Here is a 72,089-nt window from a genome sequence, read left to right on the forward strand (position 1 = left end):
GGTTTTTCTTAGACACACTCTCTTCAATTGGGTGATGGGTCTATGATTAAATTCTGGAAATATATATGGTGCGGCGATAATGCTTTACAAGACCATTTTCCCTCACTATTCCATATTGCGTGTGCTAAAGAGGCTTCAGTGGCGGATGTAATGGAGATGGTGGGTAGACAAGTTCATTGGGATATCAACTTTAATAGCGCAACACAAGACTGAGAGATTGACAGTTTTGTTGATTTTTTAACCTCTTGTATTCTGTGAAGCCAAGTAATCAACAAGCAGACGAATTGGGGTGGTTACCCTCTCGGAGAAGTGTTTTTTCGGTCCGTTCATATTATAAGGCTCTCACCCAAGAACCTAATACTCAGTTTACGTGAAGACAGCTTTGGAAGCATAAGGCGTCTCCCAAAGCTGCTTTCGTGGGTCGAAGAGTCGAAGTAGACGGGGGGCGAGGCTTATCGATACGAGATTTTTCTTTTAAAAGACCCGGGTACCCGGGTACCTAACCCGTACCCGGACCATGTTGGTCCGGGTTTTATAATGCTAGTTTCGGATCCGTTTTGATCCGGGCTGGAACCAGGAACTGGAATTTGGTTTTTCAAGTTTCGGACCGGACCAGGAAAAAACTCAGCCTGAATGAACAGTGCTAATCTTACCAATTTTAATAGTCGAAGTTTCCCATGGCGAAGCAGATTCGCTAAATCCACTAAAAAAGTCATACATACGTACGTACGTACATATATATATATATATATATATATATATATATTCAAAGGGTGGAATGAGGTTCGACGGTTCAATTCTTACCATCAACAAGAAAACACACATACTGACTTCAACTGAAGGAATGCCAACCCAAACCACAGTATTGATTCAACGGTTATCACCGACTCATTCAAATCACCAAGTGAAAAATAAATAAATAAAAATAAAGAACAGAGAGAGAAGGGTGGGGATGGAAATAGAGATCAGAAACATAATCTTACGATATTAATAAAATCTTCTTTTTCGTATATAAGTAGTACACTATCATCAACACTAACGGTAAGTTGGTTACATAAACAATCATGCTCGTATCATACAAGGGTTTTTTTTTCTTTTTTTGCATTACATAGGGAAGAAAAATGAATATTTTCAAAGAATAAATATTTCCAGAAGCTATTTTACAGAGACCAAACAACTCGTTTCGGGCCTTCGCCCCAAAAACGTTCACTCTAAAACAATGAAATTCAGGAAGCAGTAAGATGAAAAGACATTCACCGAAGAACAAATCACTCTTTCGTGACCATCTGAGGTTATAACAAAAATACGTGTAGATCATTAGGATTGTCTCTCTTTCTCAGGGACTTCTAGTTGGGGAGGCAAGAGGTTGAGAAAACTCCCATGAACAGGTTGACTGGCAGCCTTGGCCGACTCATCATCTGTAATAGATGAACCGATTTTATAAGACAAAACAGAACTGCATCAGCTTTTTACTCCAAGCACTAATCTGAAAACTTGAAATAAGCTGGCACATCGTTACCAGCCAATCCAAAATACTGCACTCTCATAAATAAAACCAACTTGAACTGTCTGTTCAAATTTCAACATCGTAGATGAGGAAAGGCAAGGGATATTGTGAATTTGCTTAAAAGTTAGGCAACTTCACCGAGATACTCCTTAAAAACTCCCTGTCTTCTCATTGCCGTACAAAAAAGTATGAATAAAAAAGTCTCTGAAATTAAAGAAACATGGGGCCTAGTACCCTTTCCAGTTGAAGTAATATATATGGCCCTACATCTAAAAGTTCTATGATTTGTGAGTATCATGAAAGAAATACTCGTAAATAGAAAAAGAAAAAAAAAACTTAGGATAAGAGGTGCTGAAAAAATCTTACCAAAAAGGGACTTGATGGAGGGCCTCTTAGTTTTAGTGCTCTTCTTCTTTAATTCAGCTGTACATATGAATCCCAAAAAAACATTCACATAAAAGATCATTTCCACATCATTTATCTCAGTAGATGAAGTTATGTTCTTACTTCAAAAAATGAACGATAAAAGGGTGTGAACAGATAGAATAGTTATAACCTGAACATAATTGCAAGCTATGCGTTATATGTTATAATGAGCACATCATTGTATAAATTTCTAAAACTTCAATTTAGTACAGCTTAAGACATACCACTACCAGGCGTGGTAAGTATATAAATAATAACTCCAGTTATGCCACAGTCCACAAAGGATATGGCCACCACTTGAGAAATGGTCTTGCAAAAAGGTTTGAAAAAAGTAAACCATTGCTTGAATACAATGGTAGAAGAGGCAGGTTAAGAACTTTCATTATCCGCTCTCCCTTTCCCCACATTTAGTTAGGAAACTCGGTACAATTTAATAACCTCAATACAGCCATATAACCCAATCCTAACTACATTGGGTCAGTTGCATAAATTCCAACCCTGAAACATTAACACACAGCACATTAAAACCTTGGTCAGATCCCCAAAACCATCAATCCCCCAAACTAGGTAAACAATTTTTTATTAGCAGCTAGGTACACATTAAAAAGTATGAAAACGAAAAAAAGGGATAAACCTAGAAATAAGAAAGAAAGCCTACAGAATTCTTGAAACTGTTGAAACCATGACAAATAAGGAAACTAAACCAATAGGACATATAGAAGTATGCATCCATTAAGAGAGTAAGCACGTACCAATCCCAGGCAATTGATCATCATTTACAATGTCAAAGTTCTTGTATGTATAACCAACAAAGTTGATATCCTTAGATGACAGCATCTGCAGCAGTGGAGAAAACAGCAATAAGAACATTGGAAACAAATACCACCCTTTCAGTAAAGAATTTAAACAGCAATAAGATACGTAGTGCTAACATACTATCGATTAAAGAGACCTCAAGAAGAATCAACTAACCAAACAAAAAGGGAAGCTCTCATCATATTTATGAATAATTGAATACTAAACAATTGCAGTTTGCAGACCAATAGGAGGAAGACACCAAATGATTTATGACCATGCCGAACAACAGAGTCGCACCAAATACATTAAGAAAACTTTGGAATGACAGAAGTGAATAGAACAGTGGTTCCATCAACAATGGAGTGACATCAGTTGCTCAAACTGTGGGAAATGGCACTTTATTGCCAAACAATGGTCAACATTATGAGATACAAGCCAAGTTGAGGATAAAATGGACCCTGACTAGCTGTGAAGACACTTTTATCATAAATAACCAAAGAAAACCCAAGCCACATATTGACTTCTGCTCCAAAATGACTAGTTGGTAACAATTGAAGCCCCTTGGAATCATTATAAAAGGCAAGAACTTCTCTCTTCCAAGTAATGTGGGATCTCATTCACTACCCTCCTAGACTTCATCCAGGGTATTACAACTATAGCACCTCTTTAGTCTCATTTCAATTCAAACTGCATATACTAACCTTCCTCCATGGACCAGCTTTTGAAGAAGTTTGGATTTGTTTGTCAGCCTATAGCATTATCAATAAATCATGAGAAAGAACATAAAGGTTAGCAACAAAATGCCTCAAAAACATGCAGATCAGTGTATTTTCACACACTCAGAAATGGTAAAAACAACTAATTCACCTCTTCAAACTTCTCAAAGTTTTGAGTATCCAATTCATCATTGACCTCAGGAATAAATGCAGCTTTGACTCCATACAATTTGTCCCAGTCAATGCCTTTGAACCATGGATGAGCCTAAAAATAACCAGCCAACAAGTAAATTCATTAATTAGAATTTCAATGTTTAAAAGCAAACCAATAGAACAGAATACACCACAAGACACCTTTATTTCATCGGCGCCTTTTGTTCCAAGCCTATGGTCAACATTACATAACATTTTACTAATAAGATCCTTCGCTTCTGGGGATAGTTTTGCTTCTTCAGGAAATTTCAAATGAGTTCTCCAATTAACTATCTGCATAATTTAGATGAGCCATGTTCCATCATAAATAAGAGAGACAAGAAATACAAGGTAAGGAACTAAAAACAATCACACATAACCCCCCCCCAAAAAAAAAAAAAAAAGAAAAAAAAGAGCTTGCAGAAAAACTCCACAGTAATCAGAACTCATCATAGCTACGAGGTAACAAGAGGCAGAATGGAAAATGCATCCGAGTCCCCATGAGTAAGCAAGTTTAGATTAACCAAGAAGAGGCACAAACTTGAGGTAAAAAAGAGAGATCTAAACTAAGTCAGTTAATATTTTTATGCCAGAGCGAATGGGTCGATGTATGTATTGATTGGAAAACAAAAATTTGGAAAGAGAGAGAAGATTGTACTTGGGCTTCTCCTAGTCTTCTATTCATATTAATAAAATTCTTATAGAAAAAAAGCATAGAGCATATTACTGTAAATGTGTTAAACAAGGACAGTTCATATTTGGATCCATTCCATTCACATAACTTTCAAATTAAACTGAGAAGATGCCAACGTGCTGATTTATAAACACGCACCAAGAAATTTATTTCCAGACCTTTCTAAACAATATGAAAAATTAATAAGCAGGGTAAAATAATCCCTTCCAACTAACTTTTATTCATTATAGTGCCTCCTTCATACAGATGGCCACATTTGAAAAAATAAAAAATTAATTTTATAAGGGCGCCACTGCATTACATGATATGTTTGCACCAGAGTTGCAGCATATACAAAAAGAAAATGGTAAAAAGTTATGATCATGCAAGGGAACCCTAACACACAAAGAGGATCATGAGAACAATCTCAAGTATACTCTAATGATACAAATTTTGCTGAGTTCAATTGGCAATTAATACAACATTTCCAGCATAAACCCTTTAGGAACACTCCGCTCTAGATCCTTAAATATAAGAAAATATTCCATTATACTATATTATCTAGAAAGATTAAATTGAGCAAGAAACCTCCAAAAAAAATTTAAAATTGTTAATTAACAATAACTTGTCAAAAAAAAAAAATAACAATAGGGATTCATATTGAAAGAAAAGCATCAACAACTGTACCACACACAAATCAAGGAAGTATTTTCAGTCTCTCCAGTGCCTTGTTTTCCATTTTTCTATCTCATAACTTTCAATTAAAGCTAACACCCATATTTCGTTCTCTAGCAAACTTCACCATGCTTCTGTGATTGAAGAACGTGCATCCTATTATAGTTGTTGGAACTTGGTACTGTGGTCCAACTCCAAGAGAGTCACAGGAGTAATGAGAAAAAAGGAAAAGGAAATAAAGATAAGCATGCCCTGCTTGACATATGTAGAAATCATATCAAGAAAAGTAAAGAACCGGGTATTCTTGAAGTTACCTTCCTACAGGTTGACATAGGTTCATCCGAGTAAAAGGGTGGATATCCTACAAGCATTTCATACATGATGGCGCCAAGAGACCACCTGGATAAGTAAAAACAGGATCTCACTAGCTTATATCATATAAAATACGGATTAGAAAAAAATGTTAAAATACCAACCAATCACATTCCATTCCATATCCTTTCTTCAGCAAAACTTCTGGGGCAATATAATCAGGAGTTCCAACAGTAGAATAAGCCTACGACATTAAAAATAGTGAAATGTTTTGATATTTTCACAACATAACCCTGCATGTTACCATAAGATTCTGGGGAAAAAAAAAAGAACATGCAAAAACAAATTACACTGGGAAAATGTTGAATTTGGAACCTCTTTGTAGATAGGATTTTTCAACTTTTTTGGGTCAATAGATGGGATTTACAACTATGGCATAGCAAAAACATGAAAATGAACCCTCCAAACTATGAGGAAGAGGAATCTTGAAGACAATTTTTTTTTATAAGAAAATTTACTGATCCTCATAATTAGGCATATGGCATCAAGAAGACATGTGATCTCATGAAACTTACAAGCATCCTCCTGTTCCTCTGCCAATGCTGAAGTTGCTCCTGTTGTGTGCGTTTTGGCGCCACAGGGCGCCCATCACTCTGAAGAGCCCCACTAAGGTTGTTTCCAGCAGAAAAATCCTTCTCTTGAAGATTAGTGCAGTCTAGTGGTTTACATAATCCAAAATCTGATAATTTCATGTGACCATTTCTATCAAGGAGCAGGTTATCTGGCTTTATATCTCTGCGATGCGTGAACATGGAATTCATCATATGAAACAACAAGACTTCAAAGGAAAAAGTATCTTGATAGCCTCCCATCACACAATGTAGACAAATGTCAAAGTACCTATGAATGTAATTATGTTTATGTATGGACTCAATAGCTAGGACTGTTTCCGCAACATAAAATCTGGCCTCATCTTCTGTCAGTGTATCCTTGCGCATCAATAAAGTCATCATATCTCCACCGGGTAGATATTCCATAATGAGATATAAATACTCCTCATCTTGGAATGAACAATAGAGCTTGACGATGCAATTGCTATCAACCTCGGCAAGTAGATTCCTCTCAGCTTTCACATGTTCGACCTGAACAAATTCAACTGCAAATTAGCAAATTCGATTATGACAATACACTTACCTAATTTTCTCTTGGGCTCAGTTAAATATATACTTGGCCTCTGCGAAGCATCTCTGATTTCTTAAGCTTCTTCATAGCATATACATGTCCAGTTGCCTTCTCCCTGCAGATTCTAACCTGCACGACAAAAGAAAATTAGTAACGGGCAACCAATTGATCTAAGAACATTGTGGATGAACTTCACAGAACAGGTTAATTACATGCCCAGAATAAGTCAAGAACATCATTAACTAAAAACTCCAACTTTCAAAAAATTCAAGTACGTTTTATATCCAATGGCACATCCTACTTATTCATTGCCTAAACAGAAGTTCTTCAGAAGAAAGAAGTGACCCACATTGTGAACCAAAAAAAAAATTTAGGTACTAAAGTTTTTCTATTAAGAGTTATTTAAGCTTTTGGGGCAGAAAGTAGCCCTATGCAGAAATATTTTAATTGACATAAATCAAATGACAAATTTATAACCCCTAGGGGTTGGTTCAAGTCGTAAAGGCCTTGATCTTGGAGGTATGCTCCCTCCAGGTCTAAGGTTTGAATCCTCTTGGGTGCAAACAATTTCTAGGGGCCATCAGATTGGAGGAACTTTCTTTTGAATTACCCGATGTGCACTTGTGGAAAACTCTTTGCAGAGGGCCTATGCACCCCCGAGATTAATCTAGACTTTGTTCTCGGACACCCGGTGCCAATAAAAAAAAAAGTGACAAATTTATGCATAATAAAATTAAAAATGTGCCAGTTGCTGTAGTTATTGGATTCTTCTGTTCATAATTTTCATCTCACTCTCCCCCAACGTTATGGTGTTGGAGTTATGAATCCCTACTTACAAGCCTTCTTCCAGAACATAACCCCACCATGTGTGTGTGTGTGTGTGTGAGAGAGAGAGAGAGAGAGAGAGGGAGGGAGGGGGAGGGAGAGAGATGCATGAGATAGGTGTAAAACATTTGGAAAAACATAATAAAAAATTCACTGGCCACTGTCATTTGTACTAGCAGCAAAATACTATTTAAATGCATTATACTAATTTGGTTTCTTGTTTCCTCTAAACTACTGGCGGGAACAGATGTATAAAATTGTGCTATAATTACAAACAGAAATCACATGCAAATAATTAGAACTAATATATATATATATATATTATATATAGGTCAAAGCAAAATAGTATACTTCTCCAAATGCACCCTTCCCTATCATCGTCAATGGCTCAAAATCATCAGCACCCATCTTATGCCTTTGAAGGCGCATGTATTCAGTTTCCTTCTTCTCCAAATGCTTTAGCAAGTTGTTCTGCTCTTCCTCGGAGACCTCAGCATCAGCCAACTTCTTTTCAAGTATATTGCGTCTGAATCAAATATAAGTAGTTTAATATCATCACTCAGGTTTCTAAAAACTAGTTTGCTTCAAAAACTTCTTTGATGAAATAAAATCATTAGCCAGAAAATTAGGTACTTTTACAAGCCAGTATATGGCTCTGGAAAAGGGTGCAATATTATTTCTGTTGAATAAAAAATACACCATTAGTGGAAATAATTGATCATAGAGAATAAACAAAGAGCTGTATAAATAGCTATACTCATCCCGGTATAAATGTAGCCGGGGAGTTAAACAATTTGGGTCCTTCTGGTGTTCATGCAGTCAAATCAGCAAGGACTACATGCAAAGCCTTACTACTTATCAGTGACCCATGAAGGTAGCCATAGAAACTAAAGGGGAAGGTACTCATAGTAATAAACATCTTCAATCCGCCAGAATGTAATATTAATCTTTTTTTCTAACAAGTGAGAAAAAGTAAACTATCATGGCCAGTTTAAAGTGTAGACTCACAGTTTACAACATGACCAGCGCATTATTAAAAAAGAAGCATTGAAAACATACCGCTCCTTCCTCTCCTGCAGGCTCTTCATCTGCTTCTTGTAGTGGTCTTCTATATATTGTTTTGCGGCCGCAACCTTCTGCTTAGTCACATTTGAAGGAGCGTCCTCACTCGTCGGCACTTTCAAGACTTCCTTCCCATTCCCTGTAGCTTCATTCTTCTTAGAAGCCTTTGACTTATCTTTCGACCTAAATTTATTGAACCAACCCCTCGCCTTTTCCATCTTTTATACTCAAGTTATCCTCCCACTTAGTAAATCCACACTTTCAAGTGCAGATATTACCTCATCTCACCAACAATTATGGAGTAAACATTTCATCCTATAAGGCGATGCAGCATCGATCACTAAGTATCCGATGCATGTGCTCTGTAATTGACGAACAAACTTCACTTACGGCATGAAACCCGAACTCGATTCCTGAATAATACCATTTCCAAGTAATTGTAAGAAAAAAGGCGCCCCCAACTTGAAGATCTTAGTTTCTAGAACAGATACAGCGAATGCACCGTTTGCTTCCGAGAAACAAGAACAAATATATTCAAAGAAGTTATTGGCCTAGAGCAAAGTAAAATAAGATCATTAAAAGATACATGCTCAAACACCGATAACTTAGTCTAATTCATCATCCTAGATGGCTTATCAAGGTTTCGTTTTCCTTTAATTTTCCCACATTTTATCAGTGACCAAGCGGAGCTACAAAGTAACAAAACTCAAATTAAATAACGAACAAACTCAATTCCGAACGAGAATCTCCGAAAACCCTAGATTGCAGATACTTTTAGCTTACACGAAACGGAATCAGACGGTTCCTGAGAGAGGGGGGGCGCGTACCACGGGAGCTGAAGGAGCTAAAACAGAGCCGCGAAGCGAAACGCTAGAGTAAGAGAGACGGAAACGGGAGAGTCCGCGAATTACGGTGACAAAGGAACTGTGATTGTGAAGAGGAGCACTATGGGGTTGATGATGATCCCGGTTCCCTGCTCAGACTTTTTGTGCTCTTTTGCTTTATGAAAGACTTTTATTTATTTATTTATTTAATGTGCTTCTCTGCTGTTGGCAGTTTGAGTTTTCCTCTCTTTTTAGTGCCTTTTTTTTCTTTAGTAATTATTGTTTTTTTTTTTTTCTTTCCTTTTAGGACGCATTTATCGGGTTGTAATCTAGTCGAGCACAGCTCATTTTTTATTCATCGAATTCAGTTCAACTCAAAATATTTGAATTAGATTTTATTTTTAATTTTTATTTGAGCTCGACTAGTTAAACTTTTGAGTCGAGCCGAGCCAAGCTCAAATTCTAGTTTGAATTGTTTATTTTTTAATTTTTTAAATAATATTTAATAATTAATGAATTAAACAAAAAAAATAAAAGATGTAATATTAAATTTATATAAGTAAAATTTTTATTAAATTATAAAATTTTTTAAAATTTATTATTATTTATAAATTATTCAATATTACTAACGTATGATTTGAAATACTCTTAACGAAATTTAAAATAATTCTTTATTTTAGCATAGAAAAAGTGAAAATGAAAATAATAAATAGCTCGCTCGCCCTTCGAGTTGCCCAAATGTTAAAAACATGACAATACTATAGTATAGAAGTTATTGTGGGAAATATATAAATTAATGCCCCATGACAGATGGCAGAACTATGAAAATAAATGTAGGAAGCCAATAACAAATGTTCCCTTTTTTTCTTTACGTCATTTTCCCTTTTCCCCTTTTTTCTTAAATGCTCTGTGGGAGAGAGCACAATTCATCACGAGAACCGCCGCTACAACAATCTATAATGGCGGTTTTTATGATTGCCACCAGAGGTCGGATATTCAAAGTGGCGATAACAAAGTGACAATGGTATATATACGAAATTTAATGTCGGTCAAGAAGTATAAACCAGAGAAACTTTTTTTTTTTTTTATTTATTTGTGGTGACCAGTGAAACTTAGGAGAAGCTTGAGGAATGAGATGAAATGAAAATTTTATAAAAAATAATAAAATGATTTGTGAATAATAATAAAAAAAGTATGAATTATGATATTTTATTGGATATTAAAAAATGAGAGAGAAAAAATTAAATAAAAATATTATAAAATTAAAATATTGTTAAATATATTTTTAAATATAATTTATGTTTTGATATTTAAAAAATTTCGGTTGTAATGATTAGGTGATGATTAAATTAAATAGTTAAAGATTTGAAATTGAAAAGTATTTGTATTTTAGTAATGTTTGAAAAGAAAATTATGAAAAGTTATGAGGTAAGATGAAAGCTCTATTCCCAAACAACATCTTAGTGATCATATTTACAGGTGCCAATGAAGTTATTTCAATATTGTTCACAAATTATTTTATTATTATTTATAAAATTTTCATCTCATATCAACATTTAAAATAGATCTTATTGTTATTTGATAGAAGGATATGGATTCCTTAAAAGAGTAGTGCTACTATTCCATCCAAGTTTGCCCACTTGGTGTGCCCTCTAATATAAATTGCACTTCTTCTTTTTTGCTTTTTCTTTTAAATATTTTTTAAACATTTGTAATTTTTTTTAAAAAAAATCAATACGTTAAAAGTCACTTCCTTAATCATTAAATAAATAAAATAAAATAAAATACATGAACGGTCAAATTAAGAAAACAAACTTAGGCGGCATAATATTATTTTCCTAAGTATTATAAGAATAACAGTAAGTTGTTAATTTATCTCCGCACACGTGACTCCAATGAAAAATATGTGAATATGAAAAAGATGCTCTCAAAGTTTGGACATAAGACTTCAAGTACAAAAAGAGATATATAAAGTAACTATTAGTATTTAGAGAATAACTTCAAACCGAATGTGATAAAAAGAGAGAATTTAAACCCTCATCATTCTAAGAATATTACAATCAGTAAAATTTTTAAAAAATTCAAAATAGTCCCTAAATTTTATACACAATTCTATGTATATAGAAATTGGCACCTCCAAAAAAATTATAATTTCTATATGCTCTCTAAAAGTTTTTAAAATTTCAATATACATAGGATTGCCCTTCCAATTTTTTTCCCATAGCCTTTGAATTTTATATAATTTCTATATATTATCTAATTTTAAGGATGTGGTCCTATAAAAATTAAATTAAAATTAAGTTTAAGAGAAATAATAAACTATTAGCATGCATCCCAAATTAAGTTTAGGTTTCTTAATATAGAATTCAAAGTGAAAATATAAGAAAAATTATTTAAAATTGATGATTTATATGAAGAATAATTGAGAGGTTTTATCTTATAGACTTCATTGAGTAAGCAAAATTTTATTTAAGGTGTTAATTGTAACATTTTATGCTTAATATAATACGAAAAATATTTAGATTTTACATGAAACTTAATAAACTAACTTAGATACTAGAATGAAATATGATATTCTAAAAGATTCTTTGATAATTTCTATGAAGAAAATAATTTCTACATATTTTATTAAAAAAAAATAATAGATGAATATTATTCTATAAAATATTATCGTCAAAAACTTTAAAAAGACATTAACTTTTGATTTTTAAATTTATTTTTATAACAAATTATCAAAATTTAATTTTATATATATTCATTATTTACGATGTTTTAATATTGTTTTCATTTAACATGAATATCTCACGCTTTAGGAAAGTTGGCCCAAGGTTCCGCCGTTACAATAAAACCTGTCCCAAGTGATTTTCCCATACAATCCCGTCTCTCTCTCTCTCTCGCTGCACCCCTCAGTCTCCCTCCCCTCGATCCATCGCAGTCTACGCAGCCATAAACAAATAATTATGCAAATGGGTCCACCCCCACAAATCTTTAAAACCCACCAGTTCGCACAAAACCAAAACCCACTTCATCCATGGCCGCATTATCCAGTTTCTTCATTTTGTTCTTCGAATCATTGGTTACAGACCCAGATTCTTCTTTCTCATTCACACGGTTTGAGAATGATTCCAGAATCGAGTCCTTACATTATTCATTTATCCTATCATTCAAAATATATTATCAAAACTTATTTTTATTAATTTTTATAATTGATCATATATCAGTTTATCGTTTATCTATTTTTTTTTATTTTTTTTTAATAATTTTTATTCATTTCAAATATTTATTTTAACTATCAATAAATTTATAATATTTTTATATTTTTCAATATTTGTAATATCTCTTTATATAATTAGTTTGAACTGGTCGTTGGTTTGAAGAAGTGAAGCAGTGGATGTTAGGGCACTTCAAAATTATGGAATATGTTCTCAACAGTGGATTGTATGCACTAGCATGCAGCAGGGATGCCACTAGTTGCACTAGCGGGTTCTGAAGGCTTTGCTGTAGCATTCTGTAGCTTTCTGGGTTCCATGTTTTAATAAAATTATATTTTATATGAGCATTGTGAATGCTCAAATGTAGTATATTTGTTGAGGAGAGAGAGAGAAAACAAAAAGCTTCAGAAAGAATGGTGACGTGTCGTTCGGTTATTAGATGGTGTAAATTCTATCTTTACACCACATCCGGTTCGTAGCATCTCTAATATTTTTTGTTTATTTAATATTATCTGAAATATTTATACAAATAATAATAAATATTATAATTTATCTCTCTCCTCTTATAGACGTAAATCTGTTCATAATTTAGGGATGACAAATTATGTTTTTGAGTCGTGTTTGTATCGTGTCAAGTACTAATGAATTTTCGATTATATATGTCAACCTGAATTCAACATATTTAGCTAAATGTATCAAACTTCCAAATCTTAACTTAATTTATTTAGATAACGGATCGTGTCTGGTCATCCATTTTGACCCGTTTAATAATTAATTAGAAATATGTTAACACGATGCGAGTTATTTAAACTCTTTTATTTCTAAACTCTTTTATTTCATATAAATGAATTGAATTAAAACATATAACTCATTTGACCTGATTAACATAATTTCAAATAAAAGTTAAAATATATATTTATTAATAACCACGATATCTTAAAAAATATACATCAATATTTTTAAAATTTTAAAATATAATAAAACAAATATTACAAACTATACAATAACAACTATGAGCATATGTCTAAAGTTACAATCCCAACAATTAAAACATAAGAATACTGAAAAATACTATTAATATTACAATTTAACAATAATAAAGTTTTAATTTTGAAATAAATTCAAAACAAGTCAAAACGGATTAATTTTGTGTTAAGCAGATTGACCCGTTTATAAATCGTCTCTTAACGAATTAATTCATTTTGATCTAAATTTGTTAATATCAAACTCATATTCGCTAATTCCGTATCATATTCGTATAAAGTTTACAGATTATATCACATATTACCACCCCTAGTTCATGTCAAGAAATTATAATATTCTTATCATTCATTTTTCTATTTATGCTAGTTGACGTGTCTATCTATTAGCTTTAATTAAAGCTAATAATCAAGGTCAACAACGTAAGTTCATTCCCTTTTTTATTATTTTGACTTTTCTTGGTTTAATTTTCATAGTTTGATAGAATTCCACTAATGTAGCCATCTTAAAAATAGGGAACTCCAATAATATTATTATCTACTGATCACATTGTCAATGTCAACGACTGAGTTTATGCCCACAAATAACACTATATTCTCTTAAAATAAAATATTAGTCTGAATTATGACCTACACTTTTTTAGTTTATGGAAAAATATATACACACACATTATCCCGCAATTAGATGCATGCATGCATGCATACATGATTATCACGAAATTATTCTTCAAAAAAATGCGATTTTGATTTAGCCAATATTTAGCTACATGCATGCATTCAACGCGTTTCACTTTCCCCTTTCAAAACCACATGCGTTCCATTTATTAGCTACCAATCCCGTTACGGATCAGTACTCTCCATAGAGAAATGAAAATAGATATTTTGATGCATGTGTGTATATATATTATAGAGAAAAATGATTAGTACAAATTACAAATATATAAGTCTTGTGCAAACATTTGTAAAAAGTAGATCTCATTTTAAAAAAATGTAAAAAAAATTATTATTTATTAGAATGTTCCGGTGGATGATTTAGGCAACCATTTCCTTCTTGATCAACTGATGCCATAAATAACCAAGCATCAAGTTGTTTCACTTCAGTCCAGCCCCATATATAGTTAAGGGGATTGATTTGAATAGTGAGTTGAGTTAAGATGAGATGAGATAAAAGTTAAAATTGAATAAAATTTTGTTAGAATAAAATTTTTTAATATGATTTTTATTTTGAAATTTGAAAAAGTGAAATTGTTTATTATATTTTGTTTGAAAGTTTTGAAAAGTTGTAATGATAATAATTATCACATAATTAGATGAGATGAGTTGAGAGTATTTTTTAATCCAAACAAAACCTAAGTTTCTCCTCAGTGGTCACTGCGATATGTATTAGGGTTACTTTTTTATAAATATGGTCCTTAATTCTGTGAGGATGAGTACTCGAATAAGCCTTGCAATATTTGCACTTGGATATGCAAATGGGATTGATAGAGATTCTTTAGAGTTTTTTTTATTGAATTTTAGAGATCTAAATTCGGGTGGGATACGCCAACGTCGTTGGTGAGAAAAAGAAAATGGCTTAAATAGTTAATCTCGATCTCCTAATTAAGAAGTTAAGATGTGTTATGAAAAAAGATGACAATAAAGTAAAAGTAAACACGAAAGAGACAATCAAACAATCACACACGACATAAGATTTATGTGGTTCGGCAAATTACTTATGTTCATAGGAGTTGTAGATGATTTTTATTAGTTGAGCAATCACAATACACTTTGGGGCGTCTACTGTTCACACACACATATGCCACAAGTCAAAATAATGAGTATATATACTCCAAGTGGCGGAAACCCTAATAAATTTAGTAATAGCGATGTTTACTCAAACGGCGTGTCGAGCCCGCATCAAGGGAACCTGTTTTTCGCAATTGCTTGAGCCATGTGTTGAGCGGCTCTTCGAGCAACTCTCTGACTTACCTCTGCTCGAGCGGTATGTCAAGTGGTGTCGAACGAACTCTCTGACTTGCATCTGCTCGAACTCACTTTCGAGCTATTTTGAGCAAACTCTCTGACTTGCCTCCACTTGAGCGGCTAGAGACTCCGCTCGAGCGGTGTGGAACAGACTCCACAGTATTCAACAAAGATGTTCATGTTAAGTTGTTCACCACATAGCTAGGACTATCACGGATTAACCTTGTCCAAACTTCTATTAGATGATCATCCATGAATGGAGAAAAAAAATTATGCACATAGCAATGAAATCTGAATTTCTCAACAAATGAAATAAGATAAAAAATGACAAGATCGATGCGTTCAAAAGATTCTGTTCACTAGTTGATCTGAACCCTTTCTAGTTTGCTCTTGTTTTCCTGCTTACTGATAAACACATCATAGTTAAGCAAAGGGGAGAGAGAGAGAGAGAGAGCTTTTACCGTAGACCTTTCTATTTATACCTTTGATCGATGGAATATAGTATATACATATAAAGTATGAAAAAGTGCGTGCAGTACCCTCTGTTTGGTATTAGGACGTGGAATGCACTTAATTATAACGTAAAAAAACTTCAGTACCATGTGGCTAGAGTACTTCATGGCCAGGCATCTATAACGTGGCATTCCTTATTATACGTGAAACTGATCACGAAGGACAAAAAGACGACATACACATGTTCTTCAGGGAGAAATCAGTTTATTTTTGCACAAGAAAACAAGCAAAGAAGAACAAAGAAAAAGTATAGGATATCTGTTTTCGTGTTGCCAGCAGACGGCTCAAATGCATGTCCCACTGAAGGAAAAGAAGGCCAACAGCATCATAGATGTCGGCAGCAGAGGCGGATGTGTGTGGATGTTAAGGAACCAACGCACGAGGAACTTAATTAACAGAGAGAAAAGAGGCCATTTTGTAACTTGTGCTTTATGGAAAGGAAGAAATGCCCTTTTTGACAATTAAGATTGGTCATGTTTAAGATCAGATAGAAGAAGATAATTTCAAGTTCAGTACTTCTTAAACAGCTGTATCATGCATGCATGCATATGCTGGACAACAACTAGCTAGCAAATCCTAACAGCTGGGTTACAAAACAGAACAAAGTAGCGAGACGAAAATAACAAAACAAAACGAAAAACCTTGGGTCCCATGCATGGGCCACTGTCATTGTCTCGTCTCACGTACATTATTGAAGACGAGATGAGAATCTGAGTTTGCCATGGAGTGGTTTTGGTTTCAGAATATGTTTGGAAGTACTTGTATTTATCTGAGTTTCACTCCTTCCCCCCCTTTTTCTTTCTTACTTTTAAGCATCCATATAATGTAAGACTTGCGGTATTTTTCGAAGAAGTTCCTTGTTCTAAAATGAATGATTCTAGACATAAGTTCTACATTCCTGCACAATACTTAAAAACATGTAATTTTATTCTTTTGTCTTACATATTCATAAAATATGAAGGCAAAAGAGTAAAATTATATATTTTTAAATGATGTGCAGAGTGAGAGACTTCTGTATAGCAAGATTCTTTTATTATATATTATTAATGAAAACATGAAGGTTTTCTAAGTACTAGAAAGGGTAAATTAATTGGTTAATGGCAATAATTTGTTAAAATTATGAAAAGGATGCATAAAAGAAAGTCTGAATTAATTCACGAGGAAATTTAAATCATCCATAAATTAAAGAAAGTGCTCTCAAGAATCTAGAGCTCTATAAAGACATCTGGAAGACTTCGGTGTCCATTACTTTAGTTGGTGGAATCCCGAGAGATTTGGCTGTTAACTTTATTAAACAAGAAGTTAAAAAGAAGTCGCCCTGAAAGATAGTTGTAGCGGCTTTTCGGTTTTGTTGCGGCAAGGCATGTTGCCCTTTTTACGTTTTTATGACGACCATTAACCTTTTGTTACGGATAGATTTTACAAAGGCTTCGACAAGCTTAACCTCTATGCATTCCTCTATGTCATTGTTTTGAAAATCATGGTAGCATGCATTCCTCAATCACTTGTCATTACGGATAGAGTCTATGACAAGTAATTGAGGAATGCATGCCACCATGATTTTCAACTCTAAGACGACCTTTCCAAGTCTAGTTTTGGCACTTCTCGGGCTATTGACAAGCTACTAATTCCAATTTACAATAGTGTTGTATGACTGTTGTTTGAATTAGGACTATGTAATCTATTCCACTTAATTAAACGTATTGAATCTACACGTAAGAGCGAGAATGTCAAGAATATAATATAAATAATTAAATTTATATATTTCCATCCACTTAAACTCTTGAAACAAATGTGAAATGATGTTTGGAATATTATTAGGTAGTTCTGGAGTTTGGATGATTTGACACTCGTGTTCAACATTGAATCTGTTTACGTAACAATCATTAAGTTTTAATAATTTTCCTTTCTAAAATAAAATGAGACTTGTTTGTTATATGGGATTACTCAATAATTGTTCTAATAGAAGTAATACTAGAAATAATTATGGATTGTGCAAATACTGCGTATTTGTTTTGAAAAAAAGTAGAGTCTTCTATTAAAAAATTATTTTTTTTCATGTGAATCTCTCATGTTTACTCATTTTTTCAAAATGTATGTGTGGCGCTTGGGCACTTTTTTAAAAGAGTGTTATTTGTATTATATTCTTAACAACATAATCATAACCAAGTCGGATCACACACGTTGCTAGCACTTTAAACAAGAGAGTTGTAGGGCACGTTTACATAGTAAAATGAGATAAGATAGATTGAGATAGTTTATGAATAGTAATAAGATTATTAGTTAAAATTAGATAAAAGCCTAATTTGGATACAGAAACGGTTTCATCTCATCATTATAACTTTATCAAATTTTTACATAAAATATAAACAATTTAACTTTTTCAAATTCTAAAATAATAATAATATTTTATTCAACTTTCAACTTTAATCTAAAATTATTTCATCTCATCATCCAAACTGGACCGAAATGAGATGAGATAAGTGTTTAATCTCACCTCTGTGCCTAATCCTCTGTATCCACTAGGCATAATTCTAACAAAATGCAGAAACTAGATACCATACGGTGAAGGAAAGATGTAGATGCATGTCTCGTGAGAAAAAGGGAGAAGTACTTGCATAAATAGGTCCGAGAATTTTATTTGCAGTTGGGAAATATATTTTCCCAAATTGGACCAATCGGACAGTTGCGACGATATTTCCTCAGATATTCCATCAAAGTTTAAATCAACATCCTCATTTTGATGAAAATCCACTTAAAAGAGAAGGAATCAATAACATCTCGACTGCATTACATGGAAACTAAAAAAAACAGAAAGACAAGATATGTATTTAAATTGGGCAAGCAGCAAAATATGAGATTAATAACATGAACAATTCTAAATACTTCAGAAGCACATATTTGTTTTAGTTATTGATCAATTGCTGAAATAGTTTACACAATTGCCCAGATTTCAAAAAGAAAAGAAAAAGATGAAGAAATAGTCTATAGATACTTGTAGTCTATGGCTTATCGACTAACTCATTGTAGAAAAAGGAAATAAAAAACAATATAGTAAAAATCATTCAATGCTACAAAATATAATTGTTTTCTGAATAAATACTTGGGACATGTTGTAATCCCTTGTAGCAGCCATCGTCCTATTCCGAATCCCTCAGGCTTTCGCTTGTCAGCCACATTTTCTTCTGAATAACAAACACAATGTCGTCTCCATCCTGGTCTGAATCTGAACTGGAATCAGATGTCGCCACTGCTTCCCAGTGCAACGGCACTAAATACTTCTTTATGAAATTTATCACTGCTAGCTTGTCACGGATGATTATGAAACCAGTAGGCCGAAGTATCCGATCCATCTCAATCAGCAAATCTTCAGGACTGCAATCTTTCTTCTCAATGTCAGAAAAGACAGTCCAAGCATGGAGTAGATCATATGTTCGAGGGTATGTTGAAAATGCTTGGCACCTGTCGAAATAGATTTCATCACAAGTTAAAATCAACCACCGACAACTTCTCCAAGAATCTATGGACCTTGACTTCTAGAATGTAAAACGATAGAAAATGCAAAACATATCAGCCATATCTCCACCTAGCAGTTTAGAAACTTGTGTAAACAGAGCAGATAAACTTGAAGTCAATTACCTTTTTTTTTTTTGAAGATAAGTACCATTCATATGATAGAAGTCAATTACCAATTACTGTAACTTATCTGGGTGTAATTATTTCCATAAATAACAGTCCACCATAAGACAGAACAAGGTATTCCAAACTAAACGTTAAATCACAAGATTATATTTCAGAAATCAATATTCATACCAGTCATGAACAGTGCCTATGAGGCCTCTGTCGTATATCAGCTTAAGCGTGTTTGGTTCATCTTCAGGGACAACATTCATGACCCAAACATCCTTGTCCTTCAGAGCAGCTGCAAACGAACCCATGTTTGTCTTCATGTCCATCACATTCCTCAGTGTGTTTGATGAAATCTTTGGGCTCAAGAGATTCCAATAGCTCACAAGCCTCTCCTTCCAAACTTCCTACACCACTTACCAGCAACACATAAGCCAACTAAGCAACTGAATAGCTAATAACGAAAAAAAGTAGATCGAGTGCTGCCAATTATTACCGTGTCCTTTTCAAACATGTCATTTGAATAGCCAAAATCAGCAAGTCGAGGAGGAGGAGCAATCAGCCTAGATGGCCAAGGAGCCAATCCACTGCCCTTAACCATATGATCATCTGATAAGACCAAGCAAAATTTTAGCAGTATCCTATCAAAATGCAGTCCTCATCAAGATTTTATCTTCTAATATAAAATAACAAGTTTCTTTATTTGGTACGTCACTGCAGCTTGATGGTCTGCAGGTGGAGGGGAGGGAGCGTAGGCTGTCTAAAAAATAGCTTGCACTTCATCAAAGCACGTCATTTTCTGTTTCTTTGGCTAATTTTCAGTTGACTATGAAATACTTTTTTTCGCTAATAATTTTTAGTAGCACCAAACACAGGAAAGCACAAAAAACATTTTCCAGAATATATTTTATGCCAAAACAAACAAAACCTAGTGTTTGTTTTTATTGCTTATGACATAAATAGCGGTGAAGGTACTTTAAAGCTTTGACTAAATAGATCCAAAGTCAAAGAAAACTTAAACAAACTTTTTAAATTAGTGGTACATAGGCATCATAATTCATAAAGGCAAGAACAAGTTTTGTTTAGCAACTCAAAAAATATTAACCTTCCGTTAACAATTTATAACAGCGAAGAAAACAAGTAATTATACTAAAGAAAATAGGAGAAGACACTCACGATCAGAGTATGGTGTGATGCATGCTTCCATTGACACACCCCAAACTTTATCTGGATTATCACCAGACTGGCAGAGAGGAGGGAGGGTACCAGGTTTTCTTTCCATATAACAGTCATTTGTCAGAGGCTTTTGCCAAATAACAGTTTGGTTCCTCTTTGAAGCTATTGTCCAACACATACGTTCCACAAGGGCACTCATCTCTCTCCATATTCTGAGATCCTCTTCATCCTGAGCATATGCCTCGGGAGATGAGTAGGCAAAATAGCCGCCTGGTCTGAGTAATCTATCTAGCTCAAGAAGAAGAATTCCATCTCTTTGAAGCCAATCAATCCTACAACGAGAACAGTGAGCAAGTTCAAAAGATCTGCTAGGGTAAGGGAGCCTCTTGGTTCCTAGAACACCAAGATATGCAGGAATTCCTCTTTCTAGGGCGAACTGAATTTGGTTTTGATGCACATCATTCGGTGCTAAGGACATCGTTATAACATCAGATGAGAGGAGATAAGCTCCAAAACTCGCAACACCACAGCCAACATCAAGAACTGTTCTTAATCTTCCTTCATTGTTTATATTATTGTGTGAAAAGTTTAGCATCTGCAAAATTAAGCCACATATAAGATTATTTCTTCATCCATGAAGTACAAATATATTTACTAAAAAATAAATAAGAGAAACAACAAGATCTGAATAAAATAGAAAATGCGCCATAGGGCAATGCAGAGCACAGGAAGTATGCAAAATTCTATATGGCCTACTAACTCGAAAAAGTACTTAGCAAAAGGTATTCAGTAAAGGCCAGCAATCATCTTACATTTGCAATTGAAGCAATATACTTATCTGCTCCATAGTGAAAATGAGTACCTCCACCCGGAAATACAATCTTTTCACCTTTCACAACCATCCAGTTCTGGTCAGACTTCTCATGTGCAAGGTGAGTATGAGGTATGTTTGCTTTCCATACTTGATCTCTGCTTTCTGGCCACTTGATTGGGACCTGAAACACCAAACCAGCAACAGAACAACAAATATTTAGTAGAACAGATGAGGATGCAAAACTCTTGAAAATAACAAATATTCCACATCGTTATCTCGCTCAAACTTAACATCTCCCCCACCTTGTATCCTCGTGGAGGAGGAATCAAGCAGTTGTACCGCCTTTCTGGAAGAGGGCAATGTCTCTCATAGTGCTCCATTAAAGATAAGTCCAGCTTCAACCTCATTTGGTATATGAGGTGTCTGTCTAGGCAGGGAATTAGTTCTGAATGTCGATCATCACAAACCTTCAAAAATCAGTAGACAAATGGACTCAATGGATGCATTAAGAAAACAATTAAACTGAACAGATGGAACAGATGGGCCGAACACTAAGTATATTCCGAAAGAACTTACTGGGAGACTCTTTGGTGTGATGACATCCTCTCCATTTTCTAGGCCAAATCTTGTTGAAGATTCATCTTGCTTGCTATCAGCATCTTCATCCCCACCCAAATACGATGAACCAAGTCTTCTCAAAGATCTGCTCCCATATTCTAGAGCAGATGTACCATGGTTTGTAGAGCCAAAAATGGATCCATAGTATACATACAGAAAACCAAGAAAGATTGCCACAACACACAAAGAAGTGATTAAACGCTTCTTTTGTGTTCCATCAGATCTTCCCCTCATCATTTATTTAGTTTTCAAGCTCTTCAATCACCAACTTTTCACTTCCACTTATGTATTAATAGATCACTATACAGATCTCATTTCATGAAGACATCTTTTGTCACACACACAAATGAGATCCCTGAAGACTTAGCAGTCAAGAATCATAGAGATTGATCAATAGACCTGTAAAAATTAAAAGCAAACAACCATAAGTTGATGAGAAAATCTGAAAAACCTAATACAATCCATATCAAATCTGGCCAGTTCAAAAGGACATCAAATAACTATGGAAACCAATGGTCAAATATCGTTAGTTAGGAAAACACATAAAATAAATATTTATTAAAAAGTCCTGTGTGAAGAAGCACCCTCACATTACTGCGGTACGAAACAGACTGTAAATCAAGTATTTTATCAACGTAGTTCAATGGAAAGTTGCAAATTTGTCTCCCAAGATTTTCAAAGCGTGTTTCCATTCAAAATCTACGGATGAAAAGTGCCAGATGAAAAATTACAAACAAGAATAATCACGAAAACAAGTTGAAGTTAACCAGCCACGATTGTATTCAGTGAATTGACAACCAAGCAAGGAAAATGATTGACGGACCCTAGAAGAAAAGAAAATATGATATTGAACGCAAATAAAAACGAAGATTTAGCAATATAATCTATCTATCCCAATCTTCATGTCCCTTCAGTGAATTGAAATCCGAGCAATGAAAAAAATGACCCTTTCTCTAAGCTACGAATTGAAGTGGAACTCACAGATCTGAGACAAAGATCAATGCCACACCACGCTTCCCATTTGGAAAGCTCCGTTAACTTATCAAAATCACCCTTTTCTCAAACAAGAATAAGCAACCAACTTACCACAACAAAAACCACAAAGAAACAACAGATTCAAATCATTCGATATTAAAACAACAAAATAAACCGCACCCAGTAACGCCAATTCAATCAGATCCAGCCACGAAACGAAAATTCTACCCAAAACCCAGAAACTCAAATGCCAAGAAACAAGGACAGAAGGCAAAAGGCTTACTCGGTTTGAACCGAATGACGAAGTGGGTCTGATTGTGGTACGTGAAAGAGCCCCTGGAATCCTAAGCGGAGATCTGGGTCAATAGAAGCTCCCTGTGCTTACTCCGATTCTATAACAGGAAACAAAGTGGGGGCCAGGGGGAGAGATCAGATCTCAGAGTTCTGCCTTCGTTTGTATTGTGGAGTGTTCGTGAGTGTGTATGCGCGTTCCACAGTACGTCAAATGTCGTTAAATATCCATCAACGCCTAGTTGTCGACGAACACTTGTAATTCTGAGCTAGCTAGTTGTCAATTAACGCAAATGAGATTGCTCCCACAATAATTCATTTATTGCTAATTATTAACTAAGCCAGATGGTTTCAGGTAAATTTCGTGAAAATTATTTATAAAACTATAATATTTATTTGCTTTATTCAATGTTGAGATTTTAAAAATAAATAATTTTTACATTCAATTCGAGTATATTTTAAACAACAAAAAGAGAATTTCCATCTTTAAGTTTGAAATAAGTACTAAATATAAAAAATGATAAATCTACAATTAATTTACAACTATCTTATCACTCTATTTAAAATTAAAGGTAACTACGTAAAATTGAAACTATATTTTAATTTTAAGTTTTAATTTTAATGAAGTGTTACAATTATATTGATTAATTTAAAATGAGTTATAAAATAATTGTAGAAAATCTGTAGGTGTATCAACCATAAACTTCTTATACTATATTTCTTGTTTTTGGTTTTTTAAGTGTGAAATCTCCATTTTAATTATATATATGTATATGTATTTAATATAAGATATAAAGTGCTTTAGTAATTGAGAAATATGATATTATGACATTAAAGCTAACTACAAAGTAAACAACTATTAAATAGTTAACTTTGGTGATCCCAATTTTAATTCAAACCCACCTGGATTTCCATTGTGTTTTCTATTTTTTGGGGAAAAAAAACACCAAACACATCTCAATATATCACCTAATTAATTTACAGTCACTTCAAAACTTGTGGTTGGGTTCAGATAGATAGTTCAGATGAGATGAGATGAAATGTTTTGAATAGTAGTTAAATAAAATATTGTTAGATATAATTTTTTAGGAGATGTTTGGATTCGAAGATGACTTGAGATGACTTGAGATGAGCTGAGATGAGTTGAGATGGATTGTGAATAGTAATGAGATGAGTTGTGAATAGTAGTGAGATTTGTGAGTTAAAGTTACTTAATAGTAATGAATAGTAGTGAGATGAGTTGAGATGAGCTGAGATGACTTGAGATTTGAAAATTTTAAATTTTTTATTATATTTTTATATAAAAATTTAAAAAAATTATAATGATAAGATGAGATAAGGAGGTTTATGTATCCAAACCCTCAGCCTTTAGGATCAGCCCTCAAACAATATAAAAAAGGAATTAATTATAATCTCCCTCTCCACAAAAAGGTGATAAAAATAAAATAAAATTAGAAAACAAAAATAATTTAAAGATATCTGTTAATATCTGAAAATATTAAAATGAGTAATATATTAAAAATTGCAATTGATTGAATGAGTTTTAAACTTTAACGGCAAGCTGCAAATCACTCACAAGTTGGTCGGCAAAGATTGATCCTACATGCATACTGAACGAGACATTTTGTTGGAGCTTAATTTCTACCGTTCTTTTTGTGTCCTTTTTAAAATAATAATAATAAAATTAAGGAATCCTATTCTTTAAAAAATAACTTTCTTTTTAATATGGATAATTTATACGTTTGTTATATAACCGAAAGAAAAAATCTATTCATCATTTCTTTTTTTATCATATTTTTATTATCTCATGATATGATATTAAATGATAAATTCATAAATAAAATTTAATAAATTAATCATCTAATATCATATTATGAGATCATGAGAATATGATGAAAAAAAGATGATAAATAACATTATTTCCTAATATCCTATTTCAAATTTTATCTTGAGGATTTTTCAAACAAAAGTGTGAGTGCATTATTATTGCATTAGGCAGTTGCACATTACTGTATCAAATTAATTTAAAAAAGGAGATCGATAAAGATTGTATATAGTCATTTTCTTCCCATTACTGGTCCAAACAATACCAATTTTTGACGCAAGTCAGCCTTGGAATTTTCTGACTCAAACGCCCTACTCCCTAGCCTCATCCCTTAAGAAAATCTTACACAGTGGTCGCCGGAATAAAGAAAACTTATTATGTGCTTAAGTCAGAACAGTGGTTACGAATAAAACTTGAAGACAAAGTTGAGTCATCGAGCCTCCTACGGTCATGTCCTTCAAGGCCGGTCTCATATGGTACCGTTTACCAACAACTGCATCTGGAATAGTGTAGTATGCGAAAAACAGGAGTAGCCTTTTGTCCATTAGGGCAGTTTGTTATTTTGACTTGTTAATTCTGTATAAAGGTAGAGGGAGCATAGGGGAATGGGTACGAATTGCCTTGTATATGGAGTATTCCATTGGGAGGTTCAGAATTGCCTCTAATCAATTCCTAGAGTGAATGAATCTATGAACGAAACTTTCCCTTAGATAATTTCAATTCCATTCCATTCCATAATTTGCTTGTTACAGACACTATATTTTTCGAGATCCATAACAAGTTGGTACCAGAGCCCAATGATCCTCATGGTTGACGGTACGAGATTCAAGCAACAATAGGAAGTTCATCAACGACAGGTGAATCTCATGAAGAAAATATCCAAGAAATCAGGGGACGTCTTGATCAATTGGCATATATGATGCGAACTCTTGTAGGCAATCAAACTACCATGGCTAATAGAGAGCACCACAATGACCCAAAGCTATAGGTCCATGATGCCAGGAAAGGTCTACACAGGGAAGTAAGGCTGGAGTTTCCCCAGTTTGAAGGAGACAACTCTGCGGGATGGGTTTTCAAAGTAAATCAATACTTCAATTATTATCAAAGCCCACCTGCCAACGTTTTTTTATGGTTTCATACCATATGAATGAAGAGGCATTGGTATGGTACTAGGATCTGTTAGAGAGTACATTTTTCAACAATTGGGAAGCATTTACACGAGCCCTACAAATCATATTTGGATCCTAGCATATGACGATCTAATAGAGGTACTAACTTGTTTGAAGCAAACACCAATAGTGGCCACCTATGAGCCTTAGCTCAAGCCGTTATCCAACAGTGACCTTTCAAATACCACGAGCTGAGTTACTTTTTGAGTGGGTTGAAGGATGAGATTCGACTCTCCATTCGAATGCTCAATCCTGTCAACTTGAATGCAACTTTTGGATTGGCAAAAATAAAGGAAGAATACTTACTAAGTACTCGGAAGTCATGGAAAAAAGTAGGTGAGACAACACTTAATTCAACTTGAGAATCCCCCAATTCTCTAGTACAATATGGAGACATGCTAAAGGGTCAAAAGTCTTTCACTCCTACAAGGAGAGTGTTAGCAGGGAAACCAGGGTGAGAAAATCTCTAAAGTATTGGGAAGGTTTACAGTAGTGTTTGAGGAACTCAAGGGGTTTCCACCCCTAAGAACTAAGGATCACATAATTGTACTCAAAGAAGGTGCACTTCTAGTCTCCACAAGACCCTATAGATATCTTCGCTACCAAAAGTAAGAGATTGAAAAAATAGTGAGATACCTACTACAATCTGGTTTGATTAGACCAAGCACCAATCCCTTTTCCTCACCTGTGTTATTGGTCCTCAAGGTTGATGGTAGTTAACGGCTTTGCGTGGACTATAGAGCCCTGAATCAAGAAATAATTAAAGATAAATTTCCTATACCCGTAATCGATGAACTGTTGGACCAGTTATATAGGGATAAGGTGTTCTCTAAATTGGATTTAAGATCTAGGTATAACCATATTAGAGTGGTACCAGAGGATACAACAAATATTTCATTTCGTACACACTAAGGATATTAGGAATTCCTAGTAATGCCCTTCGGACTCACTAATGCGCCAGCTACATTTCAAGGGCTATTGAACAAGGTGTTCAAGCTCTTCTTGAGGAGATTTATGTTAGTATTTTTTTATGATATCCTAATTTATAGAAAATGTTGGGCAGATCATTTGGAACAAGTATAAGAGGTGCTGAGAGACAACTAGCTCTATGCTAAGATCTCAAAATGCAGTTTTGGAGTGAAATTGGTGAATTACTTAGGGTATATTATCTCAACCAAAAGGGTTAAGATTGATTATTCCAAAGTAAAGTCCATGATGGAATGACCATTACTTGTTGACCCAAAATCATTGAGGGGCTTCCTTAGTTTGACAGGTTATTATTGGAAATTTATCAAGAACTATGAGGTAATTGCAGCCCCTCTTACAACTCTTTTGAAGAAAAATGCTTTCAGCTGGAATGAAGCTGCCACTTAAGCCTTTCAAAACCTAAAAGAAGCAGTTTCTCAGCCCTCAGTATTAAGGCTGTCGATTTTTTCTAGATTTTTCACCATTCAATGCAATACAAGTGGTATTGGGATAGAGGCAATGTTGATGCAAGATGGGCAACCAATTTCTTTTATGAGCAGGTCATAAGGAGTGGTTTGGATTAAGAGATAAGTTAAGATGTGTTGAAATGGTTTGTGAATAGTAGAGTAAAAGTTGAATTATTTATTATATTTTGTGTGGAAATTTGAAAAAATTGTTTTGGGATTTGAAAAAGTTGAATTGTTTATTATACTTTGTGTGGGAATTTGAAAAAGTGTAATGATGAGATAAGATGAGATGAGATGAGTTGAGATGAATTGAGTTGAGGTGGATTTTGAATGCAAACGAGGAAAAGGGAAGGCATTGATGATGTCTACCTGTGAAAAAAACTCTTGGCCTTGCTTGTTAGGGCAGTCGTTCATTATTAAGACTGACCAACAAGTTTTAGAATTCTTGCTAGAACAAAAGGTGGGCATGGTAGCTCAACAAAAATGCATTATAAAACTTACGGGCTATGACTTCTCAATTGAGTACAAGAAAGGAAGGAAAAATAAGCTGGTTGATGTACTTTCTAGAAAGTTTGAAAATGAAGATTAGAAGAATGATACTTGGTTGTGGTGACATTTCCTATCCCCGATTGGATTGAAGAACTTAAACTTAATTACTTTACTTCTATCAAGATGGAAGAGCTACTCCACAAGCCACAGAATAATATAGAGGTTCCAAAAGGCTATTCACTCTAGTAGGGATTAATTTTGAAGAAATGGAGGATTGTGGTAATGTTGAATTATGCCCTTAAGAACAAGGTTCTGGAATACACACATGTTAACCCACATGCAAGACAATTAGAGAGTGCGATATTTGCGAAATTAACAAGGGTGAGATAGTGCACCCCCTAGACTATTGCAACCCTTCTCCGTCCCCAATCAAGCGTGGGCAGATGTCTTTGTGGACTTTATAGAGGGACTACTCATTTCCCAAGGGTTTAGTGCCATATTGGTAGTAGTCGATCGCTACACCAAGTATGTCCATTTTATGGCATTAGAACATCCCTATACAACCCAATGTGTGGCTCAAACATTCATGGATGGGGTGTTCAAACTACATGGACTCTCTAAATTCATTGTTTCAGATCGAGACCCCATATTTTTTAGCTCGTTTTGGAGACATTTGTTTACATTACAGGACTCGACACTCAATTTCAATTCAGCCTATCACCCCCAATCGGATGGGCAAATCTAGGAGGCCCTTAATAAGTGTTTGGAGGGTTACTTACGTTGCTATGTAGGGGCCAAAACAAAAGGAGTGGAACAAGTGGTTGAGCATGGCAGAATGGAGCTATGACAATTCGTATCATACCTCAACAAAGCTATCACTTTTTGAAGCCCTCTATGACTATATGCCACCTAGGCTGCTAAACTATGTACCAGGAACCTCATCTACGAAAGTTAGATTGTCTGTTGAGATCAAGAGAACAAACTAGGAAGTTATTAAAGGAAAATCTGGTATGGACCCAGAATCGCATAAAGTTTTATGTGAATCGTAAGATGACATAGAGAAAATTTGAAATCGGAGACTCGGTGTACCTACATTTACAACCCTACCATCAGAAATCAATGGCGATGTGTCTTAATATGAAGTTGTCTCCTAGGTTCCATGGGCCATTTTAGATACTTCAGAAGATTGGGACCGTTGCATATCGCTTGAGCTTACCTCCCTTGTCCAAGACCCATCCGGTGTTTCATGTCTCGTGCCTTAAGAAAAAGTTGAGTTATTCGATTCGACCTCTGCCGATGCTGCCACCAGTGGATAAAAATGGCGCATTTCAACCATAATCGGAGGTGGTGATTGATTGGCGTTTCAAACGCTAAGGAAATAGAGCAATGATCGAGGTGTTGGTGAAGTGGTCTAGAGCATCATCGGACAACAACAGTTGGAAAATTTCTGGAAAGCTTGAGGTTTACCCACACCTTGTGGGAAATGTTCTTTAAGAAGGGAGGAGTTGTTATCTACTTAAGTCAGAATAGTGATGACGAATAAAACTTGAAAACAAAGTTGAGTCATCAAGCCTCATACGGCGTCGTTCAAGGCCGGTCTCATACGGTACAGTTTACTAACAACTGAAACGTTGCGTTTGGGATAGTGTAGTATGCAAGAATCAGGAGTAGCCTTTTGTCCACGCACCTAGTAGTGTTGCACTGTTAGAACATGTTGGAGTCAATTAAAGTAGTTTGTTAATTTTATTTGTTAATTCTGTATAAAGGGAAAGGGAGCAAAGGGGAATGGGTATGAATCGGTCAACTGACTTTTATCCAAAACCATCGAGCATACACCCTACAACTCATGTTGCAACCCTCAATCCACAACTCCCCTCCACTGTGGCCACCACATGCTGCAACTTTCAACATTCAGCGCGGTGGGCAACTTGTGCTCGACTCTAGAGCTCCAATCTCACTCGCTTATGATGTTATTTTTTCAATAGCAAACTCTCATATTTATGGATGGGAGAGGAAAGATTCCCATAGACTGCCTCGAGATGGGTAATTTTAGATTTTGTTTGGTTATTAAATCAAATTTAACTCATCTCAAATCAATTATCGAAGAGATTCATTACTTTTTTAACTTTTCATAAAAAAGTTAAATTTATTTCAACCTACTTCATACGTCTTAATTTAAAAAGTTAAATTCATCTCAATCTAAAAATTTAAACTCATCTCAATAAAATCTAAAAAATAGTATTATTCACAAATAATGTCAAATCAACTCATTTCAAGGTACAAATTTAAAATCCTCGTCCAACAATGAAAACTTGAAGAGATCTTTTCTTTTCGAAAAGTCCAAAAATATGAGACTGGATTCGCTAGATTTCATTTCCCATTTGTTTTTCTACTTTAGTACTTCACGTACTGAAACATTTACTGAGGGATGTTTGTTTGGGCCCTCCCTCCCTCTCTGAGGCTCTGATTGCACATGTCATTCTACTTAATTTTACACTGGCCATTATAAAAACAAGTTGAAAGAAAAAAAAAAAAAAAATTGAAGCAGAAGCTCATACATTTGTATCAATGTATTTTGTTTTTCTTTGATAGACAAACAACATATCCGTGTACAAAAATCTTAAACTTAATTTTAAAAAAAATATAAATTGAAGTGACTTGACATGATAAGTCATTTTAATTTATAATAAAAAATTAAAAACTAAAAGAAAGAAAGAAAATCTATGAGAGTCAAGATAAATGTTTAATATTGGGCTTGGATCTTATGCTAGAGGAGGCCCAGCTTTTACCAAGCTCAAACTTATAAAAAACAGTAGGGCTCTACATGGATTCTCCTAGCCTAGTTTACAGCGTCTGCGAGCCGTCGAATCAGCCCACTATTCTATTACCAAACCCAACAAAGTGAGCCCCCGCTCTCAAGTCTCAAAGTCACATGTTGTATAATTATTTCTTTCATTTTTATATAAAAAAAAAACAAAGAGTTCCTTTCAATGTACTTGAATTTTTTTTTTTGGTGAAGAAAAAAAAAATTCTCAGCATTACTTTTGGCCAACGTCATTAAAAAGAAAAAAAAAAAAAAATACAGGCATGAAGAGTAGAAGCCATGGGTGTATGAGATAGATTCGAAATATTTCGTTGAAAGAGACACTACGTTATTGAACAAAGAGAATTTATCTTCTTTTTATTTTGATTTTTTTAAAATATTTTCCGATCCAATTTAGATATGATGCCAAATATTTGCCACAATATCAACAAATCTTATCTACTAGAATAACTCAGCCCGATTCCTACATTCGAATATATCTTACTCATTCCCCCAATAAATATAAATAACAACTTTGGGCCTTCACCAAGGTTTATATATTTCTTGAGTTATATAATATGCCAAATGGCTTCACGTTGTGTTTAGATATTGAATTAAATTAAATTTTTTTATGAATAATAATGAATTGAGTACGTAGAATGAGTGATATAGAGTCTATCTAAAATAAATTTAGTGTTATTTATAGAAAATTAAAAAAAAGTTGAGCATTTCACATATAAAAATGTATTGAATTAAAAAAATTATAAATCTTACGTGTAAGAAAGTTTTAAGTTAAGATAAATTTAATATTTTAAAAATTATATATTTAAATATTAAATTTAATTTAAAATTAGATTAAATAAAATTAATTTCAACTGAATTTTCGATGAGTTGACAGGTTAATCGATCTTAATATCGTGGTTGTAGGTATACATTTTATTGTTTTTTATAGTCAATATTGTTGGGATAGAGATGCGAATATTATAAGTAAAAATAATACTAATAGGAAAATGCTAGAGCTCCCGCTGGGGGCTCCCGCTGGAGCTCTAGTGTATTTTTTTATGTGTATTTTTTAATTTTTTTTATGTAGATATTTTTAATGATTTTAAATATTTTTAAAAAATAAAAAAATTTATAATATTATTAAATAATACTTGCTTAATCACGAAGTAAAATATAAAATATTTTTATATGATTTTTTATTTTACTTCGTGATTAAGGAAGTATTTTTTAATAATTTTTTTTTTACTTCTTGATTAAGAAAGTGTTTTAATAATGTTCTAAATTTATTTTATTTTTTAAAAAATATTAAAAAATATTAAAAAAAATTATATAAAAAATAATTTAAAAAAAAAACACATACAAAAATACACTACAGACCCAGCGGGAGCCCCCAGCGGGGGCTGTAGCACGATCATCCCGTTGACATGACAAGTCACATTAGTCATTTTATTGAGTACTCTACGAATTCGAAATTTGGGTTTCAAAAAATGTCTCGAACAATAATTTTTTTATATTTTTTAATTATTATAAATATTTTTTAAAAAAATAAAAAATTTATAATATCAATAAAAAAATATTTTTTTAATTATTTAGTAAAAAAAAAAAATCCTATTCAAAATTTTTTTTATCACAAATTCGAGATTCAAAACATTTTTTCATTTTATTTTACAGTCCTGCTAGCTTGCCAGTTGTGCCTACCGGCTGCTAACGTAAAGTTGTTTTTTTTTTAATTATTTAATTTTTTTAATATTTTTTAATATAGTTAAATATTTTTAAAAAATAAAAAATATATTAATACGTTAAAAATTATTTTCTTATATTATTAAGTAAAAAATATATAAATATATAAATAATTAAAATAAAAATAAAAAACTCAAACAACATATTAATATTTTCGATTATTTTAAGGTTAGGTTTGGTACCCCCAACCAACTCTTTTAAGGTGGGCAACCATCCTGATCTTTAGGTAAGGATCGAGCACTCCAGGGGTGGACAGAGCAACTCTTGAGGAGTGGCTTGCAGATGAATCAGACCAGTATGACTATATTTGGTTAGTGCAGATTACTTCGTACTATCTCCTTATTATTTACAAGCCTATAACCGGCGCAACCCGTAGATTATTGTACATGTTATATGCATGAAAGGGAGAGATTTAAAGCGATAGAATTTTATAATTGAGAAATTCAAAACGATTTATAAGATAGTTTATTTGACAAAATAATATAAATATTAAAATAATATTTTTGAGTAGAGACTTGAATTGATTTATATCTTAATATGTAAGAAAATAAATAAAACTTAAAAATTATAACAGTTCATAATAAAATATTATTTTTAAAAAGATTACTATTCCATAAACATAATATTTCAAGTTTAATGGGTATAATGCCTATTTTTATGGATAGAATGCCACATTGGAATCATATGACTCCGCTTAAAATATAAAATAATATAAATGTTAAATTAATACTTTTATATTGTAATAGATTAACAATAATGAATAGTAAACTATTACTAAATGTTATATATAGTAATAGATTACTATTCACAAATTAGTCATTATTTTATTATTATTATTATTATTCAATACTATTTACAGATTATTTAAGATCATTTCAACATCCAAACATAGTCAGAGTCATCATTTTATATTTAATTAGGTTCTATTGAATCATGTTGTGATAATATTACAAGAAAAATAAATATTTAAAATGAATTATTTACGATGAAAATACTTTTATTTTGATAAAAAAATAATTGATAAAAAGATAAACAATTTTGTTATAGGACTATAACTCAAAACATATAGAAAATACTGTGGTCGATTGGATAGTCTTGACCCAATCTTTAAAAATTTATTGGCACGGCATTAATATTATATATAGCTAATAGTTTTCCCTTACAATATGAGGTACTTGACATACTATCCATCATCTAGTTCAAATTCCACTACTACACCATGCAAATTAAAATAAAAACACATGATATTATGAACTATATATGATCTCATCAGCCATCTTCTCTTGATTAATTTCTTACTCGTTTCTCAATACCTGACAAACCAAAAAGACATAAACCGAACCATTAATTTAGTTTGTTTTTTCTTTTAAAAAAAAGAAAAAACGAGATTATGGGATGAGGATATTTAGGACCCTATAGTGAAAGCGTTTTGTTCTTGACGAGAGAAACTCAGAAGGAAAGGAAAAGAGAGAGAGAGAGAGGGAATTAAGAGCATTAGCATTGCCAAATCTAAAATTTGGTTAGAATCTTAATTTTTTATTATAATATCAATTTTTGACTAGGTGAGTTCACATTGAACTAGCCATTATAAAGTTAAAATAATAATATAATATTTTATTTTTTATTTTTTTTGCAAATACAATTTATATATTTTTTAGATTTTCATGCTTTGTAGAAATAATGTGTCTACTCTATCAGTAAAAATAATGTGCATGCCATACATGTTTTACAATTCAAAGAGAGAGGGAAGTGATGAAATAATTAAATATTGATTTCTATTGTGAATAGTAGCTAGTCATATTTGGAGAAGACTTAAGATTTACTATTCATCAAGTCTTAAGCTTTGGACCATTGGCTAGTCCAATGTAGAGGCTTCTCACATCTAAGCATCCTCATTGGCTTGACTAAATAAGGAGATTGGCTAAAATTTGCATAATTGATGTCAAAAGCATCTCACATTGAATTGGACAAATCTAAAATAATTTAGACTTTTGCTACAGTGATTGGCCAAATATGAAGAACCACTATTAATTCACCAAATATTAAAATACTAATTTCTCACTCTAAACAAATATTAAAATATTAGTTTCTCACTCCAAATAAAAATACTATTTGGTTTGTAATTAAAAAATTTAGATAGAATTTTAAATGAATTTAAATCAAATATTTTTTTTATTAACATTAAATGACTTTTGAAAATATGATTTTTTTAATATTAATTTAATTAGAATATAATTATTATTAACATTTAATTGGTAGAGATATAAAATGTGATAAAAAAATTAAATAAAAAAATTATTAAATTAATAATATTTTATTATTATATAGAGAATGAATGGATAATCTAATATGGGGGTTGAATTTAAATGGAATAGATAAATGTAAAAAAAGATGATATTGACTAAATTTTGAAGATGAATTTGATCAAGACAATAAAAATACTCTAAGGAAAACAAATTTGAGGAATGAAGGCCGCGGAGTCGAAATGGTTTGTTTTGATTTTTTTTTACATCAATAGTCGCTTATGCCGCGTTTATCCCGGGCAGCTAAACATATTATTTTTGTTTATTTTATCTTATTTTATTTAATTTCATCATTATAATTTTTTTAAAATTTTAAATAAAATATAATAAATAATTTTATTTTATTTAAAATTTAAAAATTAATAATATTAAAAAATAATATTTTATTTAATTTTTAATTTTTATCCCAATTTAATTTCTCTAAATTCACGTTACAAACAAACCTTAGTGGGTTTGGCGTGCCTTTGACATTACTACACAAAATTTGCTTTAAAAAACGAACCTATTATCAATCAAAACCATCTGATGCTGTCACATCGAAGACTTTAAGGGGAAAGCATAAAAGGTTCTCGCAATATTTACCAGAAAAAAAGGGTAAGTAAATGAAAATCACTGACGGAAGACAGGAGAGGTGATTTTTGTATGTTCCAAATCAGGAGGACTATGACTCTCACGGCCACTATGGGTCCACGTGGTCACAGATCGTCCTGGGATCCCTCCATTGACTGGACCCACTCCTGCTCTCTCTCTCTCTCTCACAGGCCGACATGAATGACGGGCCAGCACGGGCGGTGTAGGCCCCAATAAAAGAAAAGAAAGCCACCACCACCCATGAACTGAAGTGACCCTGCTTGCTGTGCCCAATTCTCGTACCCCTATCTTTTCTTTTCCTATATTTTTCTTTACATTGTTTGAAATTATTGTCGTAGTTATTATTATTATTATTTATATTAATATTTTCTATAAGATTCTTTCTTCGTGTACATGAAAAGTCATCGAAAATGATTCCCTCGATCGCCCCCGGGAAGCTGCTCAAAACCATTTTTGGTTTTGTACTTTGTATTTTACTTGCCCAAATATGTACATAATCCTCCGGTCTTGTACATGTAGTTTCCTTCCCAACAGTCTGCGTCCATTTCCAAACTCTACTTCCTAATGATATAAAAACAGCGATAGATTGAAGATTAAGATCATTCTACTGAAAAGTAGGAAAAAAATATCATCAAGAAGAAGAAACTTGAACAAGAAGCAGCGTGAATATTAGGTTTTAGAAATGGGTGATGATCATGAGTAAAATATGTCTGTAGAATCATTGATGTACATGATTATGCATCATCGAACTTATGGTATATAATTACAATGGGAATTAAGGGGGATATCTAGGCCTAGATCGTGATGGCATGATTCTGATCTCTTAGCTAGGCTGCGTTCAGACACAGATTATAATTTAATTACCACAATTCACGGTGCATGCAGGCAACTTTGCAAAGCTACCGATTAATTATCAATTACATGCATATATGGATCACATGCGTGCTAGCTGATCATTTGAATAAGATCATATATATATATATATACGTACGTACGTAGCATGTGATATCTAAATCAGGTACGTGATCAGCATCTGCTAAAATTAAATTTGCCTGGAGTAGTAGTACTACTTCTATATCTAGCTAGCATTTAAAATTTTCACCTGCATGTGCACGCAATCTGAAAACCTAATTAATGGCAGGCAGGCACAAGGCACTAAACAATATCCAACGTCCTAGCTACTTAAAGGTTTCCTCCACCGTTTTATTTAGAAGCAAGCCGTCGATCAGACAGAAGCATGCAACCTCGACCTAGCGGCCTGCTGCAGATCAATTTCAGAACGGGACAAGGTGTAAAGAAATTTCTCCAACATTCCTTCTAGAAATAGCTTGACTAAATGAAGAGGGAACCATATGATCTGCTTTACTTTTTGGCTGGAAAAATGAAGAATTATTAATTAACTTGCCTGACGTATTAATTTATACCAACCAAAATTTCATGAACTTTGTAAGGGAATGTCGGTAGCTGCAACTTGAAGCAAATTAATACTAATATTAATGGACATGACCCAGAAAAACGTCATTAATTAATGAAAGCTAGCGCGCAGCTGGCCTGATTATATATATATTAACCAACTCTTCCAGCTAACTAGTTGATCACCTAACTAGTTGCATGTGTTTGCATGCACTACCGTAGCTTGATCAGTTTATATTCATGTATTACGATTGAGAATTAATCGCACATTTTTGCACTTGAATGCAGAATTAGCAAGCTCTCACCTCAAGGAAAAGAGAAGCTATGGCGCCTCTTAAGCTATATAAATCTATTAATTCGTCTCATTTAGAGCAATTATCATGACATCTTAATCTTAACATAAGATGTCATGTTAATACTAAAATTAGTACTTTCGTCAACAAGTTTAATTAATTACATAACGTACATGTTGTGATAGGATGAAATTAAAATACCACATCATCTAAAATCCAGGAGTAACTAACAATTTTTCCTCATTTTGTCTATCTGATATATATTATTGCCCAAACTTGCACTGAAAGGGACTGGGAAAGTTGATGGCGAGCTAAACCTAATAATTTTCTGGGAAGTTTGGTCGCGATTACTTCAAGGAAAAAAAATTTAAACATGCATATATACAAATAATATATGTTTATAAATCTTTAGGCAGGCATTGATAAAAAATAAACTGGATGCTAGCTAGCTAGCTTGTGGTCAACATTTAGGTCTCGTTTGTTTTCAGAAAACATCTCATCTCATTACATATAATCATTACAACTTTTTAAACTTTCAATATAAAATAAAATAAACAATTCAATTTTTTAAAATTTTAAAATAAAAATAATATTAAAAAATATATTCTAATAATAATTTATTTAACTTTTTTATTTTAATATCAATTTATCTCATCTCATCTGCGAAAACAAACGAGCTAGCCAAAGTAATTCGAAGCAAAGAGAGAAAAAATTAAATGATCAGATCAGGATTTATGGCCAAAATTAAAGTACTAAATTAGCAGACTTAAAAAAATGATTAAGCTCCGTATCCTCAGAAGTATATATAGCCACAACATGTCGGTGATCGATCACATTGCATGCCAAAGTTTGTAAATTAATAATAGTTATGGATTACTGCTAACTGCAATTAATATATTCTGATAATTGATCCTCTAATAAACAGTACCATATCATGCATATGATTAAATACCTACGTACGTACTTATATATACTATATTGAAGAACACATGACTAATTACAAATATTGATTAATATAATGCGTCGAAACTCATGACTTCTTTCTTGTAGGATTATTAATTGTCACATTTGATAAAACATAACAAAACATTAAGCAATATTAATTATTAATTATTTGCGGAAACTTCACTTTCTGCGGTAGTACTACTAGTATTAAGGAGTACTTGGGAGTAGATGTCTTTTCTTTTCCCTAATTTTAAGTACGTATATGCATGTTTGAACATAATCAACGACATCTAGACGATACTTTCAGGTAATCTAGTCTAGAAAGCCTTTGGATTTTCAATATATATTGGCTCAAAGACATATTATTGATATAATATTGGAACAACTTCAAGCTGATCGACTGAAACATCCTAGCTAGCTAGCTTACAAACAATCAGTCAAAAGGGAGGGGAGGGGGGGATTTTCAATACAAAGGCTAGAAGGACAAATTAATTAAAAGATCCTCCTTGATCATTGATGCATGTCCAAAACTAGCCAGCTCCTCTGATCATGAACTTTATGGATCGAGTAGCTGAATGCATGAGAGAGTGCAGTCAATATTACTAGAAATCATCAAATTATCAGATTATTTCGACCATAAGAAATTTGAGGAGAACTCTAAACAGAAGACAATGATGTATGCATTGTTTTTCATATATAGTAAGGTCAAGAAAAAAAAAATGATAGCTTAGCTTAATTGCATGATCTAATTATAAATACGTGTAGCTAGGTTAAGTATAATTGGCTCCAATTATTCCTATAGTTACCTAGCTACTTACCTTACCGTTCGAATTCCACCCAATGCATAGTCAAGATAATAGACCAGTTGTAAAATCAGAAAAGAAAACTCGAGCTTAATTCAAACGAGAAATAAAACATCTTAAGACAAATGTCCAACCTAGGAAATCACTCCTTAACATAACGAAAAGATGTCTAACATGTAGTACACGCAATGGATTAATTATACATACCACAAGAGAAATTATCAAGGTACGCGTGTTTCCACATCAGATCATGTCAAATTAATTGATAAGCATAAGACTCAAATAACATGAAAACCCACTAGCTATATATACCGGCAGGCCAGGCCAACTGTTATAATTTCTTAACATCAAAGACTTTTAATCATTTTATTCATAATGTTTGTGTTGATTCTAATTATATATTGCAACACAGGAATAATAATACATGAAAAGGAAGCTCCATCATCAACGGGGGGGCCCCATCACAACCGTGTGTACATGATATCTTGACGTTTAATATATAACAACCAAATTTGATAAATTATTAAAATATTAATATAGGTAAGAAAAGTAAACCCACTGCTAAAAAAACTAATATAAAATATCATAGCATTATTATAAAGATTATTGCTTTGATAATTCTTTTTCTTTTTCTGATATGCTAATGTCCTATTGATGGGTCCCTTGATTCACCTGAAAGCATCTTGATGTAATCCGATATAAGACCTATATATATATATACATATGAATAATGGGAAAGTAATTAATTAAAAGGCCAGCCAATCAAATGAGTTTAAATGGATAATACAATCTATCTGAACTTATTAGTATCAGTACCAGGAACAATGGTTTAACTCATTTAGAAGAAATCAGTGGATCGAGCTTGAATGAAGTCGAAGAAATCAGCGTCATGGCTAAAAAAAGACCCAACCATGGGAGGAATAGTTCATCATGTTCAATTTGTTGTCGGCTATAGTAAAGTGTGCCCCAAAGTCACCGTGAAAGGAGGAAGAATAAGGAAGAGGAGAAGAAGAGGAAGGCCACTTCACAAAATACCAATTGATCCGGCCTTACCCCATGAATATGATCACGCCCTTATCCGACATAGAAGTGCTTTTAATTTGTAGGTATGGAATGTATTAACTTGTTGGCTTCTTGGAGTTCGCCTTCCGAGCGAAGATCTGCGAGACTTAATGGAGAACCAAAGTGAAATGCGAGACTTAATCTAAATCAAAGTGGAATGCATCCAATTAATTATGGAGAACCAATTTGAAATCACTGTATAGTAGGATTCATAGAAATCTACTTGTAAAATATATAAAATGATCTCATCCATCATTTAAAACTGACATGACACAACGAAGAAAATGGGTATGGACTTGCATGATAAATGAGACCACAGACTATTTTATGACAAAGACCCGTCCTTGAGAGTTACTGAGACCTGAAGAGTTACCGAGACCTGAAGTCGACCAAGGAGCTCACACTGCCTGAAATAAGCAGCTAGCCGATCTCTTTGTTCTTGAAGTAAGAAGCAGACAAATCATGGAATACTAGTCTCTGAAATTCATTATATATACTTAAGAGGACACTACAAGAAGTCGAATGGTTTAGTTTCAGAAACTCATTTCGTTAGCTTAAGAGTACACAACCTGTTGCACGATTGTATGTTTGAGCTGTACTGAAGGGCTTTGTTCTATTTCTTCACTGAATATCCATCGGAAAAGCGCTAGTTTATAGGGAGAGGCAAAAGGAGAAATGCAAACTGCCCCACATATATGATACGATAAAAAAATAAAAGGGGGAAATTTAGTGCTGGACAAATCTGACACATGATCTTTGCAAAGTTATATCCACTCTTTTCAAGAGCTGAATGGATGATTTGCCAATACCCATTAAAAGACTAGAAGTGCAAACGAAAGAAAGAAGAAACACTCAAAAAAAGACATACAGCATGATCTGCAAATCTATTACTTGTCATAGATAACCTGTCAAGTACATCTATTATAACAAATTGGATGTTAAATCACTAAGACTGTAAACTAAAACTAGTAAGATACTTTACTTCTACAACTACTGCTGCAACAGTTTTGTTTTTTTCTTTCTTCTTTTTGGTGAAGTTACTAGTGCTAGTACTATTAATACTACCATTACTGTTTGCATTACGGAATCAAAGAGTAGCAATAATTCAATACCCACCAATTTAAGCATAGTTTCTGAAACAAGGACATAAAGATAACTGTACTACATAGGGAATGTAATATAAAAGATTAGAAATACTTATTGAAGACTAATGAAAGGTAAGGGCTCTCGAACTCTACTACGAGATAATGCGATTTCCCATCAACATGGTGTCATGCAGAATTGTTTGATCTTACTGGCTCGCATTCGGAGGAGGTGGCAATGCAGTTGGCGGCTGCGGGGGGCGCTTGCGCTTCTTCTTCTCGTAGCTAATCCCCCTTGCCTTGGACTGCGAATCACGAACCTCACGTAGATAGAGCCTCACCGCTCGAGCTCCAAAAGGGTTCGCCTCGGGCTTGCCACCGTGCTCTTCAAAGGCGGCCCGGAGGCGGCCGATGAGGGCGTCGAGGGACCCCCAGGCTTGGCGGAGTGGGCATGGACAAGGCGCAGGTGGGTTTGGGTGGCCAAAGAAGGGACAGAGCTGGGTGTGGACCTTGGTCTTCCCGAACTGGTCCAAGTACCTGAGGAATTCAAGCACATGAGCCCCGCTGCAGCGGGAGAGAGAGAGCGGTGGGCGATGGTTCCGGAGGTACTGGCCGAAGGTGTTCCAGTCACGGCGCTTCTGGTTCTCATAGCGGCTGAGGGTTGAGGATGGCGAGGAAGACGAGGATGATCCTACGGTGTTGCTTGTGGGGGTAGTTGGGACGTTTGTGATGATGGTATTGGTGCTGAAGTTGATGCTCGGGCCGTCGTCTGTGTTCGAGGTGCCAAATTCGTGAAGTGAATCCATATGGAAGTGTTTCTGTTTTCTTGGATCTTCAAGTTCTGGTAGTGAGATTAGGTTTTGCTCTTCCTAATATTTTGGGTAGACAAGGGTTTCCTTTTTTTTTTTTTTCTTTTTGGTTCTGAGAGGTAGGTTTCTTGGGGTCAAACAAGTTCTTAGGAAAGAAGTTTAAAATAGAAAGAGTGAGATAAAGCAGAGGCCAGAAGGCCGGGAAGATGGAGTTGATAAGAGTATGTATGTGCGTTTATGGTGCTAAAGATCTAAGATCTGGGATAACGAGACTATCTTACTACAAGTTTTGGGTGTCAGCACCGTTCTTGAAGAAATGGAACATCTAAAAAAACGTCTTTGATCACTAAGTAAATTTTCAGCAGGACTGGATATCAATCATTCATGGCCGAGAGAAAGAGAGACGGGCAGGCCAGCCAGACAGAATAAGAGAGAGCTATACATGGAGTGAGAAAGGAAGATCTCGGAGTAGGGGAGAAAGATCATGATGACGGGGTTGATATATAGGGAGGAGAAAATAACAGTAGGGCTAGCAACACTACGTTTTATATATGTATTAATTTCATTAATTGTAGGTATTTTTTTAATCTTTGTTTGGTTTGAGGTTCTTTGAATCTTTTCTGTGATCAATCCTAGAAACTATGGAAGGCTTATGATGTTAGGGCTTATTTGAAAATATATTTCAATCTTAAAGTTCTCTTTTTCAAATATTATTTAAATACAAAATTTTTAAATTAATAATTATAATTTTTTTAAACTAATTATTATAACTTTTCTAAACTTTTAAATAAAAAATAAAAACAATTCAAATTTTTTAAACTTCTAAATAAAAATAATATTCTAATAATATTTTAATTTTATAATATTTTTTATTCAACTTTTTTTCTCTTATTTTTCAAACCTAAAAAATATTTAATTTATATTAATTTATTATTATTTATAAATTATCTTATTACTTTACAAAATTAATATCTCATCTTGTATCTCACACCAGCCAGATATCTGAAAAATGTTTTTGAGAGACTGGCAGACGATTTTCCTTTCTTGTTTTTTTTTTTTTCCGAGAAAAAGGGAAGCAAAGGAGTCTCTCCTGGGCCTACCAAGTGGAAGAGGAAGACAGATAGAGACGGTAATTAGGTCTTAAATCGTAATTAGGAAGTGGAAGGAAGCTCTTTAAACCATTTGTGGAATTTGAAAGAGTTTGATAGAGAGAGAGAGAGAGAGAGAGAGAGTTGATGGATGGGGACAAGACAAAGTTATTGTTTTAAAAATGAGGGAATAACATGATTTTGTTTCTTCACTCTTTTTGCGTTGATTGACAACACCTTTTGCCAATGACCAATCTAGCCTTCATCTCGGGACTAACTTGCCTATGATATTTCACACGGAAATATTCTTAAAAAAAGTGAGATTTACAGTAAAAATATAAAAATTATTCTATAAATATAAAATTTCTTAACCTTTATTTTATAAAAGTATGTGAAACTTTGGCGTTTCAAAACTATATAAATTGTTTCTCTTTTCATCCTGAAGGAAGATAGGGGTGAGTCAGAAAAATTCTTCTCATCAGTTATTATTCATTATGATCTCAAATTCCATATTTTATAAAAAAAAATTATCAAATATAGAACGTAAAGATTAATAATAGCTGGTGTATAATATTTTTCGTCTTGGCCTTAGTTGCTTGAAACAGTAGGATCACTGCACATCACGGCCATAGGTTCATGGTGGGTCTCAAGTTCTCAACTCTGAAGATAAAAGAGAGGATGTCCATGCTATTAATTGTAAATATATCATGGCGGTGATGTATTTTAGAATCTCTAGCTACAGAAAATGATGTTTTTCCTCTGTAGAACTACAAGTATCATGACATTGATATTTCTTATCATGTCACAGAGAAAAAAATGAAATAAATTACAATACTAGTGGTACTCCACAAAGAAAAATTGTACTACTGTTCATTTCAAGTAGTTCTTATAAATATTTTTTATTCATGATATGAATGTTGACTTCATGTAAAGATGGTCATGTGTGTATATCATAAGATAAATTACTTGTGTGGTATGTGACATATGCTTGCATGATTCATATTTATTTTTTGTTTTCTTGGGTCGACCAGTTTGGTAGAGGGATGTAATCATCCTTATAAGAGAATAATGATATTTTAAATAATTTTTCTGACGAAGTGATGTGATAAATTGACAATGTCATTTCATACAAATTACTACTAAATTAGTATTTTTCTTTAAATCTTGAAAATTATATGACCGTCGGCCTTTCATTTAAAAAATAATTATAAAAATTTTGTATGTATATCATTACTTGCGTGAAGATTAATAAACCCGTCATGTACCTAAGCTTTGTATAATAACAGTCTTTCAATGTAATTTTTTTCAACAAAAATCAATTTATGGCTTGTTTGGGAATCAGTGAGATGATATCATTTAATCTTATCACAAATTTTCTCATAATTGCTTTCTCAAATATCAATCAAATATAAACATTTTCAATTTCAAATTTTTAATTTTTTCCTTTAATCATTACCTAATCATTATAAATTTTTTAAACTTCAAAATAAAATACAAAAAATAATATCATATCTCGAAAACTCAAAACAAGAATAATATTAAAAAATTATATTTTAATAATATTTTAACTTTATAATATTTTTATTCAAACTTTTTTTAGTTTCATTTCTCAAAACCTAATAAAATATTTTAACTTAAATCATTTCATTACTATTCACAAAATTCTCATCTCCTTTTCAAACGAGCCCTAAACACCTCTCGTCATCGATGCAAACTCTTGCCTCATCAGAGAAATATCAGTCTGACTTAAATTGCAAGGCAAGAAGTGGCAATTGGCCTATAGTAATTTGCTCATGGGATTAATACTTGAGGTGGAATTCAGAATAAATTTCTTTACAAATTTTTTTTTGTGAAATATATATATACCATGAAATGCATTGTTGATGTGTAATCATGCATGCATGTCACATTAGTTTACATGAAAATGTCGGTATTGGTAATTTAACTTTTGAATGTATATAGAATAGATCTCGCAGTAAATAATGTGTTACACATGAGTATCAGACTTAATTATAAATTATAGCATAACTCATTTATTTTAATTTTATCCATTCTTAAAAGTTAAATTAATATATATATTTATATATATAATTATATATATATATATATATATATAAATCCCAAATCTTGAGTGAAAGAAAAAGGGATGGCCAAGGGATCATGATTTATTAATAGATCACTTGAGTTTGGGGTCGACTTGGATCAGTATTTAAAGGTTTGTTCCCAACACATGCAAAGTACGTCTGTGCGTAATCTCAAATGTAAAGACTTGTATCATGCACAGATTTTCTTCGTGCACAAAATAAACTATATTTATTGTAATTTAGAGATTTTATTAATTAATATTTGCTTGAGCCCATAAATAGATCTTTTCGGCCGACAAAATAACTTTACACAAGCGAAACAGATAAAGAGATGGTGTCAAATTTTTACTGTTCAACGCACGCAGTACTGTTCATATATGAAAACCAAAACAAAAGAAACTTTTGATAATGCAATAGAATACAAGGAGTATTGATGATCTTGATATTGTCCCAAAACATTTTATGAAGTGTCAGATTCATAAAAGAAGTACTTCACTAAAGTTCATGACTAGAGTTTTACAATATAAAAGAAGTTCACATTTTATATTGTAAAACTCTTTTTATAATAAAATAAATCTGATCACATGTCATATCAAATTATATCAATTTATAAATTTATTTTTATAATATTTATTTACAGATGAATATAGCTGAATAAACATTGGTATAGGCCGGTCAGCTCAATAGTAAGGCCATTTAAGCCATTGCCTAAGGCTCCCAAAAATAAAAGTGAGGTGTTTTTTTTTTTTAATTTAAAAAAATAAAAACCATTTCATTAAATAAGATTTTAGATAATTTTTATATTTTTCAATATGTGCAAGGCCCCATGATACTAAATTTAATATTTAATACAATGAATTATTTATATTTTTAAATAACTTTTTTAAGATCTTACTAAATTGAGGCACAAAATTTGCATTGAGGCCTCATTTTAAGTTGTTATATTAAATATAAATTAAAAAAATACTTTATATATTTTAAATAAAATCTCATTTGATTGAAAATTTTGAAAAAAATTCTATATAATAATTTACATTTTATTGTATTATAATTACGAATGACTCATTTATATTCACTCTCAATATAAAAGGTGTGGACATTGGATACATAAAATATAAGAGAATATCTTCCCATAGGTGCATCTGATTTACTCCAAACAACAACATCCAATGGTGGCCGCCAGCCACGTAGACTCCACACGTCCTCTCAATGGTGGACCGCACTGGAGAGGAAAAAAAATTTTATGTCCCTCACTTTCATCCTCCTCCCTCCCTCCCCCCCCCCCCCCCCCTCTCTCTCTCTCTCCATCCAAGCTTCGTATACCATCCACCGAAACCCCATCCCCTCTCTCTCTCCTCTCCCTCCTACCTCCTCCATCTGATGTTGATGATAGAAATTCCCTCCCTTTTAACCTTATCATTACAGAAGAGAGATCCAAATCCGAAAAAACTTACTCTTACTTTAGAAATGTATGGAGGTGGAAGGTTCAAAACATGATCGATTCGAACCCCATTGCCATTAGATCCATTGTTCTTGTTGGGCCAAGGCTTCTGCAACGAACTATAGAAATAATACATGCTTGAACATGTTGCCAATGATGTATTTCTGCTTGATACCAATGGTTGTTTATGCAAATGCGGCTTTTGGATTTCCTTTGAAAGTGTTGTTGGTTTGGCATTCGAAGCTGAACCAATTGAATTGCTTCTCGATAAGCACTATAAGGGATGGATTAAGCTTTGGCTTCGAGAACTATCACAGTTGAGGCTATTACTTCGCTTGAAATGCCAAAAAGATTTTGATGGAGGCTTTCCTTCTATGTCAAAATTGTGGGACAAGAACTCTTTGAGCTATTGTGTTTACAGTACAAGAAGGTCGGGAACGAGAAGACACAAGCTCAGATTGGCGTATTTCATTTGGGCAAATCAAGTTTAGCTTGATTTCTTTAGCGCAGATCTTGCCGTTGGAGAAAAGCTCATCGGCGGTGTGCAGTGGTCTTGAGGACAGCAATGCATTGTTTTGATGGTTCATGCGACTGACGGTGGGTATTTTGATTTGGAGATGCAATAGTTTGGAGGGCTATTTTGATCTGGAGATGTGACTGAAGGGGTGTGCCGGTCTGGTTTGGAGCTCCTCCGCTGGTGTGACGATTGTACAACATGCGGTGATGGGGTATTGCAAAGTGCAAAGGTGTCGAAGACTCGAAGGGTCTTTGTTCACAGGAGCAAAAACACATACATGGTGAGGAGGGAGTTTTGCTTTTGATATGTTGTGATGTAGTGTATGAGTTTATTATGTGGGATCAGTTTGATGTGTCAAAAAATTATTGGTTGTTGTTGAACCCACAACGTAGGAATTTCTGTTCCAAAGAGGAATTGCTCAAAATATAAATACAAGATCTCTAATACCAATCAAATTAATCACGTATATATGTAACTTTGATATACACATGACATGGCGTGCACTCCCCACTTTATGAAATATAAAAATCTATGTGACTATATATTTATAATTTTGTTTAGAAAATATTTATTTAATCAAATAATAATTGAATATCTACACAATTGGCCGGATAGCCAAATAATTTTCAGATTTTTTCTTTACCCTAGACCGTGAGCATGACGAAGTAAAATAATAAAAACAAAACTCGATCGCTTTGCGTTGGAAAATGCTACCATCCATTAGTATTCCATTAATTTTCTCGTGCTCCTTTCTTAGTATGAGAGAGGTTGAAAGCGATTTCCGTGATCAGACACCATGCGCCAGAATGGCCAATTGCTTGCACGCTACTAAATTACTATTATAGAAGTAAACAATACCTTGTAATATTTCATGACAATTAGTTTCGGGTCATGATGACGAAGAGAGATTTTTCTCTACTTTCTTATTAGTGGGATATGGATAGTGAGATGAGATGAAATAATTTTAGATAGAAGTTAAAAATTAAATAAAATAATATTAAAAGTAGAAGATATTTTCTACATAACTTTTTTTTTAGCAAACATTTTAGTAACATAAATAGATCAAGATAGATGAGGAGGGGTGGCCAGGTTCCTAAAAAAATCCTATTATAACAATTAATATAATGCAAAAGTGAAAAATATATTGAATTTTGGGATGAAAAAGAGGGGAACCAAATAAGTAGAGGATGATAGAAGTGCAAAAAATGGTGTTTACAGTTTGTTGGTGGAACTGTGGTGCCACTGCCAAAACTGGTGGTTGTTGGTGGTGCACTATAGTTTTTGGCCTAAGATATTTGTGAAATAAATCAATGTCCTCAGTCTCAAAATCTTTGACTAGGGAAAGCAAAAATATAATGGGATAAACGACATCGACTAGCCCGAACAATCATTGGCCAAATTTCTTCATGCCTGCCTATAATGACGCGTGAATATCACTTGCCAGTCATAGTGAGATAGAGTGGGTCAGACCGAATAGATCTTAGAATGATGAAACTATTGAAATGGGGCATGTAGCCGTCAGAGACATTTCAACGTAGCGACGCAAGCCAAGCTGCATGTGAGAGCCATGCATCGAGATTTTAGTCGTGATTTTGAGGAGTTGCATGGAGAGACGCATATAGACAATCGGTCGCCAAAAAGTAGTGGATCGGGCCTAGATCGAATCGGTGCATGGATAGGAAAACTTAAAAATTTAGGGGGAAAATCTATAAATAAAATGGTTGGAGAAGTGGAACGGAGAGGAGGATCTCTAGTAGAACAGGAGGACATAAATTGCGAGGGACTTTTTCTTTTTGAGAGATGCGGAACTTTCTCCTTCTAGAGAAAGATGAACTATTATTTACAAAAGAGAAATGATATATACAAGTCTCAAATAGACAAGTTTAGTTCAAGTCCTTTGTAAAAAAAGTAGACTCTACCATAAAAAAAAATATATGAAAAACTCATTTTTTCTTGATGCGGCCCACATTTTTACAAACTGCTTCTACAAAACTTATACATTTAAAACTTCTACCTAACATTACTCTTTACAAAACTTACTAGCAATACGATCAACCTGCAGGTCTAGTAAGCATCATGCAAGTTGGCCTATATATTCTGTTAGGCCAACTTGCTAACAGAACAGGTAAGATGGACGTACATGATGTGGTCTACGCATAACACATATGTGTTATATTTATAAATTTTTTTATAAAAGTAAACTCATAAATTAACAAGACTTTATGTTATATTTTAGATCTATTTTACAATCTCATGACGTACTATATCAAACAACATCAATTTATAAATTTATTTTTGTAAAATATTTTCATGACTAAAGCATTTATCCGACTATATATGGTTTTCAATACAATTAATGAAAATACAAATATACAAAATATAAAAAATGGAAAAAAGGCAATATTGCCGGATCATGATCTATATATGACACTTATGTAGGCCGCGGGGACAACATTTTTGGTGCTAGATATGCTACTCAAGCTTAATTAAATTCTTGTCTGAACAATTCACAAGCGCCCAACGAACATAATCATACCCCATGCACAAGCGTGTGTAATGACATGGATCATATTTACACAATCAAATTGCGAAGTCATGAAATTATGAAGTCCAGGCCAGCCAGCAAGCTTAATCATATATTCTCTCTTCTTTTTGCTCCCCCAAAAAGAATATCGATCACATTGGAATAATATCTTTGATTACACGCTAACAAATTATACCCTAATTAATCATTTTCTTAATATTCGATTTAGTAGTACGGATCCTTTATTAATCAAAGGACTTAAACACGAATAACAATATCAGTTTTTACAGCAAGATAGATATGCAAGAACAAGATCCCGGTAGTACTGCATGGACAACAAAGAGGCAAATTAAGCTAGCCAGCTACCCGCAGAGTGCTTGCCTTTAATAATCGACTGATCTTTTTTACTCGCTGACGATCGAGAAAAGCAAATTATCCATAGCATATATATATTATAGGGATATCATGATATGTGCAAAACATCATGAGCTAGCTCTGCTTTTCATGACAGACTGAAACATGATTTTAATTCCAAAGTTTGTAACGAGGAAATTAGCTAGAATGGATTATTTCGGTCGTGTGGAATAAATTTAATTAATTAATTGATTGAAGCTAGCGGTGAACCAAAAACAGTACTGATCATGCCATTGAAAGTCCCAATTACATGATGAAGTAAACGAATACTGTTGTTTTAATTACTTGCAATTATTTAGCGGAATCTCGGTTCCACAGTGAATGAAATTACTCAATTAATAAACCAGCAGAAGATGGCCATATATGTCACCAGGCCATCAATATATGCAGTTTTAATTGACCATTATCCGTACGATTGTCTCGAATGCATGCTAACTTTTTACGTTGCCTCTCGTTTTGGGGACAACAACTAGCGGCTTAATTAATAATAATGCATGCTGCTGCTTCATGGTAAAACTTCAAAACCCCAAAAGTCGTGACACTCACAAACATTAACCTTCGATTGCACTCAATTTCCTTAAATGATGGAACAAATTAATTGTCGATCTCCGCCGTATATATTTGAAGACAGTAATCAGTACTACTACTGTTTGTCGAGTTTTTATGTTATTATTGAAATTCAAGATCTGTTTCAATGACACATGAGGAAATTTACACGCACGTACTACGTATAGATCACTTTTATATTGATGAAGACGGCCGGAGAAAATGAATGCAGATCATCATGATTTGATTTGATCATCACCGGCCAGTTTCTCACTTCTATTATAACGAATAATTTTCCCAATCGAGTCAAGTCTATATTATATGCCTTACAAGCCTAATTTGCCATCGCAAGTTCACGGCTCATGCATGGAAGCTGATCAGATAGATACAAAGAAATCAGGAATGAAAGCTAGGGTACTTTAGTGATCAGGAAGCCAGATCATTTCCTATTAGGGGAAGGCCGGGGCGAATATAATTCTAATGGGTATCTAAAATTTAAGTAAAACACTAAAAAACTAAGTCAAAAATGAGATTTTTATTTACTTTTTTTGGGTAAATTAAATCGACTAAATAATTTCCAACGTGTATATATAGCACTTAATTTGATCAGTACTACCCAAGCTAATCATCATCTATATCAAAATCTTAATTTTTTTTTTTTCAAGGGAAACAATTAATTAGTAAATAAGGTTTGAGAGATTTAGTACTGATATAAGGTTTTGGGCTTTGGCCGGAGGTCTTTCTTGGACTGAAAATTAATGAGGCTTTTATTTATTAATTATTGAAGGAGTGGAGATAGGCATGTTATTACAAGTTAGTATATATAATTAAAGAAGATTAATGCTAGTTTTTATCTTGAATCTTTCATCTTTTGTCACACTTAGTAATATTGTGACATGTTTTAAATGGCTTCAAATATTTACTGCTTAGATATATAGAATATCATAGTTACTTAGATTAAGTCGCATCAACATGTATGGTTGATCAATATAACAAAATTTAAGACGAAGAATAAATTTTATAACGTTTGTAGCTTGCTCATGAGAATTAGCTAGATGCCATATTTGCATGTGTTCTCTCTCTCTCTCTCTCTCTCTCTCTCTCTCAGGCCGTATAAATATTTTTGTAAAGTTCTAAGGACTGAGCAATCCTATCATGTGGACTACATATTAAGTGGGGAATTCATCAGGGGATTGATGATCTGTTCGTGACTTCCACATTAATGTTTCATAATTGTAGTGTAAAAGTTCGGCAGACTGATATTATATATGGAACTAAGAAATTATAGACCTAAATTATTGTTGAGTCTTGATGATCTGTAAACAAAAAACATTTCACGGGGAGGGAAAAGGGCTCCAGCTTCCCTTTGAGCTACTCGCGCATGATCGTGTGCCCGACATTATATATTGATTATTATTTAGAGTAATTTTATATATAATTATGAAGTGCATAAATGCTGCTTAATCGCTTTGATTTAAAAAAGAGTGAGTCCACTATTAAAAATTAATTTCTTTTTATGTGGATCTCATGTTTTATTTATTTTTTTAAAGCGATTACGGTTGCAAATATCTTTTCTCTATTATTTTATGTTGCATGCATAGCCTACTTTTGTTTATTGTTTAATAATTTCATGGTAAATAATATACAACTCCCTTCGCAAATTATCTTCGTTTTTCACTTACATCCATAAATTCTAAATTGGTATATATATCCGATGCTATTTTAACTTTTTGGCGTAGTTTATTATATATCTTCCTAGCTCACCCAAAACAGTCAATAATTCGGACGAAAAAATGATGTAAAATGACATTATAAACAATCATGACGCACGTTAACGGAGGGGCTCAAAATTAAACTAGTACCATAAAGTCAAAATTAAAATTTATAAATATGAGTGAGAAATAAATGAGCTTAATTCCTAAGAAGAAAATGCCATATAAACTTATTTTTACAACTAGTTCTTCAAAGATTACTGCAAATCAAAAAAGAAAATGATCATAGACATACAATTATTTATACAAATATATTTTAAATTAAGAGCATTTTTATATATTAACTTATAAAAGTAATATCTCTTTATATAAATATATTCGTTTCAAAACATGTTAGTAAAAAGAATTTATATTACTGTAATTGCTCTTTAAAATATTTGTTGGTATCCGGATCCCTTCATCGATCTGTACTTTAATTTTAGATAATTTGACATTATCCATAAATAAAAAAGATAGTAATTCCATGCCAAACAAAAATAAGCTTAAGAGCACTCTCATTGGCTTGATTAAAATCTAATTTTAATCAAATTTAGCTAACAAGACACTTAAAATACCCTATATTGAATTAGGCATGTCTATATAAATTTAGACATTAACTACAGTAACTGATCAAATATGTGAGTGTACAGTAACTTAGCCAATGCAAACACTATAATATTCATTTCTCACTCCTCTCACCAAATATATAGGTGTTTTTTATAATTAAGAAATTTGGTTCGATTTATTATTATTAAATATAAAATGTGATAAAAATAAATAAATTATTTAATATTAATTTAATATTTAATAAATGTGATAAATATTAATATTAATTTAATTAGAATATAATTATTATTAACATTTAGGAAATGTTTGGATTCGAAGATGACTTGAGATGACTTGAGATGGATTGTGAATAGTAATGAGATGAGTTGTGAATAGTAGTGAGATTTGTGAGTTAAAGTTGCTGAATAGTAATGAATAGTAGTGAGATGAGTTAAGATGAGTTGAGATGAGCTGAGATGACTTACGAATCCAAACAAGCCCTTAATTGATAGTACTACAAAATGTGTTAAAAATAAATTAAATTAAAAAATATTAAATTAATAATATTTTTTTATTATATAGAGAGAGTAAATGAATAATTTAATTTGAGAATTAAATTTGAATGAAATAGATAAATACAAACTCATTTGATATTAATTAAAATTTAAATTTGCATTTCACCAATATTGAAAATGCTCTAACACCAAAATTATCTGAAGAAAGCAATATTATCCATCAAGTCTTTCGTAATGAACAAAAAAAAAAAAAAAAAGTGAAAGTACAGTATCTGTTGGGGATATGTAGTCTTAAAAGAAAAGCAGAGTTTCAATTGGTTGACCTCTCAGATCAGACCAGTTTGATATGTCGACAGCTCAAACATTCTAAAATTATGACTAAGATATCCTCCTGCTTTTTGTGGTTGACAACGAAAAAGAGTATCTACATTTACAGCTGATCCTCCCTAGCTATAAGGCTAGGTTTCTGTGAAGTAACAGCAGTTCTGCAGCAATGGAGTTCCATGGCCACCCCACCCCACCCCACCCCTACTGCATTCTTTAGACACTTTAATCATACTTGTTGCCGATAACTTAAGTTTATTCTCTTTCAGAACTTAATTATTGATCTAACTTTTCGGTCAATAATGGATCACACTTCTCTGTTGAGTAACTTAACCAAATCCGCCATAGACACTCGCTGATAGATATAGTACGAGGATGCCTACCTGCCATTCTAAAGAGCTAGCTAGCTATACCACTTGATGATGACGATGATGGTGAAAGATCTCATAGAAAGTGAAAAAAGTTGTGGCTTTAAGATTTTAGGGTACCCTAAGACCCACCGACATGACCATGAATTTTGTTTCCCATGCTCTGCATCACTTCCTGTAAAGCCTTAAAGAGGAAGCAGCTAAGGTTTGCTATGAGTCAAATCAATGTTCTTTTTTTTTTTCAGCTTTCTTTCTTTCTCTTGTCTGTTTCTGTTTGTAAATATATATTTTCTTTTATTTGTTGGGTGTTTTTTTTTTTTTTTGAAGTGCGTGGGAATAAATCCAACATCATCTCGATCTGTTCAAATCCGAAACAGTAACCATCCATCTTTCGAATCAGTCTGTCATGGTTTGTCTTGTTGTGGCCCTCAGCTACCATCTAGATAAGGCTATGTTGGAAGGAATTTTTGTACAGAGTCATCATGTAGTGTACTACTCATTAATGTAGTTAACATTGAAGGCAATAAAGGCCAATCGGGTGCGTGAATCAGACTCTAATGTTTGCTCTATATCGCCACAAGATTAGAAATAATTTTAGTTCTCACGAGGGGCTGCACTTTGCAGAGAGTTTAAAAACGTTTGGTGGGTTAAGGTTTGACAGGGAATCGAAGCTCAACATCCATTAGAGCCTTGGATATAGCTTCAATGGAGGAATTCCTAATTAAAAGGGGAACTTGGTGTTACCGTTTGTTTAAATTTACAAGAATATTGAGTCATTATGTTTTAGTTAAAAGTTCTAACAACAACTCGTAAAGTGGGCGTGGCCCTGGAGAAAGCAACTCGGGGACCCTCCTGAGGACATAGACCCCGTCGTGGTCGTGCTTCTGGTCGATGTCATTGTCGTTGTTGTTATCATACTGTTAAATGCGCGCACGGCGCAGCAACCGGCTCTAAAAATTGAAACTGCACAGTGACATAAGTAGTTTTGGCTACAGTTTTTGAACAGAAATCTCAATCTTACTGGTTTCAATCTCAATATTCTCAAACTCACTGCTACACAAGAATCTTGCACAGAAACTATTCTCTTTAGTAAACCTAGCTTCTTGCGTTTATGTAACCCAATCATGCTCTGAACTCAACTCATCGGCTTCAATACCAACAGTAAATTGGCTATTCATTTACCAAGCATTAAAGTTGAGTAAATCGTGGGCAGCCTTGCTCTTGCATGCGTTTTCCCTCAAGAGTCATAACATCGAGATATACAGTACGTATTACTTCTGACAACTGTCACTTATTGTAATCTCTTTTCTCATCTGCATAATTGAACAGTTGAAAAAAATTACTTTTCATTTATTGGGTTTAGAAATAGAATACCACCCCCAAAAGTCTCTCACTATATTACTACCACCTCATTGCCACAAACCATATATATTACTTTTAATTGGTTTAGGTGAGATTTAGATAGTGAATTGAGATGAAATGAATTGAAATAAAAATTAGAAGTTGAATAAAATATTATTAGAATATTATTTATTATTATTATTATTGATTTGAAATTTAAAAAAATTGAATTGTTTATTATATAGGTGAGAATCTGAAAAAATTATAATAATTAGATAAGATGAGTTGAGTCCTTATTATATCCAAATCAGTTAAACTTCAAAGCTTGCCCTCAGTTAAAAAAATTACAGAAGATCAAAGTTCATGTAGCTTACCGAAACTGCAGAAAAGGCAAGTGATGTTTCAGAGACCAGTGCAAGGCAATAATATATCTAAAAAACCCTCGGGTGGGGTCCCCAATTATTTAGGAAATAAGGAACTTTTCTTTCATACAGTATAGAAACACATGAACAAAATTATTTAAGGTGTGTCCAAACTCAAAGCCCACACGGACCATTTAGAGCTTCTCCACATTCTGGTTCAATAGTCAAACAACATAGAGCTTTATAACCTGGTCAATCAAGGCACGACAAACAGGGCAACCCCACTTCTTGGCTTTGATCTCGTTCAAACAAGACATGCATCCAACCATGTGGCCACAGGGAATGCATGCCCCCTCAATTGGAGCATCCAAACATATCACACATGATGATGAACCTCCATCATCATTCTTTTCACCTACTCTAGTAGGTACATTCTTAATATTTGGGGATGACATTTCAACAGAAGTGGAATCAATTGATGGGTAACGAGTATTGCCATCACCCATAATCTCATCAGCATTTGGTGGAGTTGATGGGATCGAACCTGGGGTGCGAATTGTTTGAGTTGCAGTAATGCCGTCGTGGTTCTGGGTTTGCTGACTTGAATTGCCTTCAGGGCTAGTAGTTTCATGCACTGGCCACTCAGAACTAGTTAGATTTGGAGCAGGTGCTTTTGCTACATGCAAGCCACTAAGATTTGTGTTCACAAAGTTATTCCAATGAATGGATGAGCTTGCTTCTGAGCTTTGGTTGGCATCAAGAAGCGATGGTCTCTCCTGCATAGCTGACTGAATTGAGGCATTGACAGCCATTACCATTTCCAAATCTTCAGCGGCTGGTGGTGCAGTGGCCTGAACAACTGGGGTCTGATTATTATGCAAAACTGCAGGATGCATTGCCTGAAATGTTCCAAACATTTATTCATTAAAAGGGAAAAAATCCCAAGCGTTCAAGTATCCTTATAGCTATCTATCAAACACGAGTCTCCATACAGTTACCAAGGCAAATTTCACATATCTTGAGCAGAAATATGCTGAGTAATATGTTGAAGTTCTCATCCAGGTGAAAATTATTAAATTAGTCAGCTATTGCCCTTTATACTGATTCAGAAATTAAAAATCTGTCACTAGAGGGAACAAAAAAGTTAAAAACAGTGTAGTACTTTGAGAGGATCGTTAGCAAGCTAGGATATGTATATCAGCAACCAATCTGCTGGTACAGCTGCCACATGACCATATTTCTAAATCTTAATTCAGTTAATAAATATATGTGCAAAGGTGTGAACACACACACACATGTAAACACCAAATGTTACACCATTTTAGCCAAATTATGTGTGGAGGAATAAACAACTAAACAAGTCCAGCCAAGCTGAACTTTGAGCTGTCTGACCGTGTAATGATTATCAGTTATTTATAACCTGCATGGGCCAGAGAGCCAAATAATTGAAGCAGTGGGAACATGTCAACTCAGTAACTTCTATCGATAAGAAATTTCCAAAGAAAATTATACTAGGAAATTGGTGAGGCTTCATGGGCACGGAATCATGAAAGGCCAATTAAAAAGAAGTAAGCCATTTTTAAGCTGAAATTGAATTCAAACCAGGGAAAGCATTAACTTAAGGCAGATGATAAAGAAGAATGTCCTATTATCCATTGAAAGGCCTCACTTAAAAAAAAGAGAAAAATGAAAGATCAATGTCCTTTATATCTTATGCGAGGGAAACAAAATAATAGCAAGGGAGCATTTGGTTGTTTTTTTTTTTTTTTCTCCATAGACTTAATCTGCAAATCCAAACCTGCGTTTGGGTGTGTATCGGCATATCTTTTTTTTTTTTGGGCACCAGGTATCCAGAAACAGCGTCCCGGCTAATCCCGGGGTGCACAGACCCCTTGGCAAGGAGTTAGCGTATCTTATCTTCACTGTAAAATGTTCACAATTAAAGGTATAATTGCCCCTGGACATTGCAGTTTTCCTTATCAGCTATGCCGCCACCGCAGTGCATGATTTTTACAGGCCAAGAAGGCACTTTAAGTATAATATGCCAAATCATTGCCGCTGAACCCAATAGTGAAGCTAGCACAAAGGACACTTAGGTTAAGTCTATTTTATATTGGGTCATGTTAGTCATGTCACATGCCATATAGGCCACAATACTAACTGTATGTAATAATTGTCACGCAGAACATCACACAAAGTAATATATAGTGTATGGCCTCATTAAGGAATATTTCCATCACTTACCACAACATCCAGCACCTTACACCTGCTTATGGTTATAATATTTCAGGTTATTTCTAGGATTATTATCTAGGGAAACTTACCAAGAGGAAAAGCATAAATCTTTTAGACTTTGGAAAGGTGCTTCCACATTTACGCTAATTTAAGCAAATTACTTGGAAGAAATTTGCTTTTGATGAAAGCAGGAGGTAAATATTTTCTTTTCCAACAAAATTGTCTCATAATCGTATAAGTGTCATGCATGAGTTCTGCTTTTGCTCTGCACATCAAATGGAGAAATAACACCATAAGAAAAGTGTGCAAGGTACCTGTGAAATTCCTTTGCATGCATCACAAAACCACTGAAGTTGCTGCTTGTCACTTTCACTCACAGGTGCAAGCTTAATGCGTGTTTCTGAAAATGAAGCATGCTAATTGAACTGCTAGCTTCTACTACACTTTAAACAGAGGATACATAATCTCTTATGCTGTTGCTTCTAGAATTCTCTTACTGGTAATATTCTTAGAGCAACTAATTATTAAGCTTTGTGGTTTCAGGATAGGTTCAAATAATTTAACAATCATTATACTTACGCTTATTTGTTTGAAATCTCCGCCTCCGCCTGCGCCTCCTGCCTCTTGAGACTATGCATGAACATGAAATTAAAGTAAGATCTAAACAGTAGGGAATGTGTGACATCAAATCAAAGATCCCTGAAGCAAAATTTCATCAATGAGAAATTACTGGTAGCTGTATCATGTATTATCACTGAAGGATCAGACTGGTGAAGATTGTGTTCTTCCAAATAGGCTTTCCATAATGCAATAATTGTAAATGGTCGTGCATCCTGCTCACTCATTAGAAACACCATATAAGACGACCATAAAAATCCAGAGATCCATTAGTAAACAAAAGAGGCAAAACACGATAATGTGAGACACAGAAAATTTGCAACTATCAGTGCAAACAGGTATTAGGCCTATCACTTCAGAATAGTAAAAGTTAAATCATTAAATCCAGAAATTTTACAATAAAACCATGAAGGCTAATATATTAGAAATTTTACAATAAAACCGTGAAGGCTATTATATTAGCAAGATTCAAATTAGGTATACTTAAATTGATTGATGGTACACAATAAAAAGTGAAAAATAAGGAGCAGGAGCAATAGTGCTTCATAAATTTCTGGGAACTTGCCCATCATTATAAGGGCATCTTGGATGGGTTTGATCATCGGCACCGGTGTTGGCACCCCTTACCAGTAAAGGGAACTGACAAGTGGCAATCTATTACCTATATAAAATGCTGAAGCAATGCCTTCACAACAGAATGAGCTATGTCATCAACCATTTTTCATAAATTTTATTAATTATTCCTTTTTTTTTTATCAGAAACCTTTCTGTTTCCCAACTTTTCCCCTCTTCTTGCCGGAAAAAGCCTTTCCTCTCATGCGATAAACTCTTCGGTTTCTAAGCCTTTCTTATTAAAAATAAAACCTGTCCTCTACTCTTCAGATAATTGAAAGAAAACCCTTCAGTTTCTGGCTTGTGCATCACACGGGTTTACGACTAGTTGATATAATGCCAGACTAACTACAACATGGATAGATACGGAAGTGGCAGAACAAAGGCAGAATTGTGGACCAGAGTTGGATGTATATGAGATCCAGGAGGAAAAGCCACAGTGTGGGAGTAACATAAGAGTGAGATACCTTGCGGTTAGGAAAGAAATACCCATAAAATGGGGACATTTTGCAATTTATCAGTTTGAAGTCAAAGACCAGGAGGTAAGAGCACATTGGAGAGAAATGTTAGCACTAGAGATCATCTTACAAGAATAATTGAACAGCTTCATTTTTCCACAATTCTAATTCCAGGAAATGGGAGAGCAAAAAAGAACCCAAATAATTTAATAATGTTTATATTTTAGAACCATTATATTGAGCTTGAAAATTAAGTTTCATTCCTAAACAAAGCCGGAACTGAAAAGAAACTTTTGATTTGTGATAAGGAAATAGAAGACTAAACGTGAAAAATTCAGATGCATGAATCCTGAACACACCTAACGGGGTAAATAGGTATTTTAATAAATGTAGGGCACAATTTGCAACCCAACAAATCAAAATATTTAAACAAGGAACACAAAAATTTTGTTCACGAATTGAAAACTTTTGAAGAACTCTTCAAAAGGAAAACCACTCTAGATATTCAGCCACCACCTATAAATCCACTATAAAAGTAATGACTACAATAAACTTTAGATAATCGCAAAGCCTTTGCTGACTCTAAACCTGACTAGCAATTCTCACAAGTGACCTAGTTGATTTCTGCATCAGGGGCAGCTCCAGAGGTATTTTCTATGACAAACAAACTTGTTAGACCTGGTAGAACTTCAACAACAGCACCAATGAGCTCACCGACTCTCAAAGAAAACAATGATTAAAGATCAATAGGGTGACGGTTTGTGTATAGGGAGAGAACTATTTGGCTTTACTGCTCAATTCCCATAGTGTTTTTTTTCATAAAAAAAAAAATACGGGGTTTTGGAAATAATTCCCAAGACCTTAGAAAATCATGCATCATTAACCATTCAGGGGTAGGGCTCAAATTAGAGTCAAACTGGGAATTGGAAACCTTGTTTAAATCAAACTCGGGCATGCACGTGACATCTCACGGGCATTATAGCGAGTTAGTTCACTTGACCGAGACATCTGACATTTTTTAGCGAGCAAGTTTGCTGGATCGCTACACTTGTCTAGTGAGAAGAAAAATGTAATTTTTGCTTGACCGAACATCTCACGAGTCTAGTGAACTCATTTTGACTTGAACTTTTGTTTCCAATTTTGAACCAAACTCTTTTCAAAGCAATTACAACTAAATTGGACTAATCGTTTTCATTAGAATGTGCCAATGCTATAATTTAACATTAACAAGATGAACTTACAAAAGACAAAGATGAAGCGTTAAAAGTTTTGAAGCATTGAGTCGATCTAGAGCTTAAGAAATTAATTACAACAATTCCTATAACAAAGCCTAAACCAATCATATATGAATAAAATTCCTTGGCAGAATGATTAATAAAATTTATTATACCTGCAAACTAAGATATATGGAAAGCTCCGACTTGAAAGGCTTTGTAGGATTGCGTGAACCACAGGGTAGAACAACAGCCCAACTGAAAGAAATACAATAATAACAGGAATATAGGCGTTAAGAGTTGGTGAGAACAATTTCCTATAGATTACTCGAAAAAAAAGAGGTAGAGGAAAAATTGCATCAATCCAAGCCTAGCCATCTAATGATACTACTAAGTATTAAGACGACTTGTTGCAATAGTAAACAGGGTCAGGAAAGGGGGACATTCGAGATAAATGGGTAAAGAAAAACAAGAAAAAACAACCAAAATTTTCCATGAAACCCACACTTTTCGGGAGAGCAATTGAGGTGGCAATACTTCAAGAAAACCTGGCCCATAAAGCTCCCGCAGCCAACCAGAGAATAAGCAAATATGGCCCTAAGATCAACAGAAAAGTACATGCTTAGAGATTAGAAGAAGGAAAGGAAAATTCTTGCCAACACTGAATTTCATATAATACTAGAATGAAATTACAGCACAATTTTAAGTTGACCTCAATGGTGCGGACTACATTACTGTGCCCCTTGGCTCTAGCAACATCAAGAGGAGTTTGATAATCATCATTCATTAACAGCGCATTTGCTGAAATTTTTAGAGAAATGATCTTTTACTGTAGCGTATCGAATATGGAAGGAAACATCATATTTCTCAGTCTAAAGTAATAGTAGATAGTAGATACAATTTCACAGTATAACTCACCCCCATGCAAAAGTAATAACTTCACAGTATTTTCAAGGCCTCTTTCAGCTGCATGATGTAAAGGAGTCCCAGCATGACGACCTACAGCACATTAAGAAATGACGGATGAAGTGAACTCATAATGAATCTGGTGCATTTGCGCGCGCAACCACACACATGCATACATCTATATGTATATAAATATCTATAATTAAGAAAAGCAAGCACGGGTTATTAAGCACTAAAGATGTCTTTTTTTCTCCCACATAAATTAAGGTTAAAAGTAAGAAAACTAGAACTTTTCAACCAAATTGTCTTGCATGGTAGCAACAACAGTAAAATAACAAAAAAGGAACATATGAGATAAACAAACTAGGCATAGTTTGTATATAAAGTAGGAAATGACGGATGAAGTGAACTCATAATGAATCTGGTGCATTTGCGTGCGCACCCACACACATGCATACATCTATAGTATATAAATATCTATAATTAAGAAAAGCAAGCACGGGTTATTAAGCACTAAAGATGTCTTTTTTTCTCCCCACATAAATTAAGGTTAAAAGTAGGAAAACTAGCACTTTTCAACCAATTTGTCTTGCATGGTAGCAAAAACAGTAAAATAACAAAAAAGGAACATATGAGATAAACAAACTAGGCATAGTTCTCTCATACGGTTAGAACCCAAAATACCATTTCTGTCAAGCTTCATTAAGCATCGCTTTCTTCGTTTATCAAATGTAGCAAACATAAATAAAACCAAAAGAATAAAATAAAATTCCATTATTTCAACGAAGAAGGCGCGTATGCATCACAAAAAGAGAAAAAAAATAAAGATACCGGGCCGATACGCATTGACATTGGCACCGAGCTCTATCAAAGTTTTTGCAACATGATGAAGCTCCGGATTCAAACATGCGGCAATCAAAGGGGTTTTTCCATTCCAGTCAATCCACTGAACCGAAGACCACAACAATCAGTACCGGTTACAGATATTTTCCAAAATTACCACCAATAACGATGAAAACTATGATCGAATTGTTTTGTTTCCGAGGCAGTACCTCGAGGCCTGCACCTTCTCTGTAAAGGGCTTTGATGCTCTCAGCGTTGCCATAACTGACTTGCTGGTAGAGTAGCTCATCCTTGGATTGCTTTTGTCCCATTGTTCAAACAACAGCGTGAAATCCCCACGGTTTATGAAGGAAAATTAAATAGATTTTCAAGGAAAGTAAACGGATCCTGAAGTACAGATCAGAGATCGGTACCAGGATTTCTACAGAGCAAAATGTTTTTTTTTCCAATTCAAACGTTTTTTAAATTTCTTAAATATTTATTTTAAAAAAAACTCATTAAAAAAACTTCTTTAAAATAATAATAATAATAATAATAATCGGTTGGGAATGTAAGTGAAATAATGGGTTTTGGACACGTCAGAGATCGGTGGGTAGTTAGCTGGTGTTATTGAGTGGTTCGTTTCATGGGGCCCATGCCCAATTGCCCACCGATACAATTAGTTGAGGTTCTATCTCTAGTCTCGACTCTGTCTGGCCTTTCACTTCTCTAATTAATTAATTAATTAATTAATGCATGTCTTTTCAATATTGGTGGTGTCACCTACTTTTTAATATTTCATAATTATTTCATTGCTTATAATTTAGGTATTATTTTTGAATTTTGTTATATTTCAGATATTATTCACTTCCTCATTCCACGCTTGACAATTTTTTTTTTTTTTTTTTTTTTTTTTTATAGAATATGAGATATTTTTCATATGATATAGGATTTAGAATAGTGATTATTCTAGATAGTTTTTTTTTTTTTAAAAAAAAAATTAACAATAAAGAAATAAAACAAATGTGGAAAATACCTCCTGCATTCAAGAGGTCAGTGATGCAATTAAACGATACTGGCATTACAATAAGAAAATAGTCTTTGGAATCCAGAAACACCAGATTCAAATGTGGAAGATAGCTGCATCTACCCAGCAAATAATGTAGTGTGCCCACAACTCTTTTGGTAATGAGAACTAAATTGATTTGGTAAAAGTGATCATCTGGTACAATGATTATAAAACATAGCCATAAAATATCTTCCAACACCTCAGGGGATTTGCTGTTCAATGATGCACACAATACACATACTTCAGTCTTGGATAAAACAACACGAACAGGATTTACAATGGCATTGTGAAAATCCTAGGAAGTTCATCTACTGTACAACCTTAATGGTAAACACTGGTTATCAAAATTAGTATGTTGGGGGATAAATTAAAGAATAAAATGAATGAAAGAATTACAGTTAAGCTATACCATTCTTCTCAAATAAAGTCTTCCTAATTTGTTCTGAGCATGGATATGTTTAAACCCTGTGGATACTTAATGCTGCTAATCCAAGGCAGTTCACCACATATATGGCAGGAGCTGAAACTAAGTTTCGGAAGATTCTGATGCCTCATTATTTTCATCACCAGGTGCGGAAGTGCTGGAAGTGCTGGATGATCCTTCATCAGCAGGTGCTTGAGTGCTGGATGAACCCATCAAAGCAGGGCTTGCTGTTGGTGGACTGTATCTCCTAAGTACTCTATCTTTGTTTTTACTCCACCATTCCTCCGCCTGGTGTTCGTCAAATCTTCTTTTACTGCAAAAAGGTTTGAAGTCATTAATATGCATCGCATTAACTTCAGCAATTTGCCCTTTAGTTTTTTCAAATGGCGGAAACACAGGCTCAGACAATATGAGCAATACCTTGCCGAACGGAGCTATGTCTGGATTGATCATATATCCAACAGTACCAACACTTCTATGCTCAAAACAAAAGCCCAATACATGACAACCATGTCCACGTGACAGGAAAAAAAAATGTTCAATATAATTTGTAGTTTTGGATGTCTAGCTTACACGGCAGAGGGTCCAGATGCAAATAATGAAACATTGAGAACCACACATGCATAAATATATACAAGCACGAATGTAGGCATATGGGCAAACACTTGCACACTCTATGAAAAGTAAATTATTATCATTATTTTTTTTCGATGAAGTATTTATACCTGAATCTCACTCGGTGGAAAATCTTTGAACCATTTTGACGTAGAATGACAGTAACATAGACACCGGGTTCAAATTGTTCAATAACTTCTTTTTCTCCATTCCTCATTGTTGAAAGTTCAGATCTTGAGCCAGTGTTTGAGCTTTGGTGAGATAGAGCACCGATTGCATTAGAAGTCGATGATCTGTTATTCTCCTGGAGAGTATTTCTCCCACCCGCAGACAAGTCCATAACTCTTGCAATATCGCTGTCTTGCATCCTTTTTTCTTGTATTTTAGAAGACTCATTGACTGAGGATGTTTTATGAGATGCATATTGTTGGTCAGACTCTAAGCTTATGGGCAGGGAGGAAGATATATCAGATGTTGCAGTTGTGGTTAGAAAAGCTTCAACTTGAGAATGAATTGCTTTAAATGTTTCATCGTCAGAAACATATGGAGGCACCTTCTCTATCACTTCGTTTAGCTGAAATCATGAAGTGCAGCATGAGCAGAATGATTTAGTAATAAGTAAATCAATATGAGATGGAAAATGCAATTATCATCTCATCCATAGTTTTCTGTCACCAACAATGATTCATGCCAGTCAGATTTTACAAATGAACCATGAACAATAACCTGGCCAATTTGCTTACTGTATGCAATACCTGTATTTGATAGATTTTAGATATATAATATACATTTGGGCCAGAGCATTTGATAGTGTTGAACTGCTAGTTTAGACTATATTACTATTGTTTGATTTCTGGAATTTCATGTTGCAAGATTGTATAAATATCAATCGGTATGTGTTGCGAACACTTCCATTTTTAACGTCTCTGTTCCATAGAGGGAGGGAGCTAATAAGAACACCAATTGTGTATATTATTAAGATATTAAGACTACAAAGTTTGGCTCTGATTGTATTGAATAATTGTGTGCATCTATAACTTTTCCTTCCTCTCCTGTTTTTTTTTTTCCTTTTTCCCTTTCCTTTATATACTCCCTGCCTTGTGCTTCACCCCTTTTGGTGCCCTTCATTAATTTTTACTCATTTGTAGCTTGTTAGCAAAACAGATAAGCTAAAAAGAAAATCTTTGAAGATTTTTTATTAAATATATTTATCAACAAAGAAAAGGATTTCCATATTCACATGTGTCAGAGAACATTGAACCTTTTTAATGATTTTTTCAATAGTAGAATTTTCCAGCTGTTGTTAACTACGAAGTGGAAAAGGCAGACAAATCCATGTTTTACTAAATTTTCCAATAATATGCAAACTTCCCATCAAATAGGAAATCATGCTCATAACTTCTTTTTTTATTACAACTGGGCCACCCTGGAACATACCCATCAATCTGAATGAGAAATGGTATTCAGCAATTAAAATACCTGTTCTGCAATAGACTTGACAATTTCTCTTGCTACCCTACACTTGGAAGCTTCCTCTTTAGCTAATGATGCAGCTTGTTTAGCATTTCTGTGTAAATTCTTAAGTTCCACGTCTTGTGTGTCACACTTTTGCTTCAAATATTTAACCTGAAGTGAAGGAGATTATGAGACAGAATTGTGAAACTATATATGAGGGACAACCTCACAATTTATACCAATAAAGTAATAGAAGGATGCAAAGAAGAATGTTATAATTGCAAAAGGAACATAATTTGTACTTGGTTTTGCAACTTTGACACTTCTTGATTCAGGAATTCGTTTGTCTTCTTGAGACCATCAATAAGACTCCTAGAAAATGTCGGGGTGGGAGAACGTGGAGGGCTCGGTTTCCTCAAGTATGGTGAAGCAGGTCTTGAGTTAATAGTGGGATTAGATGATGATGGCATTACAGGCTTTAGAGCATTTTGAAGAGCACCAATTGAATTTGGAAATGCAATATCTTTCAGTTGTAAGAGTGATGGAGCTTGAGAAGCCCGGCCTATAGAAGGAGAATCAGATCTACTCCCAGGCTTTTCTGACTTGATCTCAAGATATTTGACAGGTTCTGAAGTGGGAGATAGCAAAATCCTTGAAGACCTCACCTCTCCCCTATCTAATTTTTCCCTGGAATCTGCAGAACGGTGAGGGGTTGTAATTTTTCTACTCACATTAGATGTGTTACCAGTCTCAGCAGTTTTAAGTTTTGCATAGCAAGCATCGCATACACGATGGGGTTTGCCAGGAGTTGGAGCCAATGCTGCTCTCAATGCTTTTCTGGAACTACAAGCATGGCAATGCACCAGTCCACAATTATAGCAGTTGTGCCTCTTTCTAGTAAAACCAAATGCCTGCCGACAACCAGAACAAACTGATTGGTCTGCTCCAGATACCCATTTATGGATGCATATACTTGAAGTAAAATTTGAGCCACAGTATATATTCTTTACATGCCTATCTTTTAAGGCTTCTACTAATGTTGGATATTTGCGGTCTTCCTTGTCCCCATGTCCCAATCTTCCATTGGCACCTTTACCCCAAGTGTATACTTCACTTCTAGATGTCAGGACAGCAACGTGATATGCCCCACAAGCTATTTCTTCAACAAATTCACCAACTAGTTTATCTTGTACCAAGCAAGGTACCTTTCCATCAGAGCATGGATTGCCTAGCTGACCATATACAGTGGCACCCATTGTAAACACGTGGCCTGATGTAGTGAGGGCAACCGTCAGTGTGTGTCCACATGCAAGCTGGTGGAAGTTATAGTCAATAAGTGAAGAGACACAGGTGGGGACAAGATAAGCTTCCTTGCTTCCATGGCCCAAACGATGTTTGTCACCATCACCCCAGGTGAACAACTTTTTAGATGAAACATTTGAACCAGACTGGCCCACGACCTCTACAATGGCTGCAGTATGCCAGACTCCACATGCAACCTTAGTAGTCTTTAGTCCACTCAATGATTGGACCTCCTTTGGATATGAAACACTCTTGCGATCTCCATGTCCCAAAACACCATATGTACCATCACCAAATGTGAACAATTTTCCATTGGAAGTTGCCAATGCTGAATGCCATGTGCCACATGCAACAGATAAAACCTGAAGTCCTTCTAACGGGCCAGTAACCCTTTTAGGTATCCAATGGCTAACATCTGTGCCATGACCAAGAAGTCCGGCATTATGGGTACCATCACCCCAAGTAAATAAATCACCAGATGTAGATACAGCACATGTATGATACTCTCCGCATGCAACATAATCTACATTAGTAACTGCTAGGAACTCAACAAGACGAGGGTGACTAAAGTCTTTATCAATCCCATGACCAAGCCTTCCTCCAGATTCCTCCCCCCAAGTAAAAACCTCACCCTGCCTTGTTACGAGGGCAACATGTCGCACACCACAAGCAATCTGGTGAACATCAAGAACAACATTAGACTCCAAGGACTTAGGAGTCAGCACATCAGTTTTTGAAGGAATTGGGCTCACAGAGCCATCAGGTAAAACCCCATCGCACAATACCTCTCCCCATACATAAATATCACCCAACAATTCTATGTCATCTGGTCCAGATCCTCCACTAGAACAGCTAGGAGTGCTGGAAACACTAAAGCGGACACCATCTCCAGAACTTGTTCTTAGTTGCATATTTGGATGTACTGAAACCACATCTGAGCTTGGTGAATTCAACGGAGATTCAAAAGAATTCCACTCAAGAGATGCCCTGCTTCGAGCAATATTTGAAGTGAAGTCTAGTGTTGCAGCAGAAGGACGACCATCCTGAATAAAGTCACCATTTTTATTGAGCTAAAATAGAAACAAAAATACTAAATTAGATGTTCTGACAAAATGTCTATACGAAACAAATGTTCAAAATAGTTGAGCCAAAAATGTGTTGTATACATTCCTCACATTCATATCAAGATTGTTGCATAAAATGCATTTATTATGCAAAATAAATCACCAAACAAAATTAATATGTCAATCAGTATATAATATTAGATGTTTTTTCTTTAATACCTTATTTCAGTGGGCTTCGGCTATTATCTTTAATGGAACTAGTGAACATGATTTTCTTGTTTCTTTTTCCAGTTCTTGACTTGTAATTAGGTTCAGTATTTGTATACTTCTTGTGTACTTGGCTTTGCCTTGTTACTTGTCTCAATAAAAATTTTCTTATTCATAAAAAAAAAAAGTATATAATATCAGTTAAGTTGGCCTCAAGTACTAGTTAAAGACAATTTCAAAATTTATTTAATTTATTTTTCTTATGTAAAATTGCATTGACCTCCGTTGAGGTTTCATGACACTATACTGCATTTCTTACTTATTTCAAATTAAAAACCAAAACTCCAATGAATAGGTAAACATTATACATCAATCATCCTCGAACCATTAAAAATCAAGCCTTTCAACTCGTTTTCATGGTTTACACATAAAAAAGTAACGAGGAAGACTTTCAACAGTAGTATTTGTTGCTTAAGTGAATTTCTATTTACTTTTATATCATCAATAGATTCAGTTAGTTTATTTAATGGTTGTAATTTCACAAAACCTCAAGAAAGGTCAATGCAATGTTCCTTTTTTGGAGGGTTGGGGGGAGGAGGAATCATAGATCTAGAGTATACAATCTAGGATTTGGTTTCGAGTGTCATCGACTTGCCTCACAAAATTCAGTTTCTTGTCTACCAGAACATTGAAGTCAAGTAACAAAACATACTAATTCTTGAAGATTACCAACTAGATTGCTTGATGCAGGGTGCATGTCCATCAGGAGCATAAAAGGGTTAGAGGACAAAAATGGCTTGAAAGTGGAAGAAAATCGCACAGTCAACATAAGACTTTGCTCAACCTTAGCCTGATGTTCGGTTGAACGAGAACCAACCAGATAGCTCACTTGAGACCTCACTTGAGTCTCGATTGAGCGAACATGGCTGCATTAATTTTATTCTGATAGAGTTGTAATTTCAGTTAAAGTTTTAATGAGTATTTCAGATATTTAGGACTTTCTTTTTTTTTTGATAGGTACATGATTTTATTAATAAGAATAGGTATAGCCCAAGTACATAAGGGGTATACAAGAGGTAACACCTAGTTAGGAGAAATATAATTAGGACTTCTATGGACAAGATAATTTCTATTAAGATTTTGACATTATATAGATTAGCCTTAATCTAGGGTTTGACTAGGACCAATTTTAGAGTTCTATTTTATTTTGAAGTCTTCAATTGTGAGCCTATAAAAAGGTAAGCCTAGGGTCATTTCAAAGGTTGTTGATTATTATTGTTATTATTGTTGTTGTTGTTATTTGATATTTATGATTATACTCTAGAGAGTTTTTCCCTATGCATCTTAGAATGAGTGCTTTAAGAAACATTAATACTCCAGTTATGCTCTTCTTTGACAAACTCATAAAGAAACACATCACTATTAAGTGCAAGGCATGAATATTTCCATATTAATAGATTGCAAAAGTAGAAACATTACGTCCACAAGGTAAAGAAAATCATACAGAGTGCATATTGAAGGAAAAAAAAATTACTGCTCATATATGGAACTCTGTTGAATGGGAACTCACATCTGGAATATCACTTCTAGTCCGTCTACAATGCTGTTGTCCAGCAGAAATTAATGCCTTAAGGCCTGCAAACCATACCTCTGCCTCAGCTTTGTCTTTGCAAATCTATAAATATGAAAAGTCAGGGATCTGCATTAAAACTTTTCATCAAACTGAAATAAAACACATCAAAATAAATAATTGATTGTTACTAACCAGATCCAGTGATCGTTCACCGTTATTATATAGAAGTGAAAATGACAAGTAATCCTTCTCAGGGCGCAAATATCGTCTAAAAACAGCCTGTAAAAAGTTGCACATAGAAGTTAGTTCATCCCAGCTTTGGGAAACAAAGTTCTCCACGAATTATTTCTAAAGAAATGATTTGGTGAATTATGACTGTATATGATCACTTAATGTGAAGTATAACTCTTTAACTCACAGTTCTCTGTCCAGGAATAATCCGTGAAACGGAAGATAATGTCAGACTCCTTTCTTCTCCATGTGAGTACCAGATAAGTGTTGCTTCATCCTGTTAATACAACTAAATTTGAAGTCATTCATACACAGTACACTGGAGAGATACATCATGACTATCCATAGTACTGGTGAAATGAAGCTGATGCACAGAGAACATATGCACGCGTCTCAGTATAACTATCCAAGAAACCCACTGTTGTTCTGCATATATACAGCATCTGACAAACAGAATACTTTACATAGACTTGCAGTTAGCATAAATTATATTTAAGTCATCGCCAAGCAAACATCTTGCTCCAATACATAATATACCCTCAGCCCCCCTTTAAAAGGGTCATCTATCCGATAACAATCTTATCATTTTTGCTTTTATTTTTCATCTGAAAGTAGCTTATACATGCATGGGATATCATGTCCAGAATGAAGAATTTTAAAAACATCCACAACCATTGAAAATACTCACCGTCGAAATTCGGAATGGACAGAACTTAGGCTTCCCTTTCCGGCTGTACTTTATTAACTGAGTGCCTTTTTTCAAAGCAACGAGCGCCTTCAAAAGAGGTGAAAGAAATTAAAATACAAAAATAGTTAAAAGACTGAGACATCCAATGCTTTATTAAAAGTGTGACTTCCAGAAATCACTTGTTTTAACAGCTCTAGATCAGTGAAACAGTAAGCTGTAAGCCAAATTAGCAGTGGGACATCAAATACACACAAAATATTCTGAAGGGATACAGTCATTGATCACATACGTAGGCCTCTATTAATAATTTCTTTGTCTTGGTAAGTAAAAGAAATAAAAACATCAGTACAATAATTATTTCATAAGTATTTTTATTGTTGACCTTTGCTAATCCATTACAGAAGTAGGAGATGTTGTCATTTCCAAATGGTAGTTCTCCCAAATTATTTTTCCATTGCATTTATGTGTGGGCTGTTAACCTTTTTGGTCTAATTATAAATCCAAGAAGGTTTTCGTATTTCCATTTTTCATCTCTGGTTCCATAGTCACAGCTATAATTACTTTATCCCCCATTAATTGTAATTCTTAGCAGCATCATAGTCAATGTTGCATTACAATTAGGAAAGTAAAATTCCACTGTACATATCTTTGG

General features: G+C 33.9%; 5 protein-coding genes across 8 annotated transcripts in view; all 5 read right to left on the reverse strand.

Moving 5' to 3' along the window:
• Positions 1–987: 987 nt before the first annotated feature.
• On the reverse strand, positions 988–9,375 carry LOC108981432 (serine/threonine-protein kinase tricorner-like). Of its 3 annotated transcripts, none has more exons than XM_018952601.2 (14): positions 9,196–9,374; positions 8,366–8,781; positions 7,658–7,832; positions 6,527–6,610; positions 6,200–6,441; positions 5,875–6,094; positions 5,464–5,543; positions 5,302–5,386; positions 3,802–3,933; positions 3,599–3,712; positions 3,433–3,480; positions 2,686–2,770; positions 1,874–1,930; positions 988–1,418 (listed from the first exon to the last, which is right to left on the reverse strand). In XM_018952601.2, the coding sequence occupies exons 2-14, from the start codon at positions 8,584–8,586 to the stop codon at positions 1,318–1,320; spliced, it is 1,644 nt and encodes a 547-aa protein (XP_018808146.1). In that variant the 5' UTR covers positions 8,587–8,781; positions 9,196–9,374; the 3' UTR covers positions 988–1,317. The 3 variants fall into 3 exon arrangements, with proteins under 3 accessions (XP_018808146.1, XP_018808154.1, XP_018808161.1); XM_018952609.2 differs by having other exon boundaries at positions 9,152–9,374; XM_018952616.2 differs by lacking the exons at positions 988–1,418; positions 1,874–1,930 and adding an exon at positions 1,976–2,431 and having other exon boundaries at positions 9,196–9,375.
• Positions 9,376–18,728: 9,353 nt separating this feature from the next.
• Positions 18,729–23,648, reverse strand: LOC108981418 (probable methyltransferase PMT3). The gene is made up of 8 exons (XM_018952572.2): positions 23,353–23,648; positions 22,053–22,493; positions 21,779–21,943; positions 21,475–21,657; positions 20,663–21,257; positions 19,983–20,095; positions 19,673–19,893; positions 18,729–19,321 (listed from the first exon to the last, which is right to left on the reverse strand). Exons 2-8 carry the CDS (start codon positions 22,329–22,331, stop codon positions 19,000–19,002), a joined length of 1,878 nt encoding a protein of 625 aa, XP_018808117.1. The 5' UTR covers positions 22,332–22,493; positions 23,353–23,648; the 3' UTR covers positions 18,729–18,999.
• A 17,634-nt stretch (positions 23,649–41,282) lies between these two features.
• LOC108981454 (protein LIGHT-DEPENDENT SHORT HYPOCOTYLS 4-like) lies at positions 41,283–42,648 on the reverse strand. The gene has a single exon (XM_018952636.2). The coding sequence runs from the start codon at positions 42,118–42,120 to the stop codon at positions 41,524–41,526; it is 597 nt and encodes a 198-aa protein (XP_018808181.1). The 5' UTR covers positions 42,121–42,648; the 3' UTR covers positions 41,283–41,523.
• Positions 42,649–56,010: 13,362 nt separating this feature from the next.
• LOC108981446 (putative E3 ubiquitin-protein ligase XBAT35) lies at positions 56,011–63,281 on the reverse strand. The gene is made up of 10 exons (XM_018952626.1): positions 63,040–63,281; positions 62,819–62,933; positions 62,000–62,080; positions 61,794–61,882; positions 61,587–61,678; positions 61,258–61,339; positions 58,910–59,012; positions 58,759–58,809; positions 58,494–58,579; positions 56,011–56,843 (listed from the first exon to the last, which is right to left on the reverse strand). Exons 1-10 carry the CDS (start codon positions 63,139–63,141, stop codon positions 56,169–56,171), a joined length of 1,476 nt encoding a protein of 491 aa, XP_018808171.1. The 5' UTR covers positions 63,142–63,281; the 3' UTR covers positions 56,011–56,168.
• A 778-nt stretch (positions 63,282–64,059) lies between these two features.
• Positions 64,060–72,089, reverse strand: part of LOC108981462 (PH, RCC1 and FYVE domains-containing protein 1-like) — a 9,185-nt gene continuing 1,155 nt past the window's right edge. Inside the window, exons 2-9 of one of the 2 annotated variants that reach the window (XM_018952656.2) lie at positions 71,438–71,524; positions 70,937–71,026; positions 70,711–70,797; positions 70,516–70,620; positions 66,675–68,717; positions 66,397–66,543; positions 65,028–65,491; positions 64,060–64,615 (exon numbers count right to left, since the gene is read on the reverse strand). In XM_018952656.2, the coding sequence (XP_018808201.1) occupies positions 64,405–64,615; positions 65,028–65,491; positions 66,397–66,543; positions 66,675–68,717; positions 70,516–70,620; positions 70,711–70,797; positions 70,937–71,026; positions 71,438–71,524 (3,234 nt within the window). In that variant the 3' untranslated portion in view covers positions 64,060–64,404. Of the gene's footprint in view, positions 64,616–65,027; positions 65,492–66,396; positions 66,544–66,674; positions 68,745–70,515; positions 70,621–70,710; positions 70,798–70,936; positions 71,027–71,437; positions 71,525–72,089 lie in introns of both variants that reach the window. The other variant, XM_018952647.2, reaches the window with a different exon arrangement.

Source organism: Juglans regia, chromosome 12 (genome assembly GCF_001411555.2).
Source record: "Juglans regia cultivar Chandler chromosome 12, Walnut 2.0, whole genome shotgun sequence".
In the NCBI taxonomy this organism is placed as follows: domain Eukaryota; kingdom Viridiplantae; phylum Streptophyta; class Magnoliopsida; order Fagales; family Juglandaceae; genus Juglans; species Juglans regia.

Excerpts from the sequence above, each read along its gene's own strand:
- LOC108981432 (XM_018952601.2), bottom strand. The coding sequence starts at position 8,586 with ATGGAAAAGGCGAGGGGTTGGTTCAATAAATTTAGGTCGAAAGATAAG. Across the intron at positions 6,442-6,526 it reads AGATGCTTCGCAGAGGCCAA|GTCGAACATGTGAAAGCTGA; the intron begins GTATATATTTAA and ends GAATTTGTTCAG. Across the intron at positions 2,771-3,432 it reads AAGCTGGTCCATGGAGGAAG|ATGCTGTCATCTAAGGATAT; the intron begins GTTAGTATATGC and ends CCACTGCTGCAG.
- LOC108981418 (XM_018952572.2), bottom strand. The coding sequence starts at position 22,331 with ATGATGAGGGGAAGATCTGATGGAACACAAAAGAAGCGTTTAATCACT. Across the intron at positions 20,096-20,662 it reads CATCACACCATACTCTGATC|ATGATCATATGGTTAAGGGC; the intron begins GTGAGTGTCTTC and ends TGGTCTTATCAG. Across the intron at positions 19,322-19,672 it reads ATAGGCACTGTTCATGACTG|GTGCCAAGCATTTTCAACAT; the intron begins GTATGAATATTG and ends CTATTTCGACAG.
- LOC108981454 (XM_018952636.2), bottom strand. The coding sequence starts at position 42,120 with ATGGATTCACTTCACGAATTTGGCACCTCGAACACAGACGACGGCCCG.
- LOC108981446 (XM_018952626.1), bottom strand. The coding sequence starts at position 63,141 with ATGGGACAAAAGCAATCCAAGGATGAGCTACTCTACCAGCAAGTCAGT. Across the intron at positions 62,934-63,039 it reads GAGAAGGTGCAGGCCTCGAG|TGGATTGACTGGAATGGAAA; the intron begins GTACTGCCTCGG and ends TCTTCGGTTCAG. Across the intron at positions 58,580-58,758 it reads GAGATTTCAAACAAATAAGC|AAACACGCATTAAGCTTGCA; the intron begins GTAAGTATAATG and ends CTTCATTTTCAG.